The 60,948-nt window shown below is 39.5% G+C and overlaps 2 protein-coding genes and 4 pseudogenes across 2 annotated transcripts; all 6 read right to left on the bottom strand.

The window, feature by feature from the left end:
* Nucleotides 1-455: 455 nt before the first annotated feature.
* LOC116299457 (uncharacterized) lies at nt 456-2,341 on the bottom strand. The gene is made up of 4 exons (XM_089035498.1): nt 2,293-2,341; nt 1,441-1,673; nt 1,027-1,337; nt 456-926 (listed from the first exon to the last, which is right to left on the bottom strand). Exons 2-4 carry the CDS (start codon nt 1,577-1,579, stop codon nt 714-716), a joined length of 663 nt encoding a protein of 220 aa, XP_088891624.1. The 5' UTR covers nt 1,580-1,673; nt 2,293-2,341; the 3' UTR covers nt 456-713.
* Nucleotides 2,342-29,803: 27,462 nt separating this feature from the next.
* On the bottom strand, nt 29,804-30,624 carry LOC148908124 (uncharacterized; annotated as a pseudogene).
* A 503-nt stretch (nt 30,625-31,127) lies between these two features.
* Nucleotides 31,128-32,547, bottom strand: LOC148908125 (uncharacterized; annotated as a pseudogene).
* A 3,217-nt stretch (nt 32,548-35,764) lies between these two features.
* Nucleotides 35,765-36,378, bottom strand: LOC148908126 (uncharacterized; annotated as a pseudogene).
* Nucleotides 36,379-45,090: 8,712 nt separating this feature from the next.
* On the bottom strand, nt 45,091-47,232 carry LOC116299456 (uncharacterized). Its single transcript, XM_031708114.2, has one exon. It carries the CDS (start codon nt 47,230-47,232, stop codon nt 45,091-45,093), a length of 2,142 nt encoding a protein of 713 aa, XP_031563974.2.
* Nucleotides 47,233-50,721: 3,489 nt separating this feature from the next.
* LOC148908127 (uncharacterized) lies at nt 50,722-60,274 on the bottom strand (annotated as a pseudogene).
* Nucleotides 60,275-60,948: the final 674 nt, after the last annotated feature.

Genomic DNA, 60,948 nt, shown 5'->3' on the forward strand with positions numbered 1-60,948 from the left:
CCTCTTGTTACGTCTTGCTACCACTTCTACCAGAATCCTCTTTGAATTCTTTTTCTTATTCAACTGTTTGTACTCCTTTAGGATTCGCAAGATAATGGTGTTAATTAGGCCAACTAAAGGCACTACGAAAAGGATTCTGGTAGACAAGGTATCAAGCTCAATAAATGGAAACGAGAATTTGTATTTTTTATTTGTTATTTCAAATTTCACCCACATAAGTTTGTTATTTAAAAGACAAATAAACGACCTCACACCTTATGCAAACTTTATTTTCAGGCCAACCCAAACTTGTTGACCTGTGTTGCTTGTGGACAGGGGGCCCAAGAGTGCCCACGAAACCTAGTGTTATAATGGTGAAGTTCGACGGAAGCTGCACATTACCAATAGCAGAAACGTGTTTCATGGCTCTTACAGTGCCAACTAAGTACGTAGAGTTCACCGAGTTTAAACGCTACTTCAACACTGCACTAAAATACGGTGCAAAAGGTTTTTCTTTTAATTAGCATTAATTAGATAACTGAAGTACTTCAGTGTCAAGGCGTTGAAATGAAATATACGCCAAGGAAAATAATGACATCGTTAATACAAGTAATATTCTCCAAACTCTTCCAAGAGACTTTAGAGACAACTTCACTATCTATATGCGTTTTCTAAATATGGCTTCTAAGTCAGTTTGTTTCAGTTCAGTCCACATCGTGTGGAGCCATGAAAAATTAATTGCGGTGATTGATTATGTGTGAAATTGTGCTAACATTGGTGCAAAAGGCTTCAATTGCTTCTGTTATGGTCAAGTTTGAAACATCTGTTAACAGATGTTTTTCGTTTTCCAATAAAGGACAGGTAGTGTCGGGCACTTCAACACTTTCAGGTTCTGGTGTGGAAACTGGTCCGCTCCAGTCAACACCATAGTTGTCATAGTCGCTCGGCTGAAATTAACAATAGCTTCGGTTAGTTAATTTGCATGCTACTAATGACATTTAGTATCAAATAAATTGATTACCATAGGTAATACTCTACAGCCGATACCTGAAATGCCTCTTCACTTTCTGTAGTCTGTGTTCCCCAAGTATACTGAAGGCCTCTTATCCACAACTGCATAGGGGTTTTGCCTTGTTCTGTTCGGAGAGGATGATAGACCCATGTGTCTTTCCATTTTCTCAAATGGCGATTGATTATCGGTAGAAACACATAATGAAGGCACCAGAGATGGATTTCGTCCCCGGGCAAAAGAACGCCACTACTTTCCATATCATAGAAAAGTTCGTGGAAGATGCGAAGGCAGCCTTGAAAGAGATCCCGCCACAGTCTCTCTATGCGTTGATTGTGGGTGCTTTTTCCTACAAAAGATAATAGAACAAACATTTTATGTGATGTCGTCATGCTTTCACTGATTTCAATATCTACATTTGGAGTGGGGGGAGTGTTTTCACATTTTTATACCTGTTATCATGCTTCCTCTGCCTGGACCACGTCGAGGATGTGACAGCATGTACAATGCAACATCTACGTTTTCTCCACCTTTGTCTGATCGTACTCTGGATGGTAGACCATAGTGACTTACTGCTTCCTCGAAAAGCATAAGAACAGTGTCCGCTTTATTGTTGTTTGAAGCATGCAAGTAAACAGGAATTCTGGAAAATCCATCTATTCCCCCATGTATTACTATTCTCCACCTAAGAGCGAATCAAGCAACGGGGGGGGGGGGGGGGGGGGGGGGGAAACATTGACATTAAGTTCATAACATTGATCATTGTAGCTATAGAGTGTATTGTTAAACTTTCCAATATGATAGGTCTTTATATCCTAATTTATTATATAATCGCTTTACCGGAAACTAAAACACTCGTATTTTCCAAACGTTCGGATAAAGTTCCTAATCCCAGTCATACTTTTTGTCTCCGGATTCAAACGTAATAGACGCATAACCTCACGAACTGCTCCATGCGAATGCTCAAGGAATAAAAAAGTGGGCACACTAGTTTCAAAACCTGCTTTATTGCATTTGTTTTGTTTGGGTTTTTTTTCCAGTTTTTACCAGATAAATTTTCACTAAATTTTTAAGGACGCGTACCATAAAGTTGATTACGAATCAAATATACTGAATTATAGCAATTTTTTACAACCCGTGTGCCCACTTTTTTCAGCAGTAGCATGGAATTCGTGAAGCGTGTATAGGCATCCGCCTTATTATTCCGGTGTACGTTCAGCTCATGTGCAATTCGACGTTTGAGCTTAGACACACAGGCAATGAAAATAATGTATTTTTGTTCTAAAATTCTATACAGTACATACCTAATCAATTTGTGGTTCCCATCTATATGCCACAAAGAAAGAGGGGCTCTTACTCTATATTGGCGTCTTTTGATAGTTTTTTTCCATCTCTGCATTACTCCGGTAGGATCGGTTCTCCGAAGTGATGAACATATCCTAGCTCTCTGGATGCGATGACCAAGGCTTTGGAGATGCCCTTTAAGCATTCTAATACCAATATTGGGATTATCCCTTTGGGCTTGCATGACTATACTGTCCAGTTGTTCATCACTTAATTTACTGAATGTTCCTTTGATGACAAAAAATAAATAAATAAAAAACAAACACTAAAATCACTTTTCGGGGGGAAATGTCTAACAATGAGTCCTCGAGTTTGATCTAATCTAATTTTATGTGACGTCAGGCAATTAAAATATTTATGTCATATGTCAACACTGCCAAAATGTATACTCCGCCATCCTTCTCAAGGAACATGACAACATAACGAACATAAGAATGTCTGCGTAAAAGGCGACAATATTTTACCGTAATAAAAAGAAGCAAGCAATTGTACGTACTTACCTGAAACTCTCAAACCGAATTCCGACATTCTTCTTTCGACTGCTCTCAAACTGACTCCTAAAATTCCACTTATTTCTGCTACTTTAAAACCCTAAGACGTGTTCAGCATTTACGTTGTACTTTGGTCTACCACGTCTCCCTGTCTTTGAAACATTGGTTTTATAACCTCCTGAATACAGTTCGCTTCTTTGTTTTTCAATGTTGGATAAGGCTTCAAACGCATCACCAATCAACGATATGATCGTACTGTCAAGATCAAGGTTAACTACGACTCGATGAAGGTAATCCAATTTGACCACTATAATTCCAATATCATCGCTTGAAGACGTGGTTCTATCTATCAAATTTACAATGTCATGAATTGCACGAACAATTTCATCTATGTCATCCATTAACAGAGGTTAGGCACAATCACGATTCAGAGGGTTTTCTGCGGAGTTTCAAGTTGTTCGACGAAGATTACCACGTGCGAGTAGAAAGGTCACCGAAGAGTAATGGTTAACGAATTGAAACCGGAGATCGCTGACATTTGATTCCCCTAGCTCCAAAAGTTGTCGACGATTTCAAGAGTACAATGTCAAATGAAAAGATTCAAAGTTGGACTTTATACAGTCGAAAGTTGCGTGACAACATAGTGATACAGTGGTATATACAAAGAACTGACATGGTAGAATTTGCGGTGTATAAGTTAGGATGTACAATGTACAATGTTGCAATACTAAATGTTTTGCCCATAATAAGAAAAGTCAAACAAAGAATGGAAAATGTTATCCAAAATCCAAAAAGTACAATGTCGAATTGAAAGTTCGATTTTTGGCGGGGATGGTACACCATAGTGGAGAATGGGGGGGGGGGGGGGGGTATTCAGTCGATCTGTTGCCTGGTAGAATTCCATTGTCCAACGTTTGTGGACTAGTAATTCGTCAAAGGCCGGAAGACTTACCATTTCCCGAACCTTAAATATGTGTTTACATGGCAAAGACATTCTTATGGTGGCTTGTAAGGGCCAACCACATACAAAAAAACTTGCCTTTTATCGCGCGATAAAGCCTCTCTGATTATCGCGCGATAAAGCAACTTATCGCGCGATAAAGCAACTTATCGCGCGATAACAAAACTTAGTCACTATCGCGCGATAAATATCAACTTATCGCGCGATAACACTTTACTAGTGTTCAGGCTCCTACGGTCATTACGCACATGGACAAGACGGCGAGCGAAGTTGAGAAGGTGAGTTAAACGTATGTAACAAATTGATGTCTTTATCCTTCAAAGGTAGGGTTTTCTTAGAAAAAAAAATTAATAAGTATTTGATTCATTTAAAAGCCATTTCACTTTAACAAACAGTGTTTTTCTTGCTTCTGCGTTCTTGTTTAAATGGTTTGCTTGTTTATGTATTTTGGTCAACATCAAGTCACTACAATTTGATCAACCTTTTAAATGACTTTTCCTTATTTCTTTGTACCTTGCAGGGCATTGAGTCAGTTGTTGTTTTGTCTAGAAATGTCCTGTTGGTGTAGGGAACCATACTTTAATCAACTTATATTAAAGCCTCTCTGTTCACATTTATTATTTCATTGTAGTTGAGTTTCAGTTCGTTTGAGCTTTGCACATATTGGAATTATCACTCCACATTGAACTTCAGGTGATAACAGACTTTCCAACTGTTTTTACGTGCAAGAGTGACTGTGTACAGTTGTTGTTAGAGACATCAACCAGGTCAGACCAGATGAAAGGGTGCCATGCCGATTTAGGAAAACATCTTTCCATAGTGTAGGAGCGTTACATGCAATACCTCCCATGACGGCCACTGCAACTCCACATATATTCGCACACGTTTGCAAAGGCATGTTTTTTAGGCAACTTCTCGTGCATTTGTATGGGGCTTTTTCGCTGTGCACGTGAGCCTGTTGAATACCTTTGAAAGGCTTTCTTCTGGTATGGACTTTCCCACAAACTGCTTGCACAATGGGTGATAAGACACCCTTGATCTTGGCCGGCATGTTCCAGGAAGCTGGGTCGCAGTAAAACCACTTGTTTACTGTGAGGTCAATATAAATCAAAATCCAGTGATTGCCTTTTTGCCCTGGATTGCTGAAAAAAAATCCCCGTTGCCAGTTTTCCCGACATTTGCAAAGAGAATCAAATATTTGACGGTAGGACTGATATGGGTATCGACGTAGTCGTTCAGATTATCTTCATTCATCATAACCAAATCATTGACCATCAGTGCACTTGTTTGACAGCTTTGACGATTGAGGATTTCAGCTATGCCCAGCATAATGCTGAAGTGAACCCATCCATTTCCAGCAACTGTTGCCAAATCGGATGCAAGGATATAGCTGTTATTATCCAGAACGCTACTTCCATCTGGTGTATGAAAGATCTTATCGGTAAAAACTTTAGCAAGCTCTTTTGAAATGGAACAGGCTTCATTTGGAACATTGATCTGTTTAGAGAGCCACTTTTGCTCACTAATTACTGCGCTCTTGACGTCACGGAGATCGTGTATTCTAATCAACTGGGAAAGCGAATGGACTGTGAATGTTCCTAATTCACAGGAAATAGCTGTGAATTTCCCCTTGCAGCAAAGGTCTTTCATTTGCTCGCAAGCCGACCTGGAGGGCATGTTGACCATGGAACACACCTCTGTTAGAAAATTTGGAAGCTTTTTACAAAGACGTTGCTTATGGCTGTAAAGTATCTGAGGATACTCTAGACTAGCTGTTTCCAACCGAGTTATTGCTTCAAATTTATCGTTCTTAAGTATGTCCTACAATGAGAGAAATCATAAAACAAGTGAGGAAGGGAAAAGGATGGGGGAAGGAGGGAGGGCGAGGCGATAAGAGAAGGAAGAAATATTTCGGACCTTTTAAATTACTCCATCGAAGGATTTAACATTTATTTCCGTTCGAATTTACGCTTCCTATGAATTCATTCCATATATATAGGTTAGTGTCCGATTATATTAATAAACAGGATTAATTAGTAACTTTTAAGTTGATATTTAATAGGTCTCCATGTTATCCAATACAGAAATACTTAGGAAAAAATAATTTCTTGATTAGCATGGAAACCCGAAACGGGAGAATAGACTTCTGAAATGAGTAGTAATGAACACTTGCCATTTGCCATCGCGTTATTCCCTGTAGCCCCCAAAAATTCATGTACTACTAACCTGAAGCTTTGTATCCATGGACAAACCTGAAATTATTTCAAATCATTTCAATCCAAAATATTTGTAAATTCGCCGCATGCCGAACAAAATGATTTTCTTATCGAAAACTAGCTATATGTATATCAAAACATACAAGATCTACTTGTTCATATATTAGAAATGTCTATTACTCACCTCTTTTTGCTGACATCCTTGTTTGAAGAAGAAAATCGCTTTGCTCTCTTAGTTATGAATTCAACCAAGCGTGCGGATCTTTCGTGCGAATACATCAATGACAAGGTCGTCAAAAGCTGTCAATATAGTCACGCTTTCCTGCGCTGTCACACTGCACTGACATTGCATTGCATTTTGGGCCTTTATTACAACAATAGGAACAACAACAACAACAAAACTAGTGTGTTCCTTCCTTGAAATTATTATTGTTATTAACCTGCCGCCCAATCAAATCTTTCTTTCCTTCCATCCCTCCGAACTGTGCAAAAAGTTTAGTTGACTTTTAACTAAATCGGCTTCGTATTCTAATAGCTCAGGGTTGTGAAAAAGTGCCTGGTAATTCTTAAAATAAGGTTTTGTTAATCTAAAAGTTGTTTTGAATAAATATAAAAAATTCTAGACTACCGGCCATCTAGTAATTTGATGACCCTGGCCGGCAGTCAAGAGTTCCGCCTTACTCCAAAAAGACGCGTTTGTGATTTTTGATTTGATTTTTTGATTTTTTTGAATATTTTTTTTATTCAAACGTTTTTCGGGTTCGCCTGGGCTAAAAGAATAAAGTTGGAGTAGTTTGGAAGCGATTGGTTTAGGAAAATGTGCATTTTTTGACTGCCGGTCATTTAGGAATTCGTGTTTTATTTAGCCGGCAGTCGTGTATTGATTTCACTAAGTCGGCCCACTGAATTCATGGCTTCGTATTCTATGCCGGGCATCGACGAAAAGTAAAATATGAGATCTCAAACGTTTTTCGGGTTCGCCTGGGCTAAAAGAATAAAGTTGGAGTAGTTTGGAAGCGATTGGTTTAGGAAAATGTGCATTTTTTGACTGCCGGTCATTTAGGAATTCGTGTTTTATTTAGCCGGCAGTCGTGTATTGATTTCACTAAGTCGGCCCACTGAATTCATGGCTTCGTATTCTATGCCGGGCATCGACGAAAAGTAAAATATGAGATCTCAAACGTTTTTCGGGTTCGCCTGGGCTAAAAGAATAAAGTTGGAGTAGTTTGGAAGCGATTGGTTTAGGAAAATGTGCATTTTTTGACTGCCGGTCATTTAGGAATTCGTGTTTTATTTAGCCGGCAGTCGTGTATTGATTTCACTAAGTCGGCCCACTGAATTCATGGCTTCGTATTCTATGCCGGGCATCGACGAAAAGTAAAATATGAGATCTCAAACGTTTTTCGGGTTCGCCTGGGCTAAAAGAATAAAGTTGGAGTAGTTTGGAAGCGATTGGTTTAGGAAAATGTGCATTTTTTGACTGCCGGTCATTTAGGAATTCGTGTTTTATTTAGCCGGCAGTCGTGTATTGATTTCACTAAGTCGGCCCACTGAATTCATGGCTTCGTATTCTATGCCGGGCATCGGCGAAAAGTAAAATATGAGATCTCAAACGTTTTTCGGGTTCGCTTGGGCTAAAAGAATAAAGTTGGAGTAGTTTGGAAGCGATTGGTTATATTTTTAACTAGATATAAATAAAAATTATCGACTGCCGGCCATTTAGTAATTTGAAGACCCTGACCGGCTGCCGGTCATATAGACACAGCGTACAAAATAATGAAATTTTCTAAAATATTATCAGAGCAAGACAAAGAATAGTTTAAATGCATTATTTCATTAAATATTGCGCAGTTGTTCGTAGATAGTTTTTCAAACCTGTTTAGTTAATCCTCCTTAAAACATGCTTAAGCATTGGTGTGAATGGGGTATAAGTTTGACAAATTTTAGAACATAGATTCATCAGGTATTACAGTCAAACTACCTCAAGCGTGTACACGTAGAGGTCATTAATGACTTTATTTTTGTATTCTTGATTTCATTATTCGATTGGAACATTCATTAATGAAAACGAATCTTCAAAGCCTGGCACATACAAAAGCCAAGCATATATGAAGAAAATAGATGAAAAAGAAAAGATATAGTAACATAAAATAAATACATATTAAGGCAGTGGGTGATTGGAAAAATTGAGCGTACGAGACTTATATGAGAGTATTATGGATATGTATCGTAGTTAGGTAGCAATGGTACGGTAAATGATAAAGTACATCGTACAATGTATATTGAATGAATAAAAGCATTTCGAGTGAAGGCAACGTTACAAAACATGAGCTCATGCGTCGCGGCGGTTTGGTGGGGAATACGATAAGCATAAAAAGAAGAAAGTTCTGGCATAGTCGTTCGATCTACCAAGTATTTATCATCAGGGGTCAAGACAGGAGGCAGAGGTCAGTATTCGACCTACACGTTTCAAAACTTCTAGCACCAGAAGCTTAACTCTACGTGTAACAAAACGACTGGAACACACCACGATGGCCTGTGTATTATGTGTATTACGTAAATGGTGAAAGGACGGGTGATATCAAATTGAGAAAGGTTAAGGACTTACTTGGAGTGGGCTGGAGGGGTTCGTAAAGCTCGCTTTATGGCTTACAAAGTAGTGTTTATACTGCCGTATTTGAAGAAGAATTGATCATATCTAGGAATGGCAGGTATGCAGGGAATGCATGTGATGTAATATGAGAAGTACGGGAAATAACGTGACTTAGTGTTGGGTGTCCTGTGTTTGTGTTTGCGTTTGCAAAGAAAGTACATAGAAGAGGGAAGGGAGGGGATTGTATGTAGTATAAGAAAAGAGGGAAGAGATGAAAAATGGTTAGTGCGTGTAACCCTGGAAACAAAATAAATCACAACAATAGTGTAATTATGTTGCAAGATACATTTTCATTGTTTGTTACATTCAATAACGCTGCTTTGAACTCTTCGGCTGTCTTTTTTGTAGATGAAAAGTCTTTTACGGAGTAATAGCAATGTGTTTTTGTTGCTTTAGCTAACATCGAAAATGAAAAATGTAATATCTTAAACTGCATTGATAATGTAATTGATGTAGTATTACTGTTATAAAGAAATGTATACATTTATTTGCAGATCCTACCTTTCTCAGAAAACCAGGTGGTTCCTTCGCTCTATTTTGTTGCTGTGGTATTTTTTTAATCAGCTTTTTCATGTTTTTTCCCGCCTACATATCAAAACTTGAAACATTTGAATATTGCCTTAAAAACCATTAAATTAGAATAAATATTTTAATTTTTATTCCCAATTTATCCTCATTTATGATTGGCTGAGGGGTGAGGGCAGAGACAGGATACAATTACAGAGTTTGTATGGAAAAAAGTTGGAATTTAAAGGGATGGGGTCTTCAAAGTTCATTTGTGGGGGTAAGGACAATTTATTTCTGGAACTACACATTTTTTACATTTTGTTACATTACCATGCCATGTGTCATACGAATTTAATATACTTTTTTCTTTTACTGCCCAATTTTGTACGGCTGCAACATTGTCGTGACAAATTTCAGCAATCTCATGTCTTGTGGTAAAAGAACACTAGCTAAGAGGGGCAAGTTCACACAGCTACACGAGCACATAGGAGCATATGCAAATTAAACTTAGAGTGTTTTCGAATTGACTGAACATTTTTGTTATTCCTACTCTTGAGGTTCTTATGCTTATATAACTAGTGTGAACCAACACTAAAGGTACAAAATCATGTACAATGTACTTTTGAAATTGAGACAGCATAGGAATTTTCAATTTTTATACCAGTTTCTTCAAGTCTGCCAAATAACACCTTTGTCATTGGTATTTCTCTCGAAGCTGCAAAGACCAAGATAGCTTTTGACCAGTTCACCGTCATAAGTATTTTCTTGTTGCTAATAATTGAATAAAAGAATAAATTGTTGTCTTAGAACTAGATCAATCAATTCATCCCAGAACATAATCGTAAAATATAGTTTCTTTTTATACACAATAGTTAGTCAATACTTACTAGTATGGCATAGCTGTTACTGTTGTATGTTGGGCATTGCAAGAAGAATCATGTCTGGCATCAGTTATAGCAATCTGTAATCAAAAAAACATATAAAATTTTACTTTTTTTTTTCATTTTTACATTAATCTAGAGTGGTTTTCAAAAACCGGTGAAACAATTACTATTCAATCTTAAATCAATCGTTGGCTGTTAAACTAATAGCAAGAAAACAAGAAAATTGAACCGTTTAAAATATGAATGAAATAAAATATCATTCAATGTGGAAATTGACCAGTTCAAGTTCATAACCATTAAGGATTTAACTCATACATGTAGGTATGATGTGTAGTTTATATTGGCATTTAGTTTGAGATATGATTTAAAATATTACATATTAAGTAAGAACTGTCCTGAAGAAGGGAATAGGTTTTAAATGATCCTATTGGGATGAAACAAGTTAGCACATGTGCTCATCTAAAGTTATTGGTGCAGACTTTAGTGTTGACCTGATTACTTTAAGTACACTATAATCTGAACTTAAGTGAAAAGGGATATTAGTGAGGGAATTCACAAAAGTAAATTATTAATGGTTATAAAGTTGAATGATGTACTTTGTATCTGGTACAGCTGGTGATGGAACATTTGTTACATTTCCACGGCCATGATTTCTGTTCTTGTTGCGTTTGTAGGGCATCGTTTTTATGGAGTAGATGCGTTTGTAACAATGATCGGTTCATCTTCTTGCAATCGCTTATTCGCGGAACTTTACATGGAAGACTTTGCATTTCTTCGAGTACATTGAAATTTGCAGAATTTTCCTGTAGAAGATATTTGTTGTACAATTTTTCATTTGAATTCTGACAGAGATTGCACTGTATATTGCATATACATATTTTTGTGTCTCTTTGAACGTGAAATAGAATATTGTCGTACCAGTGCAAGCTGTCAAATCTCACGTGTAGAATCAAAACATTGCCCACGTACTTCGAGAGACTGGCACGGGTAAGAGATTTGGCCAATCAGAGTTCTCAATAAAATGAAAATGCTGTTAGCCAATCAGAATCTATTGTATATAATCATGCTATTCCCAGGGGGTCTCAGAACACAGTTTTGTCCGTTAATTTGCAGATGGGCTTCGAAAGAAAAGGCCAGATGGAACGCAGACTACCTTTTCTAGACTGATGACAAAAGGCTGTGTTGTGCTGCACTTCCACAGGTCGTTGCTGGCAATTTTTTTCGTGAATTTGAAGTGCCTCATGTAGTATGATCTCTTTCAGTGTTGTAGTCGAGAGACCCTCTTTAACAACATGTAAGCATTGTACCTTTTGATAGTGAGAGGCTGTGGAACAACAACACTTCTCCAGACATTGTTAGTTTTGGCTTTCCGTGAAACTTGGACAGAATCATTAGCATTATCAGTACAACAGGTAATCGTGAACGAAATACGGTCTAGGTTAGAGGTGCGAGCCTTAGGAGTAAGAGCAGTATTACGGTCTGTGGATGAAGCTTTGTGCATAGCCCGATCGATGATAGTAACACGGTAGATCGGGCGATACGTTCTCTACAGGCTTTGGTGGGTCGCCCAACGGCTTTATTCGATGGTAACGCCGCGATAGTGGCTTTGGAAGAGGTTGTGTATACGGCGCAGAAGCTAAATGTCGAGAAGGCTACAAAGTTTAACATCAGAAAAAGCTAAGACGATCGATAAGGCTATAAGACTTCAAAACCCAACTCAGGTGGCCCAGGTAGCTCAAGTACCACTTTCCGTTCTGACACCGCCATTCCACTTTCCCGCTACTGGGCGAACGACTAGGGATACAGCACCGTATACCTGTAATAACCGGGGCCCGAGGAGGCGTTTTGTCTGTAACGTGGAAGGGCACATTGCACTATTATGTATTGGAATTGATTTGCGAGAACGAACTTTGCGAGGAAAATGGATTGAACGTTAAAAATTTTATATGCAACCATTTAAGGGAATTTTTAAAGCCATCAAGTGCGACTCGCCATCTCCCCGTAGACAAATGTTCAAGAATCATCGATCTCGTGACCGATTTCAAGAATTTATCTTAATCACTCTTGCTCGTCGCTTCCGTTCAGGCGCTGTTCGGACTTGGGGCGAGGTTGGGAAGGTCTTATGTGATGGTTTTCGGATGAAAAACCCATTAAAAAAACCATGAATTTCTTGTGAATTTTTAGCAAATTCAGGGCCCATGAAAATCATTTTGAATGTGTGAGGACCCATTAAAAACCCATGAAATATCTCCTGCGCACAGCTGACAGCGATTTCATGTGCTATTTTTAATGGGGGTGTCTAAAATCATGGTCCCTGAATATGGCAAAAATTCTCTATCCATGAAAATAATTACCAAATTTTCATGTGTTTTTCATGGCCCATGAAAAAAAAAAATTTGGTTCCATTGCTGGAATCATGGCCCATGAATTTTATCCCAAGGAACTTTTCATTCCATTTTCATGGGATGGATTTCCCATGATGATTGGTTCAATAAAATAACTTCGTAACTTTTATAGAAAGAACTGGTATAATGACTTACCAAATTCAGAAGCAATAGGAAAGTGCTTGAATGTATACATCGGGTACAATGATACCACAAAAACAAGACTATTTCGCCAAAAGTGGATGTTCTATTGATGTTGCATAAATAGAAAGTTCAATAATATATATTTACAATATAACTATGAATAAAATGTAAATTCCGACCGTAAAATGTTTCTGTAAATATTCAAAAACAGTGTATGTTGGTATGTTGTATCTTCTCGTGTGAACATATAAGTGCTCAACATCATCAAATTTGTCACTTTTAAGACATCCTTTCCAATAGTATATTTGGCATTTTCAAGTTTTTCTTTCCTCGATTTCATTCCTTTTGAGTTTTTCAAATAATACTCTAAAATCAGTATCAGTTGTTTTTCCAACTTCTGTCATTTGTTATTAAGCCCGCTGACAAAGGCGGTGCAGTAGTTGTCTGGCGTTCTGACCTGTATAAACAGGAGGCTTTACGTCAACTCTCTGATACTAATTTTTATTGTGAAGTGGATAAGGATCTTACCCCTGACAATCAAAAATTAGTTAAAGACACTGTTAACTCTTTCATTTCTGATGGCTCTTTACCTTCCACTGCTAAAAACCTTTTTGTTATTACTCCTCGTACTTCTCACGTCTATTTTCTTCCTAAGATTCACAAAGCTAACAACCCTGGCCGTCCTATTGTTTCTGCTTGTAGTTGACCTACCGAACTCATCTCTAGCTATCTAGATTCTCTCATGCTGCCTATTGTTCAGTCTTTACCTACTTATATTAAGGATACTAATCACGCTCTTAGTATTTTTAATGATTTTCGCTTTCCTGATAACTCTTCTAAGCTTTTGTTTACTATGGATGTCAAATCTTTGTATACTGTTATTCCTAATGATGAGGGCCTTCGTGCTCTTCAGCATTTTTTCGATCTTCGTCCTGTCCTCGAGCCCAGCACTCCCACTTTGTTACGCTTAGCTGAACTTGTTCTTACTCTTAATTGTTTTTCTTTCGGTGATCGGTATTATCGGCAGATAAACGGTGTTGCTATGGGTACTAAGATGGGCCCTAGTTATGCCAATTTGTTTGTTGGTTATATCGAAAACCTTGTTTTTCAACAATATACTGGACCTAAACCTGAGTTTTTTGGACGGTATATTGATGATTGTATTGGTGCTACTTCTTGTTCGCGTAATGACTTAGATTCTTTCATCTCTTTTGTTAACTCTTTTCACCCTGCCTTAGACTTTACGTGGGAGGTTAGTGAAACATCAGTCACTTTCCTTGACATCTTGCTTAGTGTTAATGACGACCGTCTTAGCACTAGTGTCCATTACAAACCTACTGACTCTCATTCTTATTTACTCTACTCGTCTTCTCATCCTAAGCACACTCTTAACGCTATTCCGTTCTCGCAATTTCTTCGTCTTCGTCTGTGTAGTGATGATCTTGATTTTTCTGTTAAATGTTCTGAGATGCGTTCCTTCTTCCTTAAGCGTAATTATCCTGCTCATGTTATTGATCGCGCCATTCGTAAAGTTTCTACTATTGATCGTACCACCGCTCTCACTCCTCACACTCGTCCCTCTAATGACCGCATTCCTTTCACTCTTACGTATCATCCTATTAACATTTCCATTAAACCCATTGTTAACCGCAACTTTTCTCTGCTTCACTCTGATACTCGCACTTCTGCTATTTTCAACAACCGCCCTCTCTTTTCCTATAAACGTGATCGTAATCTCCGTTCTTTCTTGGTCAAGGGAGTTCTTCCCTCTAACAAAGAACCTGGTACTTTTCGCTGTTCTCGTAAACGTTGTTATACTTGTCCTCACATAGTCTCTCACACTTCTGTTGTCGGTCCTAAATCAACTGTTAAAATCACTGACCATTTTGTTTGTACCACTTCTAATGCTGTATATTGTATTAAATGTACCCGCTGTAATCTTTTGTATGTGGGCGAGACTGGCCGCCGTCTTGGTGATCGCATTTGCAATCATCTTTATGATATTCGCAATAACGATCCCACCAAACCAGTTTCCCGCCATTTTAATCTAGCTAACCATTCTCTTTCTGACTTCATTGTTTTCGGTCTTTCTTTGCTTAACGGCAACAATGATTGTCGCAAGACCAAAGAAATGCGGCTTATTCACCTATTGGGCACTCTTAGTCCCAACGGGATTAATGAACGCTTTACTTTCAACTAACCTTTTCTTTTGTCTTTTGATTGTTTGTTTTTGTTTCCTTGCCTACCTTGCTCTCATTGGTTTCTTTTGTCTTATTCTATCATATATACACTCCTTTCTACCACTTCTTTCTCTTTTACTCCGACGAAGGACTAGCGTCCGAAACGTCAGTAAGTTTTTTCATCTTTTCACGGTGTATAATTTACCTTTTCATCATTACTGTCACATTAGAAACACCGACGCAGCTCACACTAGTTTCTAGCTAGTTATATCATTTTTTCTCTGTAAAGTTCAAGTCGTTTAATCTTTTCTTGCAAGTTTCTCATTTCATTTGTTCTATCTCTAAGATGCTGAAGTAGTTCATTTTTATTCAAATAGTCAAAACGAGTATACTTTGATTTTTCTTTTTCCACTTGACATTGAGAATTAAGTCTTGATTTCAGTGTTCTTAAATAATGTTCAGTAGTTTTGCAAGCAGTACAAATATCAGAAGTTGAAAGGACCTCATCATGGGTTACGAATACCACACAGTAGGCGGATCTTATAACTTTTGTATGATATTGTGCAGACATAGCTTCTACAAATGCAGTTGGCTCACCCGACCTGGCACAATAAATTGGGAGAGATTCATCCCTTGGTAAAACAGTAAATCAATATCACAGGCTGAACAAATTTTGACGGATTTTAAAGTTGACATGAGTCTTTTCATATCTGTTTCTGTGTAAATCTGCGGTAAAGTATTTGCCCATTCAAGGCTGACATTTGTTCTTTCTTTCCCTTCGAAAATTACACTCCAGTATCATAAAGAGTTGATAACTACTTCCACTCGGCAATATCCTTTACACGTACCACCAAAATAAAACAAATGGCCGGAGCACTTTTCTTTATTAAAAGAAATCTTCCATAAAGGAAATTCGTCTATGTTAACAGTTTCAATCTGTTTTGTTTGAAATGTTTTTGAATAGTTAGAAGTATTTATCTGACTGGCTTTCTTTTGCACCGAGTCATTTTGTTTACACTTCTTTTGCAGTTCGTCTCTTAACGTGCTAACAGATGTTGTTGATATCTCATCGTAGTTAGAAGAAAGAAGACATTCTAAAACAGACCGATGGCTTTCTGTGATACTACTAACCTGTGCGCGGTAATATTTCCATTGTAACAATCCTTTTACTTTTCCTAAGTCTCTCGTAATATTGTTGTTGGCTCTATGTTAATAATTAGAAATCCCCACACATTCATATTTGACGTGACATACGTTTTCTATAGTGGTCGAAATTGTGTTGTATTTCTCGTAGTATCTTGCTTTGAAGCTCAAGCAAGGGAACTGCACGACTAGAAGGGAATACAATAACAGTTCACTCTCTTGTAGTTCTGTCCCTGTTCTCAGCAAACAAAGGGGATTGAATTTGTCTTTTGGCCTTGAATCCAAACCAGAAAGCTTTGCTTCGTGGCTCTGTGGCTACTCAATATTTCTTTTTTCTTCTACATCAGTCGAAGTTGCTGGTGTTGCTATCCCGAAATTTCGTGCATCAAGAGATGGCTGAACTGGATCACACTTAATTGTTTGACCAGCAGAAAGTAAAGCTTTCACCTTTTCACGAATTTTCAGTGGCGTATCAAACTTAGCTTCTCGTTCACTTGCAGGTCATATTGGAGTCGAAAGAGCTCGTTTTTTACTCGCATTCATTTTCTTTCTCGCTCTAATTCTGTTTGCACGATTTGCCGATTGATTCTTATCATTCATATTTGCCCATGCACTAATATAGTGTTGTAAATTTCACATAGACGTATACGAAAATTATACAGTTATCAACTTCAAAAAATCGTAACGTTATATCATAATATATCAATTCCAAAACCTACCAGTTGAAAGATAATTCATCATAATATAGCATATATAAATCTTGGAGAGGTGCTTTAAGTTTTTATTGGAAAACAGACAGTAGAAAATTCCTTAACGCGCTCCTATGTCTTTCCTACTCTATTTACCGTTAATACCTCAGCAGTTTACAAAAAAAATCAAAAGCTTTTATAAGTATGAGAACACTTTGAAAAGACAAAATATATTTCATGTACCCTCACTAAAAAAGATTTACTAGAAGGATTTGAACATTAAACCTTGAATATCGCAATTTTTGAAAAATTTGAAACTAGGCTGGGCATTTGCATATGATAGCAGGCGAGCGGGACAAGAGGAGCGGCGCGGTGGCGCGGACTGTGTAAACGTGACTAGTTTTCAGTCCCCCTCCGCATCACACATAGAACGAGACAGTGACCAGTCATTTCACCGCCGTACCCAATTATCGCCCTGCATGGCAGCTTCAGCGCCGTCCGCTATTGCTCTGGCAGGCACCAGTCATTGGACTACCTTCTGCGCACCGAGCTGTAGTTGGGCGTAGACTTCGCCACTTTCCTGTCTCTGGATCCCACCCAGCTTGAGGAAAGTGCCGCGCCGCACAGCCAGTCCCTGAACGAAGGGGGTGATCGTTTGCCTTCACAGGTAACTGAAAATAATCATGAAATACAAGGATCAATCCTACTACTACTACTGCTGCTGCTACCACCACAACCACTACCACTTCTACTTCAATATACCTTATGTAGGTTTGTTGTTTCAAATCGTCATTCTGTCTGTCTTTCTGTCGTGTAGAGTGGGACGAGCGAGGCCGCGGACAAGGAGGAGGCCCAGAACAAACAGGTTCAGCGCCTTCACACTTCCCTGCTGTGCAGGCCAGATTTGCCGTCCGAAACCCTACCAGTCCCCCCGCATGTTGGCCACAATACCAGGGAAGAGGAGGTCGGGCAAAGGGGCGCCGGTCCCCCTGTACGCGTTGCTGGTGCCCAGGCGCATGCTGAGGTAGATGGTGAAGATCAGCACCAACAAACAGTGGTGCTGGAAGACCGGCAGCTGCAAGAGCCCTTGTGCAGACTTACCGGCAGTTCAGGAGCCTGGCCAGACTAGACCAGACTCCCGTGACCGCATGGGACGCGATGTTGCTGGCCACGTCCCCGTTTGCCATTCGTCGCAGTGGTTCATCGCCCTTGACATGGCTTCCATGTTGCCTGGCAGGAATCCCCCGTGATTGATGGCTATGCACAGTCTTCGCGGGAATCCTTGCACAAACTGAACAGAAGCTTCGCTCCAGTTTGGAGCATGGAGGATGTCCTAAAGGACAAAACACTTGTTGTGGTCTTGTTGTATTCTTGCACTTAATTAGCCTAAATGGATTCCAAGAAAACAACAGAAATTGCTACATACTGTAGAATTTATTAATTGATTCATATCATTGATGTCAACTTCCATTTCCATTTCCGTTCGAGTCATTTTCCTTACACAATCATAATAATTGCAAACCAGCATTTAACAGCTTAGTTATGTGGGCAAAACCGAGCAATATTCCCTTCCTGATAACAAATGAAACATTTTCTAGGACCACAAACACGACGGAATGGAGCATATGGACGCATTCGCCCAGCAGCAGGGAAACGGTATGCTGGTCCTGAAACATTTTGGAGGGCTGGGACTTGAGCCTGTAATCTGATTGACTTATTGATTAGTCTTTGCAACTTCTACCTACTTCTAGCTATTCCTTGGTGGTACCAGTTTAGTCGAAATCACCTGCAATGACGTCTCAGCTACAAGAGGGCTGCACTTCCTCAAGATGATTAAATATCTAATCGCTCTCTCATCATTGAATTTTTGTGCAGCAGAGACGACCTCTTCTAAAGCTGCGATCGTTGCATATGCATCAAAAAGATGAGAAGGACGCCCCACCAATGCTTAGAGGGCAGACAGCGAACAATCCACGGTGTCTATTCCAGCTTTCTTCTTCATAGCATCCAACTCTTTTCTTAACTTTGCAATCTAGAAAAACCGATACATTCATTTCACACTTCATCTTTATTAGGGGCATTTGCCCGCAAACTCTAATATCACTTAAATACTAGTACTCAACTCCATAGACTCTAATATCATTTTGTACACTCAATTCCAGGCTCCTCTGGCCTTAGACATGTCTGGCCACCTTCACTTTAAATTCTCTTCCATGTCCCTTTGAGTTTCCACTTTAACATTTATTGTAGGATCATTTGACACAATAATTTACCAAAAAAGTTTTTAATCTTTCCCCTTTCACACTGTTCCCTTCAATTCAAGGCACCTCAGGCCATACTTTACTCTGACAGAACTGAAACAAGGCTCCTCAGGCCTTAAGGTGCCTCTGGCCTTACATGAACTTAAAATAGAGTTAGGCTTCTCAGGCCAAACGGGCTCCTCTGGCCCCAATACAATAATGAAAGCATGGCATATACAGATAGCTGTACTTATCGACCGTTACTAATTTGCTAATTACCATAACCCTGTCGTACAAAATCAACGGCAAGCGAAGCAAAATAGCCAAAATCGCGAAAATACGTATCCCAAAAATAAAATAGACACAGTAAAATCCAAGGAAACTAATATATACCTCTGTAGCTTGGTCATTTTCTCCATGAATCGCAAGTTGAGCCCCACTCGATGAAGATTCCGTGGCCATGGTAATCGAGCATAAACTATAAACTTGAAGTAGTTGTTGTTACTGAGGTCGAAGAACTCAAAACCAGCGTAGCAGTTGAAGCTGTAGTGGTTGAAGTGATCGACTGAGATGAAGGAGGTTCCAAAACGGGAATAATTTCCTGGGCATTCTCGGCCATCTCTACTGGGCGAACAGCGAAGTTATAACCAGCGACTTCTCTCCAACTTGGTTAGCGGCAAGTGACACATCTACATAATTTATGCTACCTTATATAATACCCATTACGTCATCAGGATAGCTAATAGATATTATTTGTAAGGATTAAGGCATCTATCTTAGTAAACACTATTTTTGTGGCTTTTTAGACCAAGAAACGTTTTGCAACGACCAGCTGCCGTAATGTTGTCAATGTTTAGGATGACGGAGAAAATTGACATTTTCCTAATATTGCGCCCTAAATATCACGGGAATTAGCAACTTGAAGTTGCACAATCGTTTTGCGGATGAGATTTTGAATACTTCGTGATTTAGGTTCCAAAGCATACCGTTTTTTATCTATATCCCTTCCCTAATGGGTGCAAGTGCGAGATTTTCTTTTATCTTGCAGGTTCAAGTGATACTTTTAGGACAACCTTAGATGGTTTATTGTCCCACATTGCAGAAGACAATTCATCAACATCTTTGTTGGGCAAAACAACATCTTGATTAAGCCATTGTGACTCAAAAAGCACATCTTATCGCAGATCATCAAGTTTACAAAATTTATGAAGAACAAACATATCATTCAGTTTCAATGTTCCTATATTGCCAAATTTCACTCCAGTTATGTTCCCCAACATGTTAGCTTTGCGTAAATGTGATGCCATTTCATGACACCAGTTGAGTGCTGTCTTTGATGGACGAACTACTAGGTTATAAGGATCTGATGCTCCTAAAATTGGCTGATTAATCATGGTAATATCTTTATCACAAAGGGGTTGAATACTTGGTATTACTATATTGGCCAGTTGTCTTGTTGCTCCTGAGGTTGTCTTGCAAATACTGAGTTGAACATGAGGGATTGACAGGGATTGATTGGTTTGACTTTTCTGTTTGGGGGGTACAACCATTCTCCTTTGGTGATAGTGATACAGAAGGGTTATGTTTAGGAGTACTTGAGTTGTCTTGTTTACTTATTTTTTGGTCTTGACTTATTATTGCTTGGCATGGAATTGTTTGTTTGTGTGGTGTCAAACAGTGACTTTCTTGCCTTTTTCTTAATAGGGCCATCTTGGTTTTGGAAAAATATCATTGTATCTCTGTGATGTTATCTGTAATTGTTTATCATATTCTTCCTCCCAGAGAGAGTGGTCATACCTGTAGATAGGAATCCTTTCTTCTGCTATCATTAAACCTTGTGCTTTATCATAATAATAGTCAAGGTAATCCTCACCGAACATGGACGTCATTAACCTTTTCATGATACTGAGCCATTGTCGATCATCATCTGTCAGTCATGGTGCATCAGCAAGGTGCCACCCACATCCACGAAAACTAATCGATTTACCTAAAGTATTTATAAAGTATATCTCTCATTATAATCAATAAATACTGACAGTTTTGAATTCTACAGTGTAAAGTACATGAACACTTTAAGGGTTTTTTGACATATTTTAAAACTTATATACATCCAATCAGCACTCTCCTGGTATAGAAAAACAATCAAACATTTTTCAGGCATCATCCAATTATAACAAACCAGCATAATTTATGTGCTTTAGCAATTCATAAGTTCACATGAAAAAGTTAACAAATAACAAATTTCGATTTTATTTATTGTTTGTTGTGATTGGATGGCGCATAAAAACCTTTGACTCCTTTGTTTTTGTGAAGAGCACCGATAGGATAGTTATGAGGGAATGCCAAAAAAAAGTTGCAGTGTTACTTTTATCGAGTGTCCACACTCTATAAAAGTATGTGAATACATTAAATTTGGTGATACATATATTCTTGGAATAATGCCAATGCTATATTTTGTGTATCAAACTTGGCCTTACTTGACTTTCCAGGTGACCGGGCATCATGATTTTTTGCACGAGTGTACACTTGTCTCTGCATCCTGTGTAGCGCTTCAAACCCTTGGTTCGAATATTTGGTAAAAGAACGGAATCTACTACACAGCATGGCAGTGTGCTCAATTGTCAAGTGACCATAGTCCCCGGTTCCGAGTCTATCACCAAATACTTCTTTCAGCAAATAACCCCATTCTTTTGCCTAAAAGTGATACACGTACATATTTTTTAAGTCATACATATATTCATGTATATTATGTCAAATATTTTTTGTCATGTTCTGTTTGATTCAAATTACCTTGATATCATACATGTCTATCTCCTCATCAGCTCCATCTTCAAACACTTCTTTCCTCATTACTGTCGCAATTTCACTCCATCTCATGAAAACCTATATAATTAAAAAATATAGTTAGTATTATTAGGCAATCAAACGTTTTTTAGTGCAATTTGTAATTATTTTGCACAGGTGTGGTTTAGGAAGAGCTTCAAGGGAGCTTGAGAGCATTTAAAACCAACTTAATGACTCCACTTCATATTACTTAAATGCACTAGACAGACTAGGGTTACCCGATTACATACCACAGAACAAGATGTATTACCAACGAGAAGACTACACGCATAGTCGAAACTCATTTTACCAACTTAATGTTTTCACGTGTTTCACCAGAGGATCATTCCTTTGTTTAATCATATTCTTCTAAAGGGAATGACACGTAGTCTGTAATGGGGAAATACTACGCCCGAGCCGAGGAGGTCTTCTATCACTGGTAATGAATAAAAAAATCTTTACATTGCGTAAGTTCTTTATTTATCTTTCTTTCCTCCACATGTTCCTCACGTATTCGATTAAGTTCATTTACTTTCTTTCTTTTTTTATTTTTTTTTATTTTATCAATTTTTGGATTTTTGTTTTAACATGTTCCTTACTTTTTCAACGCATTTGGCGCGCGAATCGTCGCAGTTATAAAGGCCGTAAAGTTGACGCAGCTTGAGCAAGCCAGTAATGTATGCCTGTCGAATTTCGCTGGCCTTTGGAAACTTTGGTCTTTCTAAAAGTCTCTTCTTTCCTTTTGCCAGTATTTCTCGTTTTGCAGTCCAGGGATTCCAGGGATATATATTGCGCCATGATATCTGTGTGGAAATGGATTGCGATATTATACGAAATATAGTTTTTACACCTTCAGTGGGGGGATTCATGAGGATGAGTAATTCCATCGCCTTCTTCTTCCTCTTGCTCTTCACTCCGTTTAACCTTCTTTTAGGAGAAGGGGTAGCTGGGGAGGGGGAGGCAGGCCTGGGCTTCCTTTTATGAAAAAAGGACACTGAGGATTAGAAGATATTAATGTCATTCCCAAGATTTAGTCCAAGACATATTTACCCTAAACTCATGGCTGATAGCCAGGCACACCCGTTTAGCCCGGTCGCTCTTCAGAGTCAGATTATACCAGGCCTCCTGGACGCGCCTGCTATGTTTCATTAGGGAAGCCAGTTCTGCCAATTCCGAGTCGGTGGCGTCCTTTCCCTTCAGGTGAGTCACCCACATCAAGAAATTAGCAATACAATTTTAATGGTGGCGAGGAAAGCGCTAGTGTGAGGGTTAGGAAAAAGCTTAACTTCCGCACATTTGTGCTTTTCAATGTCTTGCCGTGGTATAATTTCACGCCAGATTTCTTAAGAAATTACTTCATCTTTGCGTATACACGTGAAGACGTGATGGGCGTCCCCGGGCTGTTTAGAAAAAGGGGGTCAGACCCCTCAGCCTCATTGTTGTTGAGGATGAAGGGCGTGACCACACTTTTGTAATCGGTCAGCATCTTCATCGTCTGTTAAACAACAACATCAAGATTAATGGGTGTTATGAGTCACATCTCTCAGTGGAATTTACTACATCATTTACTTCAGTATCTAGGTAGATGGTGAGCGGGCCACTAATTGATGCTGTCTTGTCTTTTTCACAGGTATTACCGCTGTCAGTGTAATCCTGCAATAGTACGTTTGCAATGAGGGACGCTCTTGCGGCAAAAGCCACGACCAAGGCTGATATTAAATGCTGGGAAACTTCCATGGCTTCCTCAATGGTCTGTAGCTGGACCACTGTAACATTTTTTCCCATGATACCATTCCAGCGGCCGTCGCTTTCATCGTTGTCCATGGCTGGATTCTATGATGACCTTAACCTTAGCATAACATACCATGGATTAGTTAACATAAATACATAAAGCCCATTCATTGAGTCAAGTTACCTCCCCGAGGGAGAGCTGTAGTCTTTTGTTGCGTACGATCTGCTTATTCTTTTGATGATGGCACGCCTTCCTGAGCGTGCGCCGCCACGACATCTGTAGATTATGTAGGCGGGTCTGACAAGATATCTGACTGAAGAATCGTCCACGATGCGTCTTGGTTCAAACATGAAGCCTTGAATAAGTCTTTCCTGCTGTTGAATTTCCTCAAAATAATCGCTAAAATCGCTTCACGAACTCGAATCGCTAGAAGAACATCGTTAATGTTTTGAAGTTTTGGCTCGTAAAACAAGCAAAAAAAAAAAAAAAAACACAACAAGAAAGTCAATTTGTCCAACAATCAACATGTGACTAAAATTGACTGTCGAAAATTGATATACCGCGCATTGACGTCACACGCCGCTGACCAGGCACTTGCGTCTTCCATAATGATGTTAACTTGTAAACCGTATACAGGGACGTACATAAAAATCATAACAAAAGAGCCACACAGCAGGGATTAAAAAAAAGAAATTTTCAAACAGAAACTAAAGTAAAATATTCGAGTTTCGCAGGTGCAATGAAATACAGAAACGGAGTCCTCCTTGAAGTAGATGGCCACCATAGCTAATAAGTGGAATGGTTAGAAAAATCCGGTAAACTTTAAAGGGCGCCTCCATTTTTTTGCTTTTGATGTTGAACTGTGTCATCACCTGACCTCAACCGTGCACACAATCTTCGAGTTCCAAACAATAATGAAGTCATATTATTAAGCTCCTCTCTACTTCTGCCTTTAAACTTCTTTATGGTCTAATACAGTTGATCTAGATCTTCAGACAACACTGGCTTGGTAGGAGTGATACTTTTTTATTTCTTGGTTCTTCATAAGCTGATGGGGACTTGGTAGGTAGTTTTTTTTGGAGGGGTGGGGGTGTCATTGACGTCAGATGATGCCCTCTTTTATAAGTCTCTTTCTGGTACGTTCCCTCTTGTACAGGTGAACGCACACTATGTATTTCTTTCTCGAACTCAAACACTACGATTACAAAACTCTACCGATCGACATCTATTTTCATAAACATACGACCTCGGTGCTCGAGTTGCACGCTGAAATTTGTTTTTTTCGCTGCCGTCAATCAAACCTAATCAGTCGGTAACTTTCATATTTTTGATTTGGGGCAGCGAAAACCCAAATTTCAGCGTGTAACTCAGTTAACTTAAAGTTGATGATGCAATAATGTAGGCGCATAGGCTCGTAGGCATGTAGGCGCTTACAGGCTCCTAATCTTGTATGCCTGGAGTGGGGGGGGGGGGGGGGGGGGTACTCCCATAAATGGACTATACGGGGATGAAGAGGGTATGGTTTTCCGAGCTTCTTCTTTGATCCAGCCCCGCCCCTCAGAAATTCAACATCCCTATGTGTGTGTGTGAGGAAAGGGGCATGGATAGTTTCTGGTACTACACAATGTTATTTTGTTAATTGTTCATCATGACTAGTATCAAAACTACCTCATAGTCTGAAGTAGGGCAGAGCAGCCAAGCCTTTTAGTATTTTGAACCAGAAATCTTCGCTTTTTAAATGAAAAATGATCACCATTTTCCTGCAAAAGTGTGGATAGATTTCTTTAGAGAGATAGTTAAGAGATACATTGACTTGTTTCTAATCATAACTTAAGTACCTGCATCTTTTCAAGATATTGCCTCTTATCAGCCTTGTTTCTGTCAATACCATGATGACGGTCATATACCTTTTATGCCATTTATCACGGATGGTGTGCCATCAAACTCTATTCTGCTGAAAATTGTTGATTTAGCATCTTCAAGGAACACTTTATGTTTTTTCCAAACATCTGTTTTTTCCAAACATGTGTTTTGGTTTTATTTTTATAAAAAAAAGATTTGATAAATATATTTCACATGTAGATAGATGGATAAATCACTCAATTCTTTTTTTATTACTTGTTACAGATAAATATTACTATCGACTATGTCTCATTTTCTCATTGGACTCTGAAGATGACTTACACTCAGGTTGTGGAATCGTCAGTCGCCACCAACTACAGTCTTTTTCAAGACTACACTCACCCGGACAATCACATTTCACACCAAATTCAACTTATTTCTTTCATTTTTCTCTTTCTGTTCTTTCATTTTTGGTGTAATGCAAATTCTTTTAGAATTTTTCATTTCATTTTCCAGGTTAAGCAACATGCTATTAACAAATATTACAGAATGTCTCTGTGATCCATGCCATGGATCCATGGTGGAGAGATATAGCAGACCAAAGGGTAAGGGAGACAATTATTTGCTGCATGCGAGCATGGTTGTTTCAGGTCCCACACACTGCGTATAGAAAAAAAAGCGAGCAAAATGTGTCCAGCACCCCTGACTCCTGTTATAATAAAACTCGCAATGCTGTTGGTGTTGTCATGATAATAATAATAAATCATGATGGCTCTCATAAGGGGGGTTGCAATCCCCACCCACCCCCCTCCCCTCCCCGCGCTTAGATTTGCCACTGAAAATTTGTCTTCAGAGATGTGAAGTTATTCAAATGATTCAAAATATAGTCCATGTCCAAGATTTTTACCACATTTCCCGGAAGATTTCTGAAATTCTCGCCAGAAGGACCATCCATCATTTACTTGTGGTTGTCAATTTCCTTCACGCGAAACAATGTTCATAAGTTTGTTTACATTACTTCGCGTGAATCAGGCTGACATTGTTTCTTCTTTCAATCAAATGGCTATAAAACGATTTTAATAACATAAGGTACGACATTATTGAGAGATTCTTTTTTTTTTTTTTTTTAATTAATCACGATTTACACGTTCAAACACTCAACAAACGGCTTCAACACGACTCCAACACGGCATGATTTCCGGTAGCTTCACTATCGAGACAATCATTCCATCGGGAACCTGTCGGGAACACGAAGGTGACGTCATTTTCGGGAAGTCGTTTTGAGTCTCGCGAAATAGCTTCTACCTTTCATCACGGTCTTGCCGACCTGCACATTCACAACCTGCACGTGACCATCTTTGCCTGGAAAAGTTTCTGTAATCCTCCCCAGGGGCCACTCTCCTCTTGGCGTGTCTGGAGACAGAATTAAGACAACATCTCTGACTTTGAGGTCATCTTTCTCGTGATACCTGATACTACTTCACGAGGGTTCAATCCTGAAAGCCGTTCCTGCATCCATCTGTGCCAGAAATGTCTGACTACCTGTCATGGAATAACTTAAGTAGATCTTAGGGGATTTTATTCATTATTGTTATCAGGTGTTAGATCACTTAGTAATACTACTCCTTTGCCCATATTTAGAGATCTTTGTCTATAGGTAGTTTTTTAGCTTAGTATTGTTCTTGAAATACTTATATACGTCCTTTCATAACAAATGCGGAGAAAAAAAGCGTTCAGTAGTTGCGAGCTGTGCAATAAAACACAGCGCGGTTGGTACAAGAGAACTGAGAAGAAAACGGTCGTCCAAGAAAGCAACTCACACAGAGTTCCACTAGAAAAAGATCGTACTGAAACAGTTGAGAAGATAAAGTTGAGGAAAAAAACATTTGAAAGAGAACCTCAGCAGAAGGCTCGGGAAAGGTTATATGGTAAAGATAAAGAAAGAAAGAACTGAACTAGTACCGCAGAGAGGAATTAAGTCGAGAAGAACAATGTACTAAACAAGACCGACAACCACTTGGGAATGAGAGACTTTACAGAAACTTTGAAAACCAAAAAGTAAGATCCAGCGAGCTATTGTGTCTCGGGAAGCTGGACCATGTGGTTTTGTGTAACAAATCAGAAGCTGATGAGATGATCTTAAACTAGCTGTTCTGGCAATGTATTCTTTAAGTGAATTAAAAGGACATAATTTAGTGTCATTAGGGAATTTTTTGAAGACTACTGGTGCTAGATGTCTATTTTGTCCTCCATGCCGTGATGTCTGCTTTAGTACATCCAGCACTGTGAAGGAGTATTGATCTTCTGAACAAACAAGTCCATCTAATGACAAAGCTTTCAAAGTTTGTGTCCTTTGTGCTGTTACAAGTGCCATAAGCACAGTAAGCTTCATTGTCAGCTGTTTCAATGACAGGAGAGGGTTATCAAGTAAGCTTCTAATGTTATCCAGGACAATTTGAGGGTTCCAAGTCTCTACATAACGTGGCAGAGCTAGTTTTCTTTTAAACAGGTCAGCCATAAATCTGCTAACTAAGGGGTGTTCGCCCAAATTAACTCCATCTAACTTGATAAAAGAAGATAATGCACTTCTTGTTGAGGCAACAGCACTGTATCCTAGCCTTGCAGATTGGGCTGCAAGAAAACCCAATACCTGAGGCAAACCTTGTTTTGTCTACAGTATGATGCCCATTGGGTAATAAAGGTAGAGTATCGTTTTTAGTTCGTTTTCTCCATGAATCAAGAATTATCTCTAGAGATTGTCCATTAATGCCATAATTTTCCTGACACAAGACACCCGAGTAGTTTCAATTTGGGGTATAATGGATGTACTTTCGATGGATCGTGGACCAATGTCAGAGTGTACTGCTGTACAGGTATCTGAATTGGAGGCTGTTCCAACATTCCACTTTGGAACCACAATTATTGCTGAGGTTTGACTCATTTGAATTTTCTGTAGGACTCTTCCTATCAAACTAAAAGGTGGAAAACAATGAATTAGGCCATAGTTTGTCCAGTTTAATGAAAAGGCATCAACTGCACAGGCCATAGGGACTGGTTTCCAAGAAACATATATGCTTTATGGTTAAGCCTAGATGCAAACATGTCAATTTGAGGTTGTCCCCATGTTCTACTTAACATGTTGAACACTTCTGTATCCAGTGACCATTCAATATCATCCTTAAATTCTCTACTAGCTTTATCAGCCTGAACATTAAGATGTCCTGGCAAATGAGAAATTGTAATGGTAATTTTTGTTTGTTTGCACCACAGGAGTATTTCCCTTGTTATCAGATTACAGGAAGGAGAATGGGTTCCTCCCATGTTTCTAATGTAAGCCACTGCTGTTTGGTTATCTGATAACACTTTAATATGCACCTCATATAAATCATTACAAAGTGACATTAAACCCATTTGAATGGCTTTAAGCTCTAGGTAGTTGATGTGACAAGTGGACTCAAAAGGTAACCATCTACCCCCAGTTGGATTGTCAGAATCTTCAATCATTTTCAATCCACCACTTGAGATCCTGGTTTGCCAGGTATGACAAGGTCATTTTCCCATCTAAATTTCTACCAAAGCATCAGTTTTTTCATTCTCAATCTGACGGTAGAATAAAGGACCATGAAGAATCCCAGGGAAACTAGAGACCATCAGCCCTGTCAATGAGGCTATAGACCTGATGGAGACATTGCGCTTGTCAATTACACCTAGACATGCTTCTTTGACCTTAGCTGATTTTTCAGGAGTCATGCTGACAAACATGGTTTCAAAGTTTATGATGAACCCCAAAAATTTAACCTCTCTAGAGGGCTTAGTACATGATTTGACATCATGAATTGTAAACCCCAGGGATTTTAATAAAATCTGGTGTCTGTAACAGCAGTATTCAACTCCTCAGGAGTATCCCCTACAAGTAGTATGTCATCAATATATCCTACCAGGTATATCCCTTTGGATCTTAAGGTAGCATATGCAGGTTTCATTAGCTTTGTGAACAACCTGGATGCACATGCTAGCCCATTGGGTAAAGCATTAAACTCATATAATTCACCCATGAAAATGAAGCGTAAGTATTTTTTATGTTCTGGGGCAATGGCCACAGAATAGTAGGCGTCTTTTAAGTCAAGCACTGCCATATACGAGTTTGTTTAACTAACTGTAAAGCAGATTGCAAGGTTTCCATCTTAAAGTGGTGGTATGTTACAAAAGCATTAAGATTTTTAAGGTTTAGGATCAGCCGGAATGTGTTGTCCTTTTTTGGACGGGTAAACACTGTTGAAAGGAATTGCCCTTCACATGCTGAGGCTCTAGATATAACTTCTTTTTTGTTCTTCTTTAGTAATTTGTTAAGTTCGGTCAATATTATGTCAGCTTCTTTTTGGCTATACACATGTGCCCTGTACCATATTGTATGGGTTCTCTCTCAAACTCTATATGGCAGCCCTTGACAATGTCCAGAATTCTGTGGTCACTAGTAATTGTCTTCCAATTATTAAGATACTTGGAAACATTTCCTGCTTTGAATTGTATAGAGTTTTCATTTAAGGTACTATTACTCACCAGAGAGACAGATGATGGCTGTTCAAAGCTGAAGCTGATTTGGGGTTCTGATAATTCCCCCTGCCTTGGTATTTCTTGCCGGGGTGACCTCGCCCCCGGCTGGACCTGGTTTTTTTGACTTGTAATAGTTATTTGTTCTGTCGTATCCAAAGCTAGATGACTGACTCCCACTATTTGGGGAATGGCCTTGCTTGTTGGCGTTCTGAATTTTAGCGCCAATTTTGTCCTCATCCCCTATGTCTTTTAACAGCTTTTGCAAGTCGTCTCCAAAGAGATAATCTGTAAATGGGACGAGGAGGGAAACAAAGGGAAGCATATTCCCTACCAATATCAGGTTTCATGAGAAATCTTCTCTATACGTTGTTCTCGTAGTTCACGTGTGTTAGGAGCGACAGCACCTGTAAACTCATCTTCTTTACAGACTGAATGTGCTCGGAGTCAAGGGATTTTGCAGTCATCATTTCATCGGCTATTCGTGTAGCCGGGATTATTCCCTTTACCAAAGCCTGCTGCATTTTGAATAAATGCAGATCACGTTTCTTTTTTGGCTCGCGTAGGCGACGCCAGATTCCCGCGTTAACGCGAGTGGCCTTAGTATTGGAACAATTTTCAGGCCTTTCCTGCCTGTCCATTTTTTCCTTTAACAGTTTTTTGGCCATTTTGGATCTGAACATTTTATTGATGACTTTTGACAAAATCGTTCTCTAGGTTGTCACCCACCGAATCTTCTGACTCGTACTCCTTTGTCAGTTCGCTCAGAAAATCGTCTTTTGGTTCTACAGACTCTTTCGAAGACTTTTCTTTGTTCTCTGAGACAGTTGATTCTAACACTTCCTTCAACATGTCCTCTCAATCAGTCGAGTTCTTGCTCATGTAGCTAGAGCCCGCTTTTGTAGTCGTTTCACTTATGGAGCTGCTCGACTGTTTTGCCGCCTTTTTGGCGGGATTCGGACTATCCTCGTTACTAGTGCTAGTATCGAGAATTTCGGCCCGTCGTTTTCCTTTGTTTGACGTAGATGTATCCCTCATGGAGGGATGCGCTTTTCCTTCAGTCATATGTTTAGTCAGTTCCACAATTGCTGAAGTTAAGGTACTCAATTGCACCGAGGGTAATGTTGGAGCGGTTCCATCTGAATGACTTCCACTAATGGCGCCTTTGTCCTTGACAGGAGGCGACTTGTGAATAGAATTCTTCTCGTCTTCTTCCGAATCCAAAGACACATCCTGCGGGTTGGATGGATCTGTCATGTCGAAATCTGCTAAAGTCTGTTGTGGTAAATAATTGTGAATGATCCAACCTGCTGGAAGTCCAACTCCCACTGTGCTCGAAGTGCATGCTTGCTAACTCACGTGACCTCTGATTGTATGCAAATGCGAGGTAGAATCCGTTTTGTAGCTAGATGAGACGACCACACAGTTATAGCCATAATTATTGCAAATAATTCTTTAAAAGTAATAGACCGTCTGTTTGGAATGTCAACAGCTTCAAATGAGGCACAAAACCATGACGATTCAAAGAAGCCTTCAAACAAAGTTTTACGCGCATCAGTCTGTAGGTGTGAAGACGTTCGTTCGTTAACCATTGATCATTATAAAGTAAACTGTGACCATTCCAGTCTTGAAGAAATGTAATCCCCCACTCCACATCTTTGAAAAATCGAGTAGTGAGACGGATATGATGTGAAGAGACATATGAAGTTGAGTTCACCTATGAGAGAATGAAGTGCGCGTTTAGTACAAGAAGAGCGTAAACGCCAAGGAACAAATCCATTGTTTCCTGGCGTCGGGTATTCGAGATGCTAGCTTGTTGTGTGATACTATTTAGCTCGATTCCAAAGAGTTCAAGCTTTGTACAAGGTTGTATAGTTTTTTTTGGGTTGACCGTAAAACCAATGTCATGACACGTTCGTAACATGAGTTCAAGATTTGTTAGACACGGAGTGTTGGGTATTGCTGAACCGCAAGTCCAAAAGTCGTCTAAATAGTGCCATACGGGAGACACTCCTCGATGATGCATGAAAGTGGCCATAGCGTCGGCTAAGCGTAGGAATAGTGCAGGTGAGGAACGTAGACCAAAGGGAAGAAAGGCGTCAAAAAATAAGAAAGCCGAGTAGATCCGTTGATTTTAACATGCCAGGTTGATCCTAACAATTCCCAGTCATCGTGATGAACGAGAATATGCCGTAAAGCGTCGAACAAGCCTAGCTTGCTCATCAAAGCCCCCTTTCCAAAACGTTTTAAATGAGCAATGGCAGCGTCCATAGTATCATAGGAACAGGAAACTTCGTCTTTGAGAATGTCTTCATTCACGGGGTGGCAGGCGGCCCAGGATAAATCATTGATTATACACCATTTGACTGGCATCGAGCGCTTTTTAGGAATTGCGCCAATCGGCGATCCGACGAAATTAGTGAAAGGCGGGTGGAGAAGAGGACTAATCTTACGATTAAGACTGATTTCGAGTAAGCGAGCGATAACTTCAGGGTTAGATAATGCAGAATGATGATTAGGTGATATCAATGAAGTTCGAGTTCTGGTGTAACCGATACGTGAAAATTGTGTTATGTCAGTTAATAGGTCATTTGTAAAAGTAGAATTGTTGCGAGTCCAAGCTGATAGTTTAAACTTTTGCTTAATTTTTAACGGAGGAGACTTGATAATCGGCAAACGGATGGTTCCCCCGGCAAGTTTTGCACCCGTGCTCGTTTACAATCTTTTCCTTGTTGACATAAGCGCCTTTGGAAAAGTTGCATTCTTCGATGCCATTGTGGAGCCATTTCTCGAATTTCCACTCTTTTCTTGGCGCCTCTTTTCAAGGTTATGACAAGCTAAAACCATATGGATTTCCCATCCACTCAGGGGTGGATGGCTTTAGCAGAAAGGTTCTTTGGCTGGAGTTGGCACGATCCAACAATGACCCTGAAATAACTGCAATACTTGGAATCTGTAAAGCATCACAAAATCTTCCATTACGAACCAGGACTGAAAATTGAATAACAACGGCTATGCAGTGCTATTTTCGTGCTGATGGCGATGCACCCTTTTCTGATGAGCATGATGCCCATGTCTATGGAACATCAACTAGAAATCAAAGGATTGAAAACTTCTGGTCTCATTTTAGGAAGTCATGCTCTAATTGGTGGAATCAGTTTTTCAAAGACTTGGTTGATAGTAGTCAAGTGGACATTTCAAATGAAATTCACAAAGAGTGTCTGTGGTTCTGTTTTCATGGCATTATTCAACAAGAACTTGATTAAATGAAACAATACTGGAACTCACATTACATAAGACCTTCACGTCATGAAACAGTTGGGGGAGTGCCTAATATATTATTCCATTTACCAGAACAGTCAGGTGCCTTTGATTGTGGCATTGCAGTATGTAAAGAAAAGCTTTTGGAGATGGAAGAGAGGTGTAATAATGAACTGGAGGAAAATGTTTATCAGGAATATTTTCATTATGTTATGGATAAAGAAGAGCCTCATTATCCATCCAACCACAGTGAAGGTTTATGTTTATTTCATCAGCTCATCATCTCATCATCTCATCAATTCATCTTAAATGTTATCCATATCATTATCAAAATGTCTTTCTTTGATTATGAATTTAACCATTTGCTATGCTTAACTTATGTTTATTTTTTGCAAAAATTGCATACATTTTGATATTGCAAACTATATACGGTATGCCATTTGCAATATTGTTCCCTTACGCAAGTAACATTTCTTAAGGAAGGATCAAATATAATAATTCAATGAAACAAGTATGTTAAAACATATTGACGGTAATCATTGGATTTACAAATCAACAACAATAATTATAAATCACGATGAAAATAACTAATCAGATTCACTTAAAAAGGGATTGAATGCAAAAAAGAACTCAAGCAAAATATGAATGAAATAAATCCAACTCCAACGCTAATTTTAACACTTTTACTGTAAAATATATAAGGTGCATAAAATGAAAAGCTTTCTTTTTTTTTTTTTTTTTTTTTTTTTTTTTTTTTTTTTTTTTTTTTTGCCTTAACTCAAAGAAGACCAAAGCCAAATCCCTCATCTAAGAGAGAATTCATTGCTTCCTCAAATTGTGCAGCATCTTGATAATGAGATGGTAGTTTGACACTTGGGTCGCATGTTGATGGTATTGGTCTGCACTTGCAGGCTGCTTGGCACCCATGCTTAAATCTCACGGTCATTGTCTTCTCCATTCCAAGAGGTGTAAAACGGTCACTACCAGTAATGAATTTGTAGAGTTTTGGAAGTCCATCTGCATAGGAATTTTTTAATAGAAAGGACATAAAAGCAGAAGATTCAATGTTTCCTTCCTATCTGCAGCTTTTCTAGCATTATATCGTCATTAAATAGCTCTATCACATGACGGACAGAGTTAGGAGATCACATGAGATAGCACAGAGCATGCGCAAGATCATTCTTCAAAGTTATGTGGGTGTCAGAAGGGAATGGATTTCAAACTCACCCCACTGAAATGTAATACATGTTGATATGCGAATTAACAAACCATATGCATATAACCCCTAATGGGAGGGATTATTCAGAGGGTGGGCGTGTAGACCTTCTGTTTTCATCATATTAAGACTCACAGTGAACTGTAACTTGTTGTAATGGAAAATAAACATCTAGTTAAGGTGATTTGGAACCTCCCATGTTATTAACATATGCTACTGCAGTTATGTTATCTAACTGGAGCTGGATATGTATTTCCTTACTATGGCCAAAAATGCTGCCTGCAGTTCTAGCACGTTAATGTGCTTGGAAGCTTCTGATGGCGTCCACCTACCCCCAATTTTCTTTCCCTTAAATACTGCACCCCAACCCTTTTTTGAAGCATCTGACTGATTGGTCATAGAAGGTGCAGGATATATTATAAATTTCTTTGCCTGTGGTGCATATTTGATCCACCAAAGCAGCTTCTGAATAGAATTCTCTGACAATTCCTAAACTTCCCTGCATTAATTACAAGAGCATTTGTTTTGTCATGCTCAAGTACCCAATAGCGGAGGGGTCCATACTCTGCACCAGGAAAAAGGGATATGATTAGACCAATAACCCTTGCAACATCTAAAATAAGAGTCATTTCCTTTTCAACAAGCTGACGACAGGCCTTAATCGTTTTGTCGATCTTTTCTGGTGTAGGTGATACAGTCATGTTCAGAGAGTCGAGAATAAACCCGAGAAATCTCAAAGTTTGTGTAGGAAGGAATACTGATTTCTTGGGGTGAATACAAAACCCCAATTCAGTGAATAACTTGGTAGTACTCTGAATAATTTTCCTGCACTCTGCGATGGTATCACCTTGCAAATACGAGTCGTCAATATAGCCTACACATATATGACCCTGATAGTGCAGTGTTGAATAAACAGGTTTACGCAGATTTGTAAAAATGCGTGGGGCACTTGATAGGCCATTGGGAAGACACGTATATTTATAAAGGCTTCCCTTAAACTCAAATTTCAAAAACGTTTGGTGATTTTTCTGTATAGGCACAGTGTAATATGCATCCTTAAGGTCCACTGATGCCATATAACAACCTGGCTTTATCATTTTGGTTACGGTATCCAGAGTGTCCATTTTAAAATGGTGGTACTCCACGGATTTATTAAATCCTTTTAAGTTAAGAATCATACGAAATGAACCATCAGGTTTGGGTCTAAGAAAAATTGTAGATATAAATTGGCCAGGTTCATGACATGAAGGCTCGATTACTCCTTTGGATAAATGGGCTTTTAGTTCTCTTTGAACAATAAGCTCTTCTTGAGCATTAAATTTACTAGGTGTGTAGTGTGCTTGAGAAGGTGTAAGTCCCTCTTCGAAAGCAATTTCTACACCAGCGACAAATTTAATATATTTGAGTCGCTTGTAATCTTACGCCAACTGGGCAGAAACTCTCTAAGTTTGCCCGCTCTAAAGATCGTAAGGTCGTGCATAAATGTATAAACATCGTTTGGTCTTACCTCAATATTTACTGTTTCGTGTTTCCCTCTCTCTTCCTGCTTTGAGGGGGATTGCCCTTGGATAAAAAATCATTTCTTCGCAGATTGGGAGCAAAGCGGTTGCTGTGGTTCCCGTAGGCTTTTCTGCCGCCATAATTTCGTCTATTATCTCAATTATGATTGGTATGTGACGAGGTTGAAGGGCGAACTTTCTTTGCCAATTTATTAGCATCGGTGATATCCTTTGCTAACTTCGAGAGATCTCCGAAGAGATATTCAGAGGTTTGATTGGCCGCGAAACTACTGCATAGTGCTTCGTAGTCTTTGTTGAGGTCATTCTTCATTGCTCGGCGTTGTGCGGTGTTCAAGTCCTGATTGCTTTGCAGAGTCAGTGCAATAGCGTCCGTCATAAACTGGACAAGTTCTCTGTTGTCCTTAAGTCCCGATTGAAGTATTAGGTCGGTTGCCTTCATCATGGCCACAACGCCAGCCACTAGTGTATTTTGTGACTTTTGAGTCTTGGAACCGTTGGTCCTCGAAATATTTGATTCCATGTGAGGTGGTTTACACGTGGCGTCCTCAGACCAGCGAACATTGAGCCAGTATCTGGCGGGTCCAATCGACATTTACCATCATCGACCATCTCGGCGTTGAAGTGCGAGTATTTTCAAACGAGCAAAGGTTAGATTAAGACATTGTCAAGTACGTTGACTCTCTATATGCTGTTTTTAGGCTTACCACGTAAGACTCGGCAAGTTTTTAAAATCTTCGAGTTTTCGAAACGTGACCTTGCTGGCGAAGCAAACTATCTCCCACTCTGGTAGTCATGTGATAGAATTCCCGTTTGGGCTCACCATCATCTACTGCAGGCTCCCCAATAAACGTAACCTTAAGAATCGCTTTGGGTTTAATCCATTTCTTTCTTCTTGCAACCAAGTGATCTTGGAATGCAGAAGACCTTCTTATGGACACCCTGCTTGAAACTGTGCTCAAGACAGTTTTTAAATTGTCAACTGCATTCTTTATGCCCTCCATATCAGTATCTTGCTTTTCTCTCTCATTATGCCCTTTCTTATTCTCATTTCCCTCATCTTCACTTGGTATTTCAATACTTAATGGAATGGCATAGCACCTATGGGGTCCACCCAGGCTTCTGCACATGCATTAGCATGTTCCTCTATTTCCATGTACGGGAAATTAAGTAGGCAAGTAGGACATTCATGCTAACCTGACGGTTTTGCTGTGTCTACATCTCCTACAACACTTTCTGGAACAGTAATGGATGGAAAAGAAATGATATGGTGGAAGTTGATGACCAGCTGACAACTTTTCCTGTTGACCTTGACCTGGTAGGGGCAGTTGTTTTTGCTGTAGATCCTGAACAACCCATATCAATGAATGGTTTTTCCAACTTTACATTCTCACTTGAACCATTATCATCGTTGGCATTCTCAAAATCCTTTTTTTCACATAGCCAAAAATAAATCTTGGAATATGGCTTGACCAAATCTTCTTTGTACTTTTCCAGGGTGAATGGTGTATTGGTCCCAGGTAGATGCTTTACCCCAGACAAATCTGAATACAATATTACATAATCCTGATATGGATTAAACTGTTTGAAATGTCTGGAATGCTTTTCAACGGATGTGCTAGGGAGGCAAGCAGAATAAGCATTGGTATTTAGAAGGATTGGAATTGTCCTTCCCTTTACTTTTGTCAGGTCACCTGTTTCACTTTCGAAACAATACGGACTTGGACCTTGGCTACTTCTTTCTTTTGACTTGTCTGTGCTCTCTTTTTATCGTTTTTCTTCTCGATTTTTGAGGACCTGTCAGCTTCCTTTTTCTTTTTAAAATCATCAAAGTATAAGGTAGATGAAGGTCTCTTACATGGAGGGCCTCCAGGTGCTATTGAAATTTTAAAAAACGAACTGTGGATATATACACATGTGCACATAATTATTTCACAACATTTCTACAACATTTGGGCATAATGCAAAAAGAGAGAGGCAAACGGACAGAAGCTTCCTACATAAATATTAAGATTGAAAAGCAAAATTCATCTTATACTTTCAGACCTTGTATAATTACTTGAAATCAGCTTATGTTTTCGCCCCATGCTTAACCTGTTTGTGCAAGATCCAGCCCAGAGTTATGACAAAACTTTCCAATTTGAAGAAGCGTTGAGCCACAACCTTGACAGAATACCATATTGTCTTTCAAATTCTAAAAATATATAAAAAACACCGTGCAAACCAACGAATATTCTAAAAATCTAAAAAAGCCATGCGGTATGACGCTATTTCGATCTTTGCTTGTTTGTACCCAGTCCCTCGCAGTCCCATGCGCGTGCATTGGTTTGGAACTTTCTACGGAAAGGCTCAAGATTTGTCGGAAGAGTTCGATGATTAAAACTTACTATTTTTACGGAAGAGCTCGGTATTGGTACGGAAAGTTCGATGATTGTACGGAAAAGCTTCATGTTTTTATAGAAGAACTCTATTTGTAGGGAAGAGCTCAAGATTTTTACGGAAACGTTCGATGATTTTACCGAAAAGGTTGATGTTAGATATGGGACAACTTGATGTTTTTTAAAGAAAAACTCAAGATCTGTACGGAAGAGCTCAGTATTGGTACGGAAGAGTTCGATGATTGTACAGAAAAGCTTTATGTTTTTATAGAGGAACTCTATTTGTAGGAAAAAGCTCGACAATTGTAGGGAAAAGCTCGACAATTGTAGGGAAAAGCTCAACAATTGTAGGGAAAAGCTCAATATTTGTACGGAACAGATGTCCCTTATGGGCCACCGTACAAACGTGACACTTTTGTGGCGCGTTGCCTCGATCGATGAATTTGATCTGAAACAGCCGCCATTTGAAGCAACGTTAACTGAAGCAAGCCAGTCAAACCAGCTAAAAGAGCAATAGATGCAGCGCCTCTTTCCTTATAATTACAGGTAGTTTTCTTAGTATTTTATACGTTATTGCAACATTTTCACTTTGTTTTGACTGTGTAATCAGGCCAACTAAATCTCGATCCCAGGCCAGAACCGCGCTAACTGTGCAAAAGTGAGAACGGCACCGGTGTTTACATGAGTCCGTTCGAAGCTTTCACTGCATCGGCCCCAAAGTGAGACCTACTTTTTTAGGTCCCAAACTTAAGAGGGCGTCTCTGTAACAGCGTGCCACTCGATCTGGGCTCGAAAAATAGATTTCTTTTATATTCCTATCATCGAAAGTACTATCTATCCTCGCTACAAAATTGCAGTTAGAATTGTTCTAAATTCTTTTTTCCACCCGCTATGCGAATTTTTGTCCATCGACCCCAAATCAGTGAAAGACGCCGATTTTCGAGGTCGGCCGAGGGCTATTTTCAAAGTCTGTTTTCTCGGGTTTCTCTGCACATAAAAGCTAATTTTTCTATCCAAAACTTTAGTCTAGGGTAACTTCTGCATAAAAACAGTAATAGTTTTTTTTGGAATGCGCGAATTCTGAAAAATAATTCTAACTGATCGAGACTACTGAAAGCGTGACATGGAAAGCTAAGATTATGAGACCTCGAATATTGCAAATTTCTCATTTGTGGCACCTAATCCAGCCCTAAAATATCATTCAACCTTGAGATAAGAAGCTATTTTATAGATGTGTGCAATAAAATTTGCGGCACATTGCGTTTCTACGAAATAAGCTGTTTCAAATTGTTCTATTTTCAGTTATTTCCTTGCGTGACACGACAGGCCGTTGGGTCTGTGACGGCTACTTCTTTGCTCATTATCCTCAATACCATTACCTAAAATATAATATGATGAATTAAACCTTAACTTTACAATATTTGTTCCATTATAAAAGATTTCAATAATCTACGTCTTCATTTAATAGTGCTTCTATAAGCTGTTTTGAAATTTCACCGCACAGTAATTTTTTTTATTTGAATATCTCGAGGTCGGGAGGTCAATCGCTATTTGTTTATTTAATTATGTTATTGATCAACTCTATACTTATATTAGTAGTACTTGGAATACTGAATCCATGTCTTTGTACTAAATACCAGTGAGTTAGACTAGGAAAAAATGAAATAAAATAAAACAAAATAACAATGCATAATATTTTTTTTAAATATACATCTTTTAAATATAATACAAATAACCATTATTACAAATACAAATATATATCTAAGAGCGAAATTCAGTCCGAGAGATATGAAACTATATACGATGGGCTCCGCCGAGAACCAGACGAAGCTTCTTATATATCACTTGTTCAAGAGACACCTTCAACACTTAGCATGAGTTGGGCTCTAAAACCAAGAACCGGATTGAGCTGCTCGTTTTACGGAAAATGTGCGGTCGTATTTGACAGCAAAGTTTAACCTGGGTGAGATGACTGGTAGAAAAGCAGACCCTGAGCAAGTTGCCGCGGAAATGCGGTACGCGAGAAATAAGAACGATGAAAGGCGCTTTGAAAGAGAAGAATGGCTATCCAAGACCCAGATTGCAGGAAACTCAATTAGACCCCCCCCCCCCCCCAACTCAATTAGCCCCCCCCCCCCCCTTTGCTGTTACAAGAAATTGATCATGAGTATAGCATATTGGCCTGCAACACCCCATTATGACACGTACGATCTTTGCGCCTACTATATCAAAGAAACAAGATCTCAGCCTTCAATGTTGCAATGCTGAAAAAAATACTTAATCACTTTGAAGTACAGTTTAGATCTAAAGACCTTAAAGCAGAGCTCTTGCGTTTGGTTGGGGAAGTCATTAAGGAATGCAAGTGTTCTCCGCAGTAGAATCAGTAGTGCTAGCTAGCTATACCGCAAACCGGTTGGCTCAGCTAGTTGGTTGAGCATCGGGACTTTCGTGCGGGAGGTCGTGGCTCGAGTCCCAGCTTGACCAACACTCAGGGTCTTAAGATAACTGAGAAGAAAGTGCTGCCTTTGTAATTACATCTGCAAATGGTTAGGCTTTCAAGTGGCTCGGATGACCACTTTAAATGGCGGTCTTGTCCCTCCACAATCATCATTACTAACCAACATCGGAGGGACGTAAAAGAACCACTGAGGACGTAAAGAAACCCTGGCAGTGACCACCCTCAGTGCCTACACTTCATACTAACCATCTCTCATGCTTGTAAATTGCATAAAAGCAATCTGTCATTAACAACTCAATGTAAAGCACCTTTGATTATATTCATATAGAAAAGGCGCTATATAAATTCATAAGATCATTGTAACATTTAATCTTAGTTCAGTGAGTACACGACAGGGGCGGCGGAAGCTGAACATTGTCCATTGGAGGACTTGGAGGAGCACGTCAAAACAGCCTGTACTGATTGACTGTTTTAAAATCGCCTTGAAAATAATGTTAGTTCCGAACCCATGAAGATAACCAAAGAATTTGTTTTTGTAATGAAGATGATGACGATGACGATGATAATGATAATGATTTATTAAATTATAATAATAATAACAATAATGATGATTATAATAATAATAATAATACAACAAAACAACAACAAAAGAAAAGGCCGTCCAATAAAAACATCAATAAGAACAATCTATCAAAGATTTCAGGAATATCAACCATCACAGATTTTGAAAGAATGCTTTAGACGCAACCATAATAGCTTGGCTTCAAAGTAGTTGAACGTACTCGAGTAGAGTGAGAGCTGAATGTTTCTCTAAGAGAAATGAGCAATACATTGATTCATTGATTAAATAATGGTAATAATAATAATGGTTTATTTGAAGCATATCTACAAGGTAGCTCTATGTCTTCAAAATTATTGGAGGAGCCAGTACCCGCAACCCCCACTTCCGAACCGCCGCCCCTGTATGATCATAATTTTCACAATCACTTGTTCTGTAGTTATGAATGAATTCATACGTTTGATTGCACCTGTTGCAAAAATCGTCATCTCAGCCGAAGAACAGTCAAGACTGCAAAGTATTTTTCGAAAAAATGATAGTATATGGAGTTCGAAAATATCGGAAGGACGAAATACCTTTTCACAATAGAAAATGTTGGATAATTTATAAAGGAAATAAACGTTGAGAATGTTAAATGACTAGTGACAAAGATATCAATGATATATTTTCTACAACTTAAAAAAAACTAGAAATATTCAGCTCTACAAACAAGAACAGTTCTTAGTTTTGGATCTTTTTAGGGTGTTTGGAGATACTACTAAGCGAGGATTTCTTTACAAAATTTACTATAATTAAATAAACAAATAGCGATTGACCTCCCGACCTCGAAATATTCAAATAAAAAAAATTACTGTGCGGTGAAATTTCAAAACAGCTTATAGAAGCACTATTAAATGAAGCCGTAGATTATTGAAATCTTTTATAATGGAACAAATATTGTAAAGTTAAGGTTTAATTCATCATATTATATTTTAGGTAATGGTATTGAGGATAATGAGCAAAGAAGTAGCCGTCACAGACCCAACGGCCTGTCGTGTCACGCAAGGAAATAACTAAAAATAGAACAATTTGAAACTTAGCTTATTTCGTAGAAACGCAATGTGCCGCAAATTTTATTGCACACATCTATAAAATAGCTTCTTATCTCAAGGTTGAATGATATTTTAGGGCTGGATTAGGTGCCACAAATGAGAAATTTGCAATATTCGAGGTCTCATAATCTTAGCTTTCCATGTCACGCTTTCAGTAGTCTCGATCAGTTAGAATTATTTTTCAGAATTCGCGCATTCCAAAAAAAACTATTACTGTTTTTATGCAGAAGTTACCCTAGACTAAAGTTTTGGATAGAAAAATTAGCTTTTATGTGCAGAGAAACCCGAGAAAACAGACTTTGAAAATAGCCCTCGGCCGACCTCGAAAATCGGCGTCTTTCACTGATTTGGGGTCGATGGACAAAAATTCGCATAGCGGGTGGAAAAAAGAATTTAGAACAATTCTAACTGCAATTTTGTAGCGAGGATAGATAGTACTTTCGATGATAGGAATATAAAAGAAATCTATTTTTCGAGCCCAGATCGAGTGGCACGCTGTTACAGAGATGCCCTCTTAAACACTTTGCTGGGCTCAGATCAGGACAGTAACAGAGGACTCGCGTGAACAGAAAGCCAAACTGTCCCAGTTTTCGGAAGGGACCCAAACTTGAACGGTCCCATGTGAACGAAGTCTAAGTCACAGAGACTTAATCGGGCACTACCAAACATGATGTGCCTAAGTCACACAGACTTAATCGCGCACTATCAAACATGATGTGATGACCATGATTCGTGAATTTAATTCTTTACCAACCTAAACCTCTTTGGTCCACCTGACACTCTGAAATTTCACCAGAGCTATTGTAATCCATGATTACATGGGATAGATAAGAGTTAAGAATGAAGACCATAAAACAGGCACGATGCGAACGCACGATAGATGTATTTTAATGATAGTTGAAAAGGTTTGTAGAAACCGTTAGTTAACGTGTACGGTTATGTAATTGTAGCGTGGTTCGAACTGGAATAGATACAAAAAATCCTAGGTTACGATATAAATTGTTAATGTAGTCTGAATTACAATACGTGGCTTTACAACGCTACTATCGAACATCAAGATTACAAACATGAAAAAATGGTCTAAAATTATTACACGACGAATTATCTATAGAAATGTTACTTGAATATTAACTAACTATAAATCAGTTACGGTCGCTAGATAGAGTTCTAGATAGAGTAGTTGTAAATCCTTCAATGCTGAGAGCTGGTGCGCAAATAGAGTATTGAATTACGGTACGTGGCAGTTCTTTCACGAATTAATCATTAACCGTAAGTAAACAAAAATAATTGAGCAAAATAAGAATAATTAAATAATTGTGAATAACAGCTATTATGGAATTAAAGCTGATTTTGTCTACGTTCCTGCCAAGAGTCCACCTTGTCGTGACGCAGATATGTACCAATTGACCCTTGCAGATTTGTCAACAGTGTACACTCCGAAAACTCTACCATTCCAAGTTTCATTATGTGGTCCACAAATCTTAATATCGTCGCTGGATTTTAAAAAGACTAGCACTTGAAGACAACTCTAAGGTTTCTCAAAATCGATGGGCAAGAAGTACACCAGTTAAGAGGGCTTGCATCATGTGGTCATTTGTAGTACCTCTAAATTTGTTCACAAGCAATTTATGAGGATTACTCAAGTAGAAAGAATGGTTGATCTTTATCTAACATGGAAGGGTCAAATTTGTACTTAGATTCTAATTTCAGCTGAGAAAGTGGACGAAGTATTCGCGAGTACAGCATTGATATTTGACTCGCATACGGCATCCAACGAGCGACAATTATGGATGGTAAGGCTACACAAAGTCATGCCAGGTCGGAAACCCTCTTGCGCAAACCCTAATTATAAATAACAAATTGAACCGGGAGACTTATGCATTGCTGTAGATGGTTTATATATTCGGCCAAACGATGACAAACGTTTTGCTGTTAAGCGCACTTATAGGTTTTGTATAAACAAAGGCTGTATCATCATACAGCCTAAACAAAGTAACTTGAAAGTGCCGCCATCAAAAGTTAGCCTGGATGAAAACCAATGCTGTACTCCAAATGAGTACCATGAAAACATCATTATGGTTGATACTTAGAGTGTTTTTCAAAAAGTACCGTGTATTAAAGCGTATTCATGTGTATGTTACCTTTAGTTTTTGTTATTCCTTTATACGACATGTTAAAAAACTAACTAGAGTGAAATAAATTTTATTACTGGTAAATACGCTAGTAATTGTTTCACGGGTTTATATGAAAACCACTGTACATACTGTGATGGCGCCAGCTCGCTTGAGAGGACCGCGGAACGAATAACGACGAAAGGGCCTTGATACCAAACAGAGAAAAGAGCAACGTCGAGTCACGTCTTTACCCGTCGAAATCTTGACGGCCTTTAATTCGGTCGTACAAATCATATACATTAAAATATCAGATTACAAACATTGATTGTTGCTATTAGCGCTTAATCCTTAATCAAATAAAGCCAGATATATAAAATTACAATAATTCGCTGAGAGACAATAAAACAAATAAATATAAAATCAAAATACAATCAAATGTAAACCGAAGCTGAGGGCGTACCAACGCCGTTACACTGCTTCCCTAAATGCTTGTCATTTATAGAATCAAAAATTATATGAAAATGGATATAAAAATGCTGAACATCGACTAAAGGTTAATTATAAACTAATTAAATGTCTCTTGCTATGGCTTGATAATTCCAAATAATCAGGTAGTCTCCGTATGACTAATATGTGGTGAACATAAACAATAACTCTTGTCTTGTTGTAGTATCTAATCAGTATACAAGTACGTTATATCAATATAGTGTCTCTCGTAAACTTATCAATTATTCTCTTGTTCTTCCTTTGATAGCACTAGTATCAGTTTATGGATAGGTCTTTCGTAGAACCTTCGCTGTCCATCTTGCGCAGTCTGGATTTCAACTTTGCGCACTATGCCGTCTTTACCGGGAAGGGTCTTCGTTACCCTGGCAAGAGGCCACTTGTTTCTTGGGCATTCGTCTTTGAGGAGGACAATGTCACCCACCTGATTGTTGCGCTTGGGGACAGTCCATTTTCGTCTACAGTTGAGGTGGTTGAGATACTCTTTCCTCCATCGTGTCCAGAACTGATCCGCAATATACTGGACACGACGCCATCGCTTTCTGCAATACACATCGGGACTCTCGAACTTTCCAGGAGGAGGTAGTACTACAGCTGACTTTCCGGTCAGGAGGTGGTTTGGAGTAAGGGGCTCTTCAGCTTTTGGGTCAGATAGGTCTGTCACTGTGAGGGGGCGGCTGTTGATGATGTTCTCCGCTTCTGTCATCAGCGTTCTGAAAGATTCGTCATCTAGCTGGCTACCCAGCTGGTTGAGTAGTGATGACAACACTGAACGGGTTGATCGTATCATGCGCTCCCACACACCGCCCATATGAGAGGCGTGGGGAACGTTGAATTTGAACTCAATGAGCTCACAGTCATTCTTCAATAAGAATTCTTTTACTTTGCCTTTTTCCACTTCAGATTCAGCAGCGATGAACTCGTTTTTGGCTCCAACAAAATTCGTGCCTTGGTCACAGCGTAATACCCGTACTTTTCCTCTGCGACTGAGGAAACGTCTAAGTGCATTAATGAATGAATCGCTGTCCATGGAGTTCAGCGTTTCCAGGTGAGCAGAACGTGAAGATAAGCATGTAAATATTATGCCGTATCTTCTGACAGTCTTGCGACCTTCTTTGATGTAGAACGGTCCGAAAACATCCATACCCGAATAAGTAAATGGTGGAGCAGGTGTCACACGCTCTTCTGGTAGATCTGCCATCTTCTGGTTTTGCAACTTGCCTCTTTCTTTGCGACACGTAACGCATTTGCTGATGTGAGATGTAACAGCAGATCTTCCGTTGGTGATCCAGAACCCTGACTGTCGTAGGGCATTGAGAGTTGTACTTCTACCTTGATGGTGGATGACTTCACTGTGATAGTGATTGATGATGAGAGTCGTCACATGACTTCTTTGGGGAAGGATTAGAGGGTGCTTCACTGCAAATGGTTCATCTGTCGTGGTGATCCGTCCTCCAACTCTGAGAAGACCATCTTGATCAATGAACGGGTCGAGGCGAAACAATGTGCTCTTTGCTTTCAACTTAGTATTTCGGGCTCTTGCGGCATTACGATCTTTGAAACGGTCTGCATTTCCTTGAAGCTGTTTAAGGATTGTCCTTTCCTCTTTAAAATGTTCTTCTTGTAGATTTCTGATTATAAGCTGTTCTGCGGTTTGCAGGTCCTTGACAGATGTATCTATGGGTAGACAGTTGACTTCTTTCTGCGAAATGTCGACTGATGGACTTTTCTTTTTCAATCTGTTGATACCTCTTCGTATCGTGGAGATCCATGACTTCGCTTTGTGCCAGTTTGAAAAACGTTCAATGTATTGAAGAACAGTTGGATGTTGATCTTTGGCCTTTGCAGTGATGAGGGTAGTGGCTTGCACTTCCTGATAATGGACCTTTACCTCGATGTCGTCATCAGCTACATTGAATCTGGAACCGGATTGGTTGATCAGAGGAACCTCTGCTTCCCAAAGGAACGCTGGGCCTTTGAGCCATCTAGGGTTGTCGAGAAGTTTTTGCGCTGACATCGATCTTGATGCTTCGTCTGCAGGATTTTGGCTGCCTTGGATGTGATGCAAACAATAGTTGCCTTCTTTGTTAATTTTCTCTGCAGTTTCATACAGGAATTTGATTGTCTTGTCTAATTTTGTGTCTGGATGCCTATATACCACGCCACAAACAATATTGTGTTGATGGGGGATCTCAAATTCAACCCATAAAGATTCAAATTCAGATTCTGTATGGCAAAGGTCATTTCTTATGGTGTAAGAATAGTTATTGTTGATATAGAATCCAACACCCCCTGCGTTAGAGTGAGCTGGCTGAAATATGAAACTATAGCCAGGAAGATCAGTGTTCGTATACGGATCCATCCCTACCTTAATCTTGATTTCTGGGAGACCAATAATCGAGAAGGAATCATTTAAATCATTCAATAAATGATTAAATTGATAAAAATTAGCTGCAAGACTTCTTATATTAAGGTGTAGAGCAGAAAAGGCACTGTCAAATGAAGATGAATTGATGGGGCCACGTGAAATTTGCACAATGACGTCACATGATGTCATCAAGGGTTTCTATTTAATATTTTTAAAACTAAAACTAGAGCAATTTCATTGAAAAGCACGGAACCTTGCCAAATTGATGAACTTGATACATAGAATATTCCTAGTTCTTTCTCAGTTATGCTATTACATATATGACGTCAAATATTACGTCATACCATGCTATCACGATTTTTTTAAGACAACCCTCTGCTGATGACAAAATTACAATAGATGTATTTAGCAAACGGGAGGCGGCGCAAAAACAGGTCATTAGATTAAGATTTTATCACACTTTTTCGTTAGGACTACCTCGAAAATGTCGTGGCACTATTTTCAGGAGGTCAATTCGACTGTTCTCGTGTTCATTTAGAACAAAATTCACGTGTGGCTTCCATTTTAATGTCGGGTCGTGTGTGAAATTAGGACCTTTCACAATCTCCATTGCATTTGCACAATGCAGTACAAGGTAGGTTGGATTTTATACACTTGCAGTTGGATTTGCAGCCTTTCTGGGGGTTGCACCCGCACTTTATAAGTAGATGGCAATCCTTTGACACTTCAGACAAAGTGGTCCAAAATGGTTGCCACTGGTCTTCATACTTTGCCCATCCCCATTCAGATGGTGAAGGCAACAAGGGGCTTTTACAGAGGGACTGAGCCCAAACGTAGCCTGCTTGATAGGCTGTTCGCTTGATGTGCTGAAGAAGGGCTGCTGATGTTGGTGGTAAAGAGTCCATGGGTCGTCCTTTCTTAGTAAAGAGCTCCTTTCTCGCCTCGTTGACACTTCTAGTAGTGCTGGTTCTTTCATAAAGAAGAATTACAAATCTCTCAAAATGTGGCAGGACATCCAGAATGGTGTTTGCTGCAGGCATGTTACTCAATGCTGTAAAGGATTGCGTGACTTCAGTGAGAACTTTCCAGGTTTCCCATGCTGTAATTTTTCCTTTTCCAGCAAAGAATGAAGTTTGGTCACAACCGGTGAAGGCGTGAAACACTGTTAAAGATTCAGCTTTTTCAGGTCCAAGAGATCTTGCAATATCGTGTACAGCTATGTATCGTGTATACTTTCCAGTTCCAAATTCCAACCACACTTCCTCTGCTCCGACTTTATGAAAGAGCGCAATGGCTATAACTAAAACATCAGTATCAACAGTTTTGATCATAACTTTCTTGTGACCAACTTTGCAGCAGTCCATAACATGGAGTAACATCCTTGTATCAGCTTCCTCATGTGTACAAGGTGAAATGCCACTGAAATCTCTTGGGCTAGATGACGTTACCTCTTTGTGATATGTAGATACAACTTCTTTAGGTGAGCATTCTATACTTGTTACTTGCTGAGCTAGATAAGCAAATAGTTCCGTCTTGTTCTTGTCGTCACGGAGAAAAGTAGACCAGTTCTTGGGTATTCTTGTACTTGGCAAGACGCGTCTTCTGATTCCTTGTCCACGCTTGCTCCTTGTTGCTGATTTGAGACTATCTTCGAGATACCTATCCCATACAATATCAATTCTGCTGACATTGATTAACTGTGATTTGAGGTACTTGATAAATACATCTTGAGCATATGCTTCAAAGGTCTTGCTGCCGCTTGGTTTCAAAATATTAACAATCGCAGCCCCATCTAAAACGAGCGCATCAACTTTAGGGCGAGTACTGTTTGAATTGGGTCCAAGTGCTTCAAGGCGATCCACGAGCGTCGACTTCGTTCCTGAGCGAAGGCTTCCATATTGTGATAATGATGGTGGATAACGGTGATTCTCATGAAAAAAGAAATTGGTTAGATCTCCACCTCTAATCTGGCAAGAAACATAAAGTTGTGCAAACAAAGCACAATCCTGTTTTAAAGAATTTATCTGCAGCTTCTGCTTTGATGTTTCCTTAACTGGTGGCGTGCTGAACAGTGGTAGCTTGTTCTTCTTAATTGTCTCAAAAAGTGGAATGTTCTTTTTTTCTAGACGTTTTTCTACAAATTCTTTGTATTGCTCTTCTCCGATCGATTCTATGTTTCTTACTGAAGCAACAACATCACTGCTCATGATCTCTTTGGTATCAACATTCAAAACATCTCCACTATCATCATTGAATGGATTGTTCATGTTGACAAAGGCTTCACATAGAGATTTTACATCTTTCAGGAACTTAGACTGCATTGCACTTGTTTGTTCATGATGCTTCAAGCTTGCAGTGTTGCTACTTGTGATGCCTACAAACTCTTGTGAAGTTTCAAATTCATTTATCATTCTTGATATTTCCGGACCTGAAATCATCCATCGCAATAACTCTGAAGTATTCTCCGTCAGTCCAATTGCCCCTCCATTACCTTTAACGCACTTATTGTTCTGTTCATGGGCATGGTCCAAGGGGATTTTAGAAAATTCTCTTAGTGATTTCTTAACAACAAAATTTCCATTTTGGAACTCGTTTGCTACAGCCGGACAGGTATCCTCTAAAGTTACCATATCACGGATATGGACTGGCAGCCAGCGTGCATAATGATGATGGTCTAGAGCAAAAAACCAGGGCGCTATTTCCTTCGCGAAGTGACTGTACCAAAGCTAAAATGCTCAATTCCAAATTAAGGGTGATTGACCAATACTTAAACTGTGGATTTGCAGCATTATTTTCAGAACGCCAGGATTCAAAAGAAAGAGGTGAGTCATTTTCTTCCAGTCCTTCAAGATATTGTTCATACGCCTTTTGCATCATAATGTATAAGCAGCAAGCGCTGACTTGGTGAGCATACCTTGTACGCGAAACGTGGGATGCCTTTAGAAATGAATCTGCCTTCCCAGAGGAGGCAACATTAGCATCAACCAGTACTGCTGTCCATCCACTATTTTCCAACCAGTCGCCGAGAGTTTTCCAAGCAGCCATCTCTATATGAAGTGCTCCTAACATGACGACAAACTTCTTTTCTCCATATATATCTGGCCAGTTCCATTGAATTGTCTTTGCCAAAGCATATAAAGGCTGGTCAAATGCTATTACTGGGGTTTGGCCATGATTAAGGAACTCCACATTACTCTTAATTATATTCATTGAATGGCTTTATCATTGCCGGAGATTGAGCTTCATCTTTGAAAAGTGGCAAAAGTGCTATGTTGTCAATGTTGGTAGACTGTTCTCTATATTCTGTGTTGCTTGCATGAAATGCAGCCCATGAGACCGGTGTAGTTTCTGTATCTTCAGTTGCTGCTTGTAAAGTTCCTACATTGGACTTCACATGACCAAGCTATCTGAAAAAGAAATACAAATGTACACGACTGCATATACGTAAAAAAAAATTCTGTATTTTCGATAAAAAGTCTGATCTTACTTTGTGTGATCCTGTTCAAATTCAGGAGCCATTTGGCTTTTGGTTACTGCACAACCATCAATCTTTGGTTCCTTTTCTTGTAGTGTTAGAGGCTTTACGCTAGCATATTCATCGGGAAGAGGTGCTATCGATTTCTTTCTTTCTCTCTGCTCAGCACAAATACGAACAGTGTCCCTTGGTATCCCTAATGAATTGGTAGTGTGTTGAAACAGAGATATTTCTGTTCCATGAAAGGAATCTTGTGCAGTGGTGGATGAAGGATTGTGATCTATATTGTCCACCGCACTTGTTGTAAAGAGGCCTTTACAGAGCTTGGGTGGACAAACGACCTTTTCATCTTCAAATCGTGAGGATACAGCGTTTCCTATGTCAGTAGAGATGCTTAGTACCCTGTCGTATGAAATCGATAATCCCAAGTTATACAACTTTTCAATGAGATTTCTTTTCCTTGTTTCTGCATGCAATAATAGCCCAAGATACACTGGAAGTGGAGGTTGTTTCTCGCGTTTATGGTACATACTGTTTGCCGTTGCACTGTGATTCTTGCAGGAACTGTTAAAGAATAACAGCTGAGAGCAACTAAGAGCAGCTTGACTTTCATTTATACTTGAGCTATGATTAGTGCCAGAGAGAATCATGGACACTGTTCTTATCAGTGACTGCGGCAAAGAGTTTTGTTGGCAGTTTTCTTCAAATGTCCCATTAAACTCAGAGAGTTTATGATTTAGAATATCTTTACGAATGATTTCAGCGGCCTTAGCAAGAATGACGGCCTCGTCATCATAGTTTCTGGATTTGCTTGCTTGTTGTAAAACACGGGCAATGTCTTTGTCAAAAGCCAGAAAAATATCTCTTCCTTCTTTATGCGATTGTAGATCAGGAATTTGATAAAGAATTCTGTTTTTTAAATCTGTTGAATGAATTCTGGTACCACTTGCAACACCAAGTTGTTGAAGATTTACTGAGTACATCTTAACCAGGTCAGACAGTTTGAATATTGTTGGGTTTCCTTCGATATTTTCTAACTTTTTACCTTCTAGATAAGAAACCAATTCAGCCAAAGCAAGTCCACGGAGGATATTCTCAGGAGTATCAGTTTGTTCACAATAAGAATTATTTACACTATTGGCCCTTTTGTATAAAGAGGCTAGACATTTTGAATGATATACAGCATCTTGAGCTATCATATCCCCATTGCTAAGTTTTGATAAAAGCTTGTTATCCTGAAGAAGTGAAGCGCACTTACAAACACGACGATCAAGTTCAAACGTTGACGCTCTGTGTAAGTCTCCAGTGCATTCATCACAAAAAAAGCACTTGGCCACACAGGTTTCACTTTTACCAAGTACACATGATTCGCGGCGGCGTTTAACTGGACTGTAGGGGTGTTCCACGTGGTCACTGGTGGTATTAGCTTGATCATGTTTTCGTTTTACTGCTCCTCTTTCTTCTCGCTGCAGTTTTGTGTTATTAAACGAATCCTTGCATCCTTTGTGCCACTTGGCTTGATTATCCTTCAGCTTCTGTTCAAGACTTTCATTGATTGGAAGCTTGAATTTTGTGGGAGGGCATCCAAGCTCATTAAACCGGATGAGGTTGCGTGCAAATGTTGCATATCCAACACCACTATCAGTTCTTTTGCTTTGAGCTGGACATTGTAGAGGTTCAGTCGATACCTTAATAGTGCAAGAAGAAGTAAACGAGAAAATAATAATGCTTTCTCTATTTATTTTAAGCTATACATTACAAGCATATGCATGCATTTATACATTCGACTGAAGTAGCCATACCTTTTGACAGACAATGCATTTCGTCCAATCTATACTGTCTACTGTTGCCTCACACATCCATCAAAAGTTAGCTAAATCTTAGGAGCACTGACTAATTGACAGTTGACAAATCTTATCTGAAACAAAACACAAGCTTGAACAAACATTTCTTCGATAACTCTACATTTGGTTCGATGGAAGTTTAATACCATTTTCTATAAATTTCACCAACTTTTTTAAGTTAAATGATGAAGAATTAATGTTATGTTAAGTAACAAAACGTTTTGTGAAAACATTTTGAGGCAAAAAGGTCAAAAAGAACTAAATTATGCATTCCAATACTAACCTTCCTGCCAGTGCATCCGCCATCTTGGATTCTATAGGTTTGCAAAGAACTCTGGGAAATAAGTTCTAAAACTTCTTTATTTTGCCCAGCTTTTGGCAGAAAAAAAATTGTTTTGAAGAAATCCATTCTTTTGTGTGTTATTTTAGAGAAAAAGACACTATGATGGGTTTGGTTTTATTTTTTAATAGATTAAATCGAAACTAATTTTTGCTGGTCAGCGGTTATTACCAAAAAAAAGAAAATGCTTAATTAAACCTAAAATATGTCTTTTTTTATATGGCCCCATATCAAATTTTATTGAGCATAATTGGATAAGTTGTTAGGGTAAAAATCGTGCTTTTAACCCAAATCCCACAATCTTGTGAGAAATCCGCCGGACTATAGTGAATAGCATCTATTTTTTTCTGTCTTTCCAAGGCTTCCTCTAGCACGTCAATTTCACCATCATCAACAAAAACATCACAATCGTTGAGTTCGCCGCATCTTTGAAGAACACTCAATCTTGAAAAATAGCTCTTCACCTGCTGTGCAGTTAACCAATCTGAACGTTCAAACAGTCTCTTTTTGCCATCATCGGTTTTAAGGATCTTCATTTTTGACGATACATTCGATGGGTCTGCTTTCCTTCCTGTCTCCTCCCCTTCCAAGAATAATTTCTTTAAATATTGTTTCAGATGTTCTGAATATCGACCTCTGGTTTTAGACTTCTTTAAAGCCCAGCCCATTTCTACATCTGACTTGACTACATGACTACATCCTTGAAGATTGTTATTATTATTGCTAGCGTTTGGGACAGTCCCTACTGATGTACAAGCTTTTGCCCATTTTCGTTTAATAGAATCATAGGCTGATTCATGGTGTGCTCGATATAAGTGTTTTCCAGCATCAAGATGTCGATGAAGGGCATCATTGGATACAAATACTTTGATACAGTTAATGTCTGGGCAGTTGAAACCTCTAGCTTCTCTGATATTCTCTGGAGGAGCGTCATCTGATTCCCCAGTCACCTGCTGTCTTGATGGCTTTTCTTTTGGTATTTTGGAAAACGTGCCTTTATCTACCGCTGGATCACGGAAGGTTTTGACAACATCGAGGCCTGTGTTTCTCTGTGGGTTTGCCATATCCTTGAGCATCTTGTTGTTCAGAAGTTTCCCTTTACCGATGCCAAACGCTTTCCAGACTCGTATTCCTGTACTAAGGAACGCAAAGTTGTTCAGTGTTTGTATTCCCCTCCACTTGTGATCAGTGATCCCCTGCTTTGATACGTTAACATCAACTACGGCTACCCTACAGCCTTTCACGCCACCACATGAATCGAGCGCTCTTTTCATATCTAATGCCGAACTTATATCGTTCCCTTCGTTAAGATACCGATGCATATGACTTTTCATGGCAGCAATGCGACGATCACAGATATCCTTTCCAGATTGCGGGTCGCTGAAGTCGTAGCGTTGAATCTTTATCCCAACTCTCTTCGATATGCCCTGAATAGTAAGCATAAGTTGTGCAGCATGGTAACATCCCGCATTATCCGACCTTATGAAAGCTTCTTTGATGTTTGGATTGCTCTTTCTGATGTTTGCCAGGACGTTTTCAATAATGGATGCAACAGCAAACCAATTCTGTGTACACTGGTTGAACACGTGCACATATGTTTGAACCTGTGTGTTATGGATTTATAGATTGATTTATTCGTGCTCTCGCTAGTACAAGTTCTGAATCACTGTTTACAAACTAGATCATTATATATCAGAGTACAGTCACGTGATCAGTATGACATTAACAATCAGATATATGACATCTCTCTTTTTCTAAAGGTTATCAATAAGAGATGATAGAATATGAAATTTGAGTATACAGTTTTGATATGGTTAAATCACGTAGTAATCAAGTCATAATAAACAAACCCATGATAATAGATAAATGTTCAATTGTTCAAGGAATGTCTAAAATTAAACATACAATTCGCTAGTTGTCAAATCCGTAACGTTTCACTGGTTTGACAATCCTTCCAGATCGCCGTGTTGTGGGTACACATGCGTCCGTATTCGTAGGAGGACTCATGTCATCCTGTTTGTTCTCTATAGCTAATTCAGCTTGTTCAAGATTTTCCGTCGGTGTTTAATCGGGTTCTGTAGAGAGTGGTGTAGGTAGCTCTTTGGTTTTCATGATGTGCTTTCTATTTCTTCGATATTCTGCACCATCGGCTGTTTGAAGTATATAGCTCCTTGGGGTATGGTGAGAATCCACAATTGTAGCGGGTTTCCAGATAGGTGATTCAGGAGTTTGCTTGAATCTTACGGTGTCCCCTTTTTTTAGGCTCTCTAAGGGTTTAGCTGACCTGTCATAGTAGAATTTCTGAGTCACCTGATCATCTTTCCTCTTCATGATGAACTCCTGGTGGTCGATCAGTTTAGGAGTTAGTGTTGAAGGTTTTGCCGGGATATCGGAGCGTAATTTTCTGCCCATTAGTGCTTGTGATGGCGTGACTCCATTAATGGGAGTGTTCATGTAGTCAAGCAGAGCCAGATACGGGTCTTGACCACTTAGCAGCGTTTTATTCAGAATAGCCTTTGCTGTTTGTACTGCTCTTTCGTGCATCCCGCCCGATTGCGGGTAGTGAGGGCTTGTTGTAGTGTGAGTAAACCCGTAGTCTGATGCGAATTTAGTGAACTCTTGGGACGCGTATTGTGGACCATTGTCTGATACGATTTCTTCGGGAATTCCGTGTCTACTGAATATAGATTTGCATTTGTTCATGACTGTTCGCGATTTAATGTCACGCAATTCAGCAATTTCAGGAAAACGGCTGTAGTAATCAACAATTACTATGTGAGGTTTACCCTTCCATTCAAATAGATCAGTCGCGACCCTTTGCCATGGCCGCTTGGGAAGCTCGTGTGGTTGTAATGGTTCCTTACAGTTAGTCCTCCTTTGCTCCAAGCATGTGGGACATTGCGATATCATATCCTCAATTTCTTTGCTCATCCCAGGCCAAAATATGCATTCACGTGCCAGGCGCTTTGTCTTGTTTAGGCCCTGGTGTGCGCGGTGTAACTTAGCCAGTGTTTCTGATCTCAGTTTCGCGGGAATAAGCACATTGTGTGCCTTAAAGACAAGTCCATCTTGTTCAGTTAATTCGTGTCTGTAAGGGTAATATTCTCGAATTTCCAATGGTACCAGATGTCGATACTCCGGCCAGCCATTCCTTATTTGATTGATCAATATTTGCGTCGTTTCATCTGTGTTTATTTCATTTTGAATCTCGTTCAGCTTGCGATCCGTCACGTAGCCCTCCGTAGACATTAGATGTATGAACTTTTCGGAATCCATTTCTTTCTCGAACTCTTCGTTTACTACGGTAGTAGGAAATGCCCGTGATAACGCGTCTGCCAGGTACATTTCAGTCCCCTTCTTGTATACGAGGGTTATATCGTAAGCTTGGAGTTGCATTAGTATCTTTTGCAACCTTGATGGCGCCTGTGATAACGGCTTCGTGAATATTGCTTCTAATGGCTTGTGATCAGATTCAACAAGAACAGATTTTCCGTAAATAAATTGGTGGAAGCGTTTGCAACCGAATAATACTGCTAGCAGCTCCTTTTCAATTTGCGCATATCGTTTCTGAGTTTCGTTTAATGCCTTTGAAGCATAAGCCACAGGACCATTGTCCTGGGTGAGTGCTGCACCGAGCCCATTCTGCGACGCGTCAACTTGCAAAGTGACAGGTTTAGACACGTCATAGTAGCGTAGAGTTTCCGGTTGCGTGAGCAGAGCCTTGAGATCCGAAAACGCTTGATCATGTATTTCTATCCAATGAAATTCTGTATCCTTCTTGAGCAGTTCCCTGAGTGGTGTAGTTACCTCAGAAATATGGGGTGCAAACTTCGCCACGAAATTGACCATGCCTAGAAGACGTTGAACGTCTTGTTTGCTTTCCGGTTTGGTATACTCGGTAATTGCCTTTATCTTGTTGTTGTCTGGTCTTAGCCCATCCTGTGTTAGTGTTACGCCAAGATAGGTTATCTCCTGGCGGCGAAGTTCACACTTGTCAATGCCCAGTGTGAAGTTGATTTCCTTCACCCGGTTAAGAACTCTTTCGAGGCGCGCGTCGTGCTCCTCTATTGTACGATCCCAGACCAGAATGTCGTCGATGTCTGTTTCGCATCCCTCTATGTCGTTGAACTTTTCATTGAGGGTTCGATGGAAGACTTCTTGAGCAAAGATAACGCCAAAAGGGACGACAGAAAATCTATATCTCCCGAAGGGCGTGTTGAAGGTTGTTAAGTAGGAACTTTCCGTGTCCAGCGGGATTTGCCAAAACCCCGATTTTGCGTCTAGTTTACTGAAGTATTTGGCGCCTGCCAGTCTGCCCATTATCTCTTGTAGAGTTGGTAGTTGATAATGCTCACGCTTGATTGCTTTGTTAAGATCACTCGGATCTATGCATATTCTCAGATCGCCATTCTTTTTCTCGTTGACTACCATCGAGTTGACCCATTGCGTTGGTTCCTCGACTTTAAGGATTACGCCTTGTTCTTCCATTTCATTTAGCTTGGTTTGCACCCTGTCTCGAAGCGCAGCTGGTAGTTTTCTTGGTGGGTGAATGACAGGTGTCACGGATTCGTCAATCTTAATGTGATATAGCTCCGAAATGGAGCCAAGCCCTTCAAAACAGCTTGAGTACTTCTGAAGTATTTGTTTTTCGGATAAACCAGAAATGCTAGATCCCGTCGTTTTGTCTTCGTTTTCTCCTTTCTCAGCTACCTTGTCGACGTTAGGGAATGTGATAAAGTTCATATTCTTACAGGTTTCGCATCCAAGGAGTGATTTTCCTTGTTCCACAACTTGAAACTCTAGAACTTGTTTGTTATTTTTGTTACGACACTGGAGATAGCACTTGCCCAGTACAGGTATTCTGTGGCCGCCATATGCTGTTAGCTTTGCGTTACTTGCTCTGAGCTTCTGTTTTCTTTGATGCTTAGGGACCGCATTATTAATAATAATCCTTAGTGAGGATATTTATCTCAGCTCCAGAGTCTAGCTTGATCATTATAGACTTCTCGTTTATTTTCAGTTTGCCATATTCCTCGCTTTTGCCGTTGGTTTCGCAGGAGTCAATTACCATATCCACGCCGTGATCGGAGCTTGATTCATCGCTCGAGTATTCAAGGTCTTGTACCGTTTTCGATCGGCAGAATTCCTTGAAATGGCCTAATTTATGACAGGAATTACAGCTTTTGTTGTATGCAAAGCATGCTTTCGGTGGGTGCACTCTGCCACAGTTTCCACAATTCTTGTTTCGTTTTGAGTCTCCATATTGTTGCCCATGCTGCCTGTTGTTTGGATTGGTGTGGTGTGGTTTGTTGTCTGAGTATTGTTTTTGATGTTTTGTTCCCTTGTGTTTCAGGGCATCCACACTAGTTGGCTTGTCGTCACTGATAGATCTCATTTGCTCTTTCGAAGCCTCCGTTGCTCGGCAAATGTCCATGGCTTTCTGTAGCGTTAGGTCAGTCTCGCGGAGTAGGCGTTCCTTTAAGCTTTGCATGCGAACACCGCACACAATCCTATCGCGGATTAGTCCTTCTTCCAGAGTGGAAAACTCACAAGTCGAAGCAAGTGTTCGAAGGACAGTAACGTACTGATCTATCTTTTCCCCTTCTTCTTGATTTCGGGTATTAAATTTGTGGCGTTCGTAAGTCACGTTCTTGCGAGGGTTGCAGTACTTCTGGAAGGCAGTAATCAAATCAGTAGTTTTTCTGGTCCAGACCGTGTCCCCATCTGTATCGGTAGTTGTCTCGGGCCTGTCGAAACTGAACGTTTTGTAAATCTCTCGACCCTGCTCCCCAATGCATAAAAGAAAGTACGAGCATTTCTCTTCCTCAGACTTTGTCCTCAACTCTGTCTTCTCGAATAGCTTCCAATGCTCCTCGAAGCGCCTCCAGGCTTCGCTAACGTTCCAATCGAATGATGGTGGTTTGGGGGCTGCCCATTGTAATCCCGCCATTGCTCTTTGGAGTTCTCAGAATCCCACTTCTGACGCCATGTTATGGATTTATAGATTGATTTATTCGTGCTCTCGCTAGTACAAGTTCTGAATCACTGTTTACAGACTAGATCATTATATATCAGAGTACAGTCACGTGATCAGTATGACATTAACAATCAGATATATGACACTGTGTTATTAAGAGTTGTACAATACTTCAGTATTGGGAAAGTAGGGGATCGTTTATTATTCAATGGAGGGGGTACGGGTGAGAAATAGGAGGGGGAGGGCTTGGTATTTTACTGCTCCTGAAAACGGGGTCTTTTGACTATACATACATACATTGGACATACTTTGGAGGGTTTGGACAGCATTTGTTTGTTTCCTATCAGTTTCTCACCAATACCCCGAACCTTCTAATAAATAATGAACGGTCCCGAACAGAAACGAATTACATTTATCTAGTACTTGAAAAAAGGCAACTGATTTAAAAGCATTTCCAATCGAATGTAAACTCACCTCCAACTCTCCATCTTCTCCGTTTTTCGTAATAACAGCAGAGGCATGCCATGGCCGACCCTTTTTTCCGTACCAATCTGCTTGGCTTTCTCTGTAGCAGGCTGGGATGAACTTCATTGCCCAATCTACTATTATCATGATCTGTGTCGACTTGAGGCCGTCTAATACAAAACTCTTAGCAGTTTCCTGGTGAACTGTTCTCAGTATGTGAGCCTTCCAAGCTTTAACTTTAACTGTCATGGATGATCTCTTCGTACTGGTCATTGCTAGTGATAAAAATGACAACTACATTTTTTAAAAAAACTGATATCGCGATCGGTTTAAGCGGACAACGTATACTAATGGAATATCAATACAAACCTTAATTTTATATCTGCCTCTATTTCTTCGAGCGATGTTTTTAGCATGTGAAATTGATCACATCTAACATCGTGTTTATGTTTACAGCTAGTTTGAAATTCTTTCTCAGAGGAAGACATTGCATATTTGCGACAATTATCTGCGCACCTGCTTTCAGACGCAATATGGATCTTGTAATCTGCCTTAAGGTAGTTTTTACTACACTTCAGTTGCTCTTGAACTTTCTTACTTGAGGATACCAAATAGAGTTGATCTTCCCAGCGGTTCGAAGTCTTTTTCATGGCAGAATGAGAAATACAGGTTAACAAGTCTGGAAGTCGTGACGGTCCGTATACCACATTAGGTATTTCAAATGCTTCTCCGTTGCTCAGTTTGATAGCTTTTGTCCCAAAGGCAACATCTTGTAAATAATTTGGGCTCGATATAAAATCGATGAAGTGATCAACTTTAACTGGGTTTAACCTCAGTCGGTGAACTTCGGGTACATCAATTGGTCTTCCTGGCCCAATAAGAGCAGCATGTTAGCGCGCCTCATCAATACGCCATTTAGACAGTCCTGGAATCATTGTCATCAATTGAGCTTTTGTATAATCCTGTACAAACAGCGAGAGTATCTCTCTTTTAGTGGACCATGAGGTTGATTCTTCGTAGAGCATGACTAACCTATTTATCAGTTCGCTTTCCGTGGAAGATGGAAATAATGGTGACGTATCATCTTTTTTTATAAGGTCAAGAAGTACATTTGATTGGCCAGGCGCAATACAATGCAACACAGCTTCACAGGACTCCAAAGCCTTTCTTTTATGATAGCGAATAGTTGAACCCGCCATATCATTGACAGATAAACTGCACTGTGATCTAATAGGACTTAATTCACGCCCATGGACAAGTCTTAAAAAGCTGTTTAAGGCTGAGAAATTTTTACTGACTTGGGGTGTAGATGTCCAGTCCTTGTCATCGGCGTTGTCAGGGCTTGCAAAATATTCATCGAAGTCTATGTCAGTTTGGATACTGAAGTCACGCTTTTCGTCCAGAGACTCCTTTAAAAAAGAAATCAGTAAGATACATTACTTGGGGCTTTCCTATTTGTAAGTCTGAAACTGTCCATGAATTACCTGCTTATCCGCATTCTCAAACGTGACCTCATTGAAAGAGCTTTCAGGATTATCAGGGAACTAAAAAAAGAAGAAAGAAATGAAGCAATTAGATTCGTGAACTTGCGAACATATTACATTTTATA

Source organism: Actinia tenebrosa, unplaced genomic scaffold (genome assembly GCF_029948245.1).
Source record: "Actinia tenebrosa isolate PJP-AT-01 unplaced genomic scaffold, QUT_ActTen_1.0 PGA_scaffold3__52_contigs__length_22856419, whole genome shotgun sequence".
Classification (NCBI taxonomy): domain Eukaryota; kingdom Metazoa; phylum Cnidaria; class Anthozoa; order Actiniaria; family Actiniidae; genus Actinia; species Actinia tenebrosa.

Coding starts and splice junctions, on each gene's coding strand:
- LOC116299457 (XM_089035498.1), bottom strand. CDS start 1,579: ATGCTTTTCGAGGAAGCAGTAAGTCACTATGGTCTACCATCCAGAGTA. Junction 1,338..1,440: donor CAGAGGAAGCATGATAACAG/GTATAAAAATGT, acceptor TATCTTTTGTAG/GAAAAAGCACCCACAATCAA. Junction 927..1,026: donor AAAGTGAAGAGGCATTTCAG/GTATCGGCTGTA, acceptor TGTTAATTTCAG/CCGAGCGACTATGACAACTA.
- LOC116299456 (XM_031708114.2), bottom strand. CDS start 47,232: ATGGATCCGTATACGAACACTGATCTTCCTGGCTATAGTTTCATATTT.